Consider the following 72089-nt stretch of genomic DNA (forward strand, 5'->3'; position numbering starts at 1 on the left):
CAAGCAAGCATATATTCTAAAACACATATCCCTTAAAAAAAAAAAACAACCAACCCACGAACGCACAATCAAATAACTTGGCGTCTTTAAGTGGCACAAGATATTGATGGTGTACATAAAAGCTCACTTTCTGTTGCAGGTTAGGGCTGCTGTCCATGCTGCCACTGCAACCTCACCACTGGAAGAGTACCGTGACTATGTACAACACACAGGAGATTGTAAGGGAAGAAGGCAAAGGCAAGTTGTGGAATAAAAAGTAAGCCTATGTCACCAGCTCCAGTGTTAAAATATTTTTGTATCCGTTACTCAGAGTTCTGATTCCTGCCCCTACACCACTGTGCTTTTTTTAAGCACTTCTTAAAACTTCTAATAAGAAATGCTCTTTTAGGTTCATTGAACTCTTTCACACAAAGAGAAAGAAAAGAATTGAAAGGCTGACTCAAAGTCTGTAATGTGCTTTTGAGATGCCTCTTCGTCCTCACGTTGATCTCACCATGTACTCATAAAAATTGGGAATGCGGAGACAGATTTGGCAAAAGGGTTTGGTTTGTAGGAACTTCCAAATCAGTCTCTGTTATTCTCCTTTCTTACTCTGTGGTTTGCGTTAAAGAGGAGGAACTGAATGGCAGAGGCGGAAAGAGTGTGCTGTTCAGGGGTGGGGGGAGGGAGGAACAACAAAACCAACCAAAGACCTTTCCAAAATATCAACCAAAGCTTTAAATTGTTGTCCCTCTCTTCTGCTTGCTAAGTGTGTAACAGCAAGGCAGCTAAACAGAAAAAGAACAGGACCTAGGGTCATTGCCAGAAGGGGCGGAAGGTGGACATGATCGTTTATTGCCTGTATTTCAGCTGTAGAGTATCCTTGCACTAACTAGCTGGCACCGTGACAGCATCCTTCCTCTGTGCTGTACAGCCCTGCAATGGCTGGATGCCTCAGGTGAAGACAGACTAAACCAGAGCCTGGATTCGTTAAATAAATGGTACTGGTGCAACAACGTACTCTTGTCACTGTTCATTGAGAAGCAAAATAAGCCTGAAACGGGAGTATCTGCTGTTCTGGCCTTTCTCAGGAGCTCTGTGTTGTGAAAGCCTAATGTTAAGTAATTTCTTATGTCTGTCAGATTTAATTACAAGTGTTTTCAGAGCACAGAAATGAAATAGCTAGTGAAAAGTCTCCAGTGCAAAACTAATCTATGCCACTCATTTTTCATTGTATACAAATTTGATACAGTGACAGATGAATCGTATCAGAAAACATGTTCAATGGGCCACGTACATTTCCTTCCATTAGCGGCACCAGTTTTAACAGAATGCAAACTGTTCTGTGCTCTAAAACAAACACAAAATGTTGCTCAGGACAGGCAAACTAGGTGTTTCTCTGACACAGATTCAAGTGAAATGTGGTTGGTATTTACCACTGTAACTTGGTTATGAATTTACTTTGTGTCTCCATCAGCTGCCCAGGTTAGATACCTACAGCCTTCATTAGTATGAAATGGGGGGGGGGGGATTTAAAAAGTAGGTGTAATAGAAGGAGTATTTAAATTTGGTTTTATTAAGAATAAATAAGATTTTTTTCTTTTAATTTCTGAACTGTTAAGTTCCAGGTATGAATCACCATATGGTTTGATACCTATTGTTCTAAAATGATATTGCTGCTTATTTGTATTTGAGGAGGAAAAATCTTCATCGTTATGGTCGAGTAGTCACAGGAAAACTTGCATTAAATCAAAGCTAATCAATACTGTGCTTAAAAATACATTACCTGGGAAAGCAAAACAGATGCTTGAGAAGAGGAGTACTAATTACCATTCTGTTTCCAAAGTGAGTTAGTTCTTGCACAAATTACTTGAGGAATCCTGAACAGATTATCCCCCTTATTTTTTGAGGAAGAACAAAAATTGCCCGTTTGCTCTATCAGATCTGACCTCTGATATCTTATCAGAGAATTACCCAACATCTTTTTCCTTAGTGTTTTTTTGGGGATTCCAAGAACAGCTGTCTCCAAGGACTGGGCAAAGTCTGGTTTTGCTACCATACTTGAAATCCCTTTAATTCTTGAGAAAAGGATAAATCTTACCATTTAATTAGACTGAATGTGATTTTTCTGTGGCTGCATGTATGAAGAAGGTAACCACACCGCTACAGGCACAAAGTGTTTTGCTAACAATAGGCCCATGTGTCCCATGAATAAACCCTGTGTTAAACAGGTTTTGATGGAGGGATTGCTGCTGGATTTGAGGATAGCTGGCATACTTTTCTTTCAAGGTAAAGAGCTCAATAAGAGCTACTTAAGGCTCCTGTATATGGAGAAACTGGCATAAACTGCTGGGAGAAGTTAAGGAACAAAAGCTGGTGTCTGGGAAGAGACGGTTCTTCCAGGAAGACACCAGGACTCTGCGTAGCACCTTTGAGTCACCTGGTTTGATTCCCTTCCAGAGATGCTCAAAGGCTTCAACAACTGCCCTGTGTCACCTGAGTACCTAACCACGTGTGTAGTCTTAGACTGCTGCCAAACTAAGGTTAAACGTGGGCTTACACGTCCTTGACTGCGCAAGTGTGAAAGCTGATTGCAGGCTGTGTACCAGACTGGTTTTGTGGAGTACAATAGCTGCATTGCAAGCCCCTGCTTTTTTTGCTATGAATCATGGTGGAAGCGTGGTTTAGGCTCCACTGTTCTTGTGTCATTTAATTATGAGAAAATCCGATTTTTCATAAATAGAGCACATAAAAGGGAAGAAGAAGAGGTTCTAGTCTTAATTTTGCTTCTGAGAAAAGCATAGGACTTAATGGGTCACTGAGCAGAATACAAACAAAAAGAACCCCTGTTGAAGTGCTCTTAGTGTCATGGTTTTTCAACATGGCATGTAAAGACAGTGAAAAGCAGAGTGGAGTGGCAAACTATGCTTATCAGTAAGCTGAATCTCCAAGAGGCATAATTAAACTGAACCAAGCAAGGCTTATATAGGTAAGACCATCCACGTAAGAGTTTCCAGGTATTGAATTAAATCATTTAATAAGCCATTTTAAGCTAAGATATTGCAAATTTTTAGTATCTACATTCATCTCAGTGATCCAAATGACTACTTCATGTTAATGCCTAAGAACAAAGAAATGACAGGCTGAATATAAAAGTAAGATGGACTCACTTAATGACACAGTCCAAGAATGGTGAAATGTAAGTAAGAAAACAGTCATATGGAGTGATGTATGGCAGTAATAATCACTTTAGATTATCGGACATAACCTCTATTACCAGCAGAAAATTAAAGATCTGTTAAATTGCAGGGGCCAAAATTTGGATGTAGTTTACATGTGACTATTGCCAGTGCAACTAAGAACAGAATTTTTTCCACAACTTCAGTCTTCTATGTGCACTTTTATTTAAAAATACCTGATTGCACACATGTGAGATGAAGCTGTTCCTTTAGAATCTGGATGAGAGTGAAAGGGGAAGAACATCCAAATCCCTTTTTATCTCTCATTATTGTTCTGGCACAGGAAGAACTCTCAATCAATTATGGTATTTAAATCCACTGGCTAAGAGCAGCCTGGCTTGAGGTTGAAATCAATGCAGCACAGCTACGAACAATGTGCTTTGTCCATTCATATGGTGTCTCTTTGTTGTACCATCATTTGCTGCCACGTTGTTGCCAAGGCACACCCATGTCGTCCCTGTCAAAATGTCAGTTTAGATCGGTACAGAGATAGGACTTAATTCAGCTGTCTACATGATGCAGGGTCACTGCTCACAACAGAGCAACAATACTACTCCAAGCTGGTAAGCTGACAGTGGGGCTGGGGAGAAGGGAGGGCAGGAGAAGAAAGTGAGTGTGTGAATAAAACAAATAGGGAGCCATAATTGCAACAAATGTGCTTAGCTTGATTACATGATAACCTCGGTTTTCAGCTCAGTATGACCATACGAACTTTGTAGCTAAAACTTTACTGAAACAAATAGATATAGCTGGGTAACCTTTACTAATTAAAACCATAATAATAGCATGTGACTGCACGGGAATGCATAATTGAGTGGATGGCCAAAGTTAAAGCCCAGTGGAAACATTTTTTGCATGCATTGATCCAAAACCCGTTAAAGACAAAGGGAATGAAATGAGGGTCTTTTGTCAGGTGCCAGAAGACCCAGATCCTCTTCTGATAAGTTTGGAGCGTCCTGGCCAGGCCTTTTAGCTTCATGTGTTTTAAAAGTAGCTTTCGGTTTATGCACTTCTCTATTTGAGGGTAATCCACTATGAGACCCCTGCGATCTGGCCATCAAAAGTACTGTCAGGCAACCATTTCCTTGACTTTGGATGTGCTGAGCCGTACTGAAAATCCAGCCTAGATGCTTTTTCACGTTCACCCATCCAGAAGCAATAGATATCATGTTTTTTCTGGTTCTTGTCTTCTCAAGACTTGATTTCGCTGCTTGTAAATGTGGTATTAAAGTATCTAGCCTGCTTTTAGGCTTAATTAATATTTTTTGGATGTTTAGATTTTCTCAGATTAAAGAGCCACAATACAGAGTTGTGTTATGCCAGGTCAGCAACTCTAGACTTAAACCGACATGATCCCATGAACTTCAGATAGAGCTATGCTGACACCAAACTGAAGTTCCTACCCAAAGGACTTGGAGATCTGTTCAAATGAAAGATTGTTTAATATCCTCTTAGGAGGAAGGTCAATCTGCTGAAACAGAATTTCTGATTATTATTCTCTGTCATTCGTTCTTGCTTAAAGCTACAAGGAAGATGTGGCACTGGGATACTAAAACCTCCATTAATATATAGCAAACTGTTGACCTTTCCCTGAATAACTTCATTATCTAGGGTTAATAATGTTTTATGAAGTTTCCATGTCTGCCTTGGAGCAGAAGTTTGGAACAGGAGAATGAAGAGGAATGGTGCTGCTGGGAGGTCCTGAGGGAAAGGAGGAAGGAAATGGCCTCTTGTGGAGGGTGGGTGTTTAACATCTGCTAGGGAGTCAAGTCTGGGATTGAGGAGGAGGAAAGGAGAGAGAAAAAACAGGTAGGAAGGCTTCCTGTTAGCTAAATCTCTTTTAAGACAGGCATGGAAAGTTTGAATGACATGAGAGAAGAAAGGTCGTCCTAATGTTTCCAACCCCTCCAGGAGACAAACGGGTGCCCTGGAGTAGAAATTGAGAATCAGTTACAAAGGCAAAACTTGGATTAAAATTTAAGTTCTTTCTTCAAGCTTTTGTGAATGAGCAGAGGGATATATTGGGTGATAGAGGTTGAAGTGGTGGAAGTGACCTGTCCTTGGACATCAGCAACCTTGTCATGGAAGAAACTGAAGTTTCTCTTGTAGGAAGGCTGAGGGAATAGAATGGAGAAGGAAAGTGGGGCAGCTGGAAGCAGATCATAGTACTAATTGGTGATTATTCTGTTCTATATGAAATGTCATATATTTTGAGATCTAGTAAGGGAAAGGGAATTTTAGCAGGGCATACTCTGATACAAATATGAGGGGGAAAATGGATGGAGAATTTTGAGAACAGGACACAGCTTTTTAGGAGAGTGAGGATCAGAAAAAAGCTAAAACCAACAGTCAGCTTTGGGGTGGCTATACCCATCAAATTACAAGGCAAAGACATTCTTGTGGCATGGAACTTGAGCATCGTCTGAGATGTCAGAGGATTAGTGGCAGTGAAGTGTTATGAAAATCATGCTACGGATAGAAAATATTAAAAAAAAAACCCATCGTAACAAAGAAGAATCAGCTTTCCTGCAAAGAGAGGGCTTCTCCCAGGCAGAAACCAAGACCAGTGCTTGCACAGGGGAATGCTGTGCAAAATCAATATGAAGAATGTGCAGAAATTAAAGCTATATGCAAGCATAGTGAGGCATTATAGCAGACAGATAGCTGCACTGTAGGAAAGTACAATGTATTTCAGACTTGAAAATTTGAAATAACAACAGACTTTCCCCAAAGCACAGGGCATAAATGGCACGTACTAAATTTCTTTCGCGAGCAAATGCAAGCTGGGTGAAGAACTGCATCCTTTGCATTATTTTCTCTCCCCTTTAGCAGTCGCTGCTGGTGGAGCGTGCACAGATCCGCTCCCCATCAGACGGGTGAGCCGTTGTTCTTCAAAGCCACATGTCCAGCCAGGAGTCAGGCACATAGCATCACGCTCGTGTCACTTTGGCAGGAATGGAGCAAAGCGGCTCTCCTTCCACCTCCACCCCTCCACGCCATCCTCTCCTCGCACAGAATACCCTAATCAGGGAAGTGTGCACGGGCTGTTTAGCGAGGGGTCAAATCCATTTGGATGAAATGCCAGGATTGCAGGGATAACAATGGCAGGAAGAGAGGTCCTTGAGCTGGCCCACGCTGCCCGCCCGGAGCAGCATGTTGTTGACAGAGAGGTGGCCTGCTGCTTGCTGCCCTTGGAAAACCCTGGCTGCTCCTGACACCACAGAGAACCGAAATCTTACCGCAAGTAGAGCTAAATGGAGGAACCCCTCCGTTAATTATGAAATTATTCTATGATCGTAGCGCTTGCCCAAACCTAAATCTCCTCTTCAATCCTTTGGGAGTTTTAGGTGTTTCATGGCATGTTATGTTAGAAAGTGGTGAATTCCCCTCTGCCCCTGCTGCTTTCCCACAGGAAAACCCTCCCATAGGAACCCCAGCATAAGCACGCTTTGCTTTACAATCCCAGGTCTCAGATATTTTTTAAAATTTCTATTTAATTAATATTTATTTATAAATATTAAATATTTAATACTTAAATATTTAATTTCTAAGTGTGAGGGAAATCATGCTTTAACGATTGCTCCTCAAAGCGTATGAAGCAATACACAAATAAGATAGGGCACGTGGGTTTTGCGACCTTGTTACTGGTGTTTGATACAATGGCTTATTTTTCGTTCCTTCAGCTACTGTTTTTTTCTGCTTTGTTGAAACTCCCCATCAGTTAAGGAAGGTGTGCAAACGGACCAAACCCAGGGCGTGAGACTGCATCTGGCTCTTGCTGCAGCAACACAAGTGCTGCAGCCTGAGAGATGTTTCTCTATCTGGCTCTGACCCTGAGACTAGGAGGAAGGAGGAACTGGAGGGCTAGTCCAAGTTAGAGCATAAGCACATTTTTTCATCTCTAACATGCCATGCAGTGCTCTGATTGCCTGATAGCAGCTGTATGGGAAAATTCCATCTTATCAATTTCTTAAAAATATCTTTCTCATTGGGGAATAGGAGACAGCACTCACATGCACAGACAGAGAACATAGGAGTGCTTTGTGAGTGCTCTGATAATTGGGGAGCTCCAAACCCCAGTAACTAAGCAAAACAAACCAGAAACTCCTAAAAAGCCCCATCACCACTAAAAGGAAACGCATTTTTTTCTGTTAGCGTAATGACCAAATCAACCTCATTTCCCTCGTGACTGTTTTGTTTGGGGTTTTTTTTACCAGCTGATGACAACAGTGCACTCATGGAATGACATTCCGTGCTCTTTCCTCCAGGTTGTTTCCTTTCCTTCAGCTCTGGAAGCAGCTTGCGAGTGTGGACTCAGGTGGTTGGACCTGAGTGCTTGTTTTTCTAGACTTGTAGATGCCGGCTCCCCTGAGGAGAAAGTTGCTGCAGCTGTACTTTCAGTGGAACATACTTTTATGATGAGTATAGAGGCGTGCCACCAGGGACAGAGCTCGGGGGATGCAGCTGAATGGCACAGGCTTTGCCTACAGACTGTGCTTTACATTGGTGTTTTTCTCCCTTATAAGGGATGGTCATATTTAAAGAGAGCGTAACTGAGTCTCTCCCACAGTCTGATCTTGCTAGCCACTTGGGGTTTGGGGTTTTTTTTTTCTTTCTTTTTTCCTCTCGGTGTTTCACTACTATTCTCCTGCGCCCTTCTAACACTGCAGATCATTTATCAAATAGCCAGTGATGGCTAAACAGAGGCCCATTATAGGAGGCATTTGCAACATTTTGTAGCAATAAATATGTTGTGGTTAGTAACTATGTTGTAATTGGATAGTGTTATATGGAAATATCAGCTTCAGTATTTGCCAGAAATTCAAACAGGACTTAAAAAAAATTTTTTTTTAAATTACCTTTCATCTGGAATTGTTGAGGAGACTTTTCTTGGCCTGCTTTTTTTTTTTTTCAACACCTATGATTCGAGACTTAGGTCAAAGTTCGGCTCTAAGTTTTGTCAGAGTCTAGAACTGAGGCTTAGGATGACTAAGTAGACTGATGACTAGAAGTAGAAGTGTGAAGGAAAACTTGGAAGTCAAACTTTCACACCATATACAGTGTCCATGTGGATTTGTCCTTTCTTTCAGGGCTTTATCAATAAGATAAATATGTTACTGATGCAAGATGAATTATATTTATTCTACATAAGGAAATGTACACTACAGACAAAAACAATATGAACTTTCGCTGGTTGACCAAGATGTCTCTGCTGTGGCCTGGACTACTGACAGCAGAAAAGCTAAGCTGATGCTTCAGTGGTATTTTTTGAACTACATTTAGGAAAGAAATTCAGTTATCAAGGATGTGCTTTGAAATAACTTTTTCTTGCACATCCCCCTAGCGCCGTATGCTTTTCTGCAAAGTTTTGAATTCAGTTCAGACCACCCATAAGCCACAGGCAATGTATGTTTAGCTGTGTGTCTGTGAGCCTTACAATTTCTGGATATTCGTCTTCAAATAACTTTTTTCCCCAACCAGGAGGGGTAGCCATTTTATGTTCCCTCACAAATAGTCATTCAAACTCCTGTCTGTGTCTTCAGAACCAACACTGGTAAAATTCTAGGAAAAATTGAAGAAAGGTGGGGAAAAAAAGCTAAATGAGAAAACTACTTCAGCCTTCTATATCTTTTTCCCTCTCTACAACCCATTTTCTTTCTAAAATCAGAGCTGCATAAAAGGACCATTTAAGGTGCAAACATGCAACCACACAACCACCCTGCTTAAGAATAATATGCAAGTTTTAGTGATAGGAGCACATGGAGAGAGTGCTATTTGTGTTTTCACTTACACAACAACATAAAACCAGCTGCTTAACTTAAAAACTTCACCATCTTTTTATATAAACTCTTCCTTATAATGTTTTTTTTTTCTCTTCCATCCCCTACCACTTTCTTATTCCTACTCCACCCAGTCCCATTGTTTCTACATACTTTTCAAGTTGTTCTGCTCCTTTTGGGTTTATTTGTGCTGTAGACCATCCATAAAGTCATCTCTGGAACTTATAAGTACTTTTGCAAAGACAACGGTGGGAAGGCAGTTGCACATCGTATTATTTTTGGCTAGATCCTACAGGAACAATGGCTATTGTTTGGCATCAACAAGGAGGCTGCTTTAGCGATGTAATGGTTTAGAGCCTGGGGGCTGTTCCTCAAAAGGTTGTGAGCCTTTTTAAGGTATGTGTGATTCGAGATCAAAACTATTTGGCAACATCTGGGTCATTTTTTGTTTTGTTTCTTTTTTTTTTAAAAAGGGCCAAAACATCCCCAAACCTGAGACTATGGATAAAAATAATGTGCTCTATTAACTTTTCTTTCCTATTGCATATGATTGTTACATTTGTTGACCAAAATAACCAACTTTCTATTTATTCTCCCTGTGATTTTGACTTTATTAATTGGTGCTGGTTGGTGGCAAGATGACACAGCAGGACAGAGGAGGGGTTTTGTTTCGGGCTGAGGCTGGTTTGCACTCACAGAGGTGTGAGAAAAATAACACCTGTGCCAAAAGTCTCCACCAGTGCTTGAGGAGTAAACGCATCTGTGGCAAGTTCAGGTGGCATGTCTTGTAATGAAATATTAGCACTGCTTATGATGTTGAAGCAACACCCAGTTGCAGCATCCCTGAACGTCACAGGTAATGCTGGAAAAAACCTTGAGTACTGTGTGCAGTTTTGAGTCCCTCACTACAAGAAGGACATCGAGGTGCTGGAGCGTGTCCAGAGGAGGGCAGCGAAGCTGGTGAAGGGTCTGGAGAACAGGTCTTGCGAGGAGCAGCTGAGGGAACGGGCTGTTTATTCTGGAGAAGAGGAGGCTGAGGGGAGACCTTATCGCTCTCTACAATTAACTGAGGGGAGGCTGTAGTGAGGTGGGTTTTGGTCTCTTCTCGCAAGTAATTAAGAGGAAATGGCTTCAAGTTGTGCCAGGGGAGATTTAGATTGGGTATTAGGAAAAATTTCTTTACCCAGACAGTGGTCAAACATTGGAACAGGCTGCCCAGGGAGGTGGTGGAGTCACCATCCCTGGAGGTGTTCAAAAAACGTATAGATGTGGTGCTTAGGGACAGGGTTTAGTGGTGGGCTTGGCAGTGTTAGGATCATGGTTGGACCTGATGATCTTGAAGGTCTTTTCCAACCAAAATAATTCTATGGTTCTATGAAATAACCGACAGCTGCAGCTTTTTCTGCAACTGCATACGACGCTGCAATGACCTGCAAGGGTGGGGGAGGGGGTGAGGGGAGGGCAGCTTTCCGCAATGAGACACGGCCCCTCTCGGTGCTTAGGGGCACCGAGCACCCTGGGGACTTTGTCGGGGAGCTTCCGTGCCCTTCCGCCGGCAGGCGGCGCTGCCGGAGTGCACCACCAGGTGGCGCTGTGGTGCCTCGGGAGCGCCGCGCCGGGGCCCGCCCTCCGTATCCCCCTCAGCACCTTCCTCAGCCTCCTACTCCTCTCCTCAGCCTCAGCATCCGCCCCCCCCCCCCCCCAACTGCCCCGTTCACTGGGAATTAACAACATTAAAATAATCAAAACGTCAGAACCTTCGATAGAGCAAAGGTGCTGATTTTTGCCGAATTTTGGTCCATTTTTCTGGGGCGCAACAGCCCTGTGGTAGTGATACCCCCCTGCTTTAAAGTGTATTTCTTCCCTTTCAAAGGTGTGCTTTGAAATCGTCCTTCTTTCTGTCAGCAGAAAAGCCTGGCAGAAACAAACACTTAAGTATGGAGCTCCTCTTCTCTTATACACGTGTCCTTGTGTCCTGCTTCGGTGCTGGGGCTGGCCAAACCCTGCTGTGCTGCACGTCGTCACCACCCTCTGCAGATTTCTGCGACCCTCTACAACTACCTGAGAGGAGGTTGCAGTGAGGTGGGGATCAGTCTCTTCCGCCAAGTAACAAGCAATAGGACAAGAGGAAATGGCTTCAAGTTGCCCCAGGCGAGGTTTGGCTTGGACATTCGGAAGAATTTCTCCACTGAAAGGGTTGTCCAGCACTGGAACAAGCTGCCAAAGGAATTGGTAGAGTTACCGTCCCTGGAGGCATTTAAAAAACGTGTCGATGTGGTGCTTAGGGGCAGGGTTTAGTGGTCGAGTTGGCAGTGCTGTGTTAGCGGTTGGACTCGATGATCTTAAAGTTCTTGTCCAACCTAAACGGTTCTGATACCCATCATGTCCTCGCAAGGGTGAGAGCTCCGTCAGCGAGGCAGCAACATGTGCTGCCCACCCAGTCGCCTGTGCCATGGGAAGGGTCACCTCCGAGCTGAGTAAGGCGGGTGCCTGGGCACAGTCACCTCTCTCTGCAGCACTCGGTATGTAAACTGAGGGCCTGAACTTGTCACAGATGGACCCTTCCGCTGTGTGCATGTGCTGTGCAGCACGCCTGCCTGCTGTGTCAGAGCCAGGGGAGGCTGCGGCCACGGTTTTTGATCCTGGTGTGGAAGAAAAGCAGCAGAAGGGAAAACTCATGTTTCCAAACAGAGGCAGAAGTGGCGGTGTGTTGTAGCAGGCAAACCTTTAGTAGACTAAGTGACAAACATGCCTTTCACCCACTAGCTGGCGATGGCATCATTCCTGGGTGGTTCCACACCACAAACTTCAGTGAACATCTCAAAAGAGGTATGTGTTGGTATATGTAGGTTTCCACCTCTTCTTCTTGGGGAACGTAGTTCTTACTGACAGTGAAAACAGATAATCCTGCTTACTCAGAGGAGGTTGTTCTGTTCATCTCAGGTGCAGAAAAAAGAATTATTTTATTATATATGTTTTGCTCTCTGGGTAGTGAGGGAAACTGTTCTCTCAGGCTAAAAGGAACTTGAAGGTTTGCTTAAATGTTTCGAGAGCGTTTGATAGAAGGTGATATTTGAAACATCAAGTGTTATTATTAAATTTTATAACTCAGAACTATTATTGGGCCATATCCTACAGGTTTTACTCAAACCCATATTTTTAAACACCAATGTCTGGAAGTTAAACTAAAATGTATTGACATCAAACACCTTAGGTATTTGGTTTGCTTTTCAGAAACACTGAACTCGTCTCAAGGTAGGGCCTCTGAAGAGTTTAAAAAGGCCAAAATTTCATTTTGGATCTTTTGACCACTTATTACAAGGTCTGGTGTGATGTGATTGTATTTGGTTTTTACCTGCTGTTTTTTCCAAATGGTTAATTCAATCACAAACTGTTCTTAGCTGTAAGCAGCAGCTTTAGTTCAAGAACAGAACTTGATAGTGGAGTTTTTCACATGAATCCACACAGCCAATAACCTCTTCTTCTGAGGTGACCACATAATCAGTAAGGTTAAATACTAATAAAGATTATTATGAACACATATATGAATGCAATGATTTTTTTTTTTTTTTTTCCCAGTATTTACTGAATAACTTGCCTGGGAAATGGGTCCTAGTTTGGCTCTCATGGTTGATTCTAAGCCGCCTCTTACCAACACCCCTGAGACTCTCTGGTTAATTTTGTGGCACAAAATATTTAATTATGTGCTCTGCCAAGTGAATACAAGGTCTCAAATTGAATTTCAGCCTCCCCGGGCAACTATTTTAGACACTTTGGTAGAATGTAAATGCATACTTTCTGCATGCCAGATCCTGGCCCCGTACCCATCAAAGCAAATCTTCAGTAGTTCCACTGAAGGCTTGGAACAATCCTAAGTTATGTTATTGAGGTCAGATTGTGACCCTCAAGCTCTGGCAGAGACCCAAGCCAAGAAATTTGTGTGGGAAATTGGGGAGGGAATAAATTAGCACTTGCCTATGCTTTTTGTGGGAGTAAACTCTTATAAAGGTGTGAGCTAAGATGAAAGCTCCAAATTGTGGTGGATATTGCTTTCCAGCTGTTTCTACTGAAAATAGCTCTATGAGTGTGTATGGGATGGGTCCTCGTCTTCTGATGGTGCTCTGTCTCAAATAACAATCAATTTTACTTTTACTTTCCCTGACTGTCCCCGTCCTTCTCACTCCCTCCAAAGAAAAATAACTTAATCTTGTAAACAGAAAGTGCAGGGGTAGGTTCTAGTTTGGGTTTTTTTTTCTCTGGTGAATTTAAACATTCATTTGCTCTCTCTGCCAAACAAAAGTGGCAGGTCTAAATAGTATTAGGTAATTGTGGTTGTCATACTGCACATTGTACTGTGGAAAAAATTAATTGCTGGTTTTTTGCCCGAGGGTTTAAGCAGCGATCCCTTAGTCTGACTGGGAGCATGTCTTTTTCTTCCCGATTGAGACTGCAGACCGCCAAGCAGCATGAAAGGATTCCTGTACAGCTGCACTGGGTGAGTGGGCGGGCATCTCATTCAGTAATAACATCTAATTTATACAGCCATGAAAATTTACAACTATAAATAAACAGTTCTGACTGACTTTGTATACTTACTCAAAATAAAATGAGGGAGAGAAATAGACTGGAATGATAAATCTAGTGTAAATGTTGTAAAGACCGGATCCTTACTCGGAGTACCTCAGTAAAGCCATTTTGAAATCACAGGGGAGATGTCTGTTTGTGAATAGCGATGCACACTTTCTTCCTCATGGGGCTTCGTGTGCATCAGAGAAAGGAGCACAGCAAACCCAAGATCCCAGCAGTTGTGTTTTGGGGACAGGCATTCCTGATTGGTTTCCCAAAGTGCCTGACTGGGATCTGGCCTCTCCACGCAGGACGTAGCAGAGAGCAATGCCTCTTCTGATAAACAGCCCCCTCCGTGATGCTGCTCAAATGCCTGCAGTCCAGCAGCACAGTCACCACACCAGATCCCAGTAGAGATCCCGGCGCGAGCAGGAGCCGAGGATGAGATCTGCCCTTTGGCTCCTCTGGTTGGATGCAGAAAGAACCACCCCTCTGTGTAAGGGCCCAGGCTTTGTTTTGAGTTTCTGACATTTAAACTGTTCTCACCAGACTATCAGCACAAAATAAAATAGTAGTAAAAAAACCAAAAAAAAACCCCCAAAAAACCCCCAGAACAAACAAAACAAAAAAAAAAAAAAAAAAGAGAGAGAGAAAGGTACCGAACAAACCTGTACAGGGAGTTTCCTGAAGTTTCTCCTCTTCCCTAATACCCTTCATTGTTTTCCTTCTGCCTGTCTCCCTGAAATATTTCCTTTGACCAGCATCTTTCAGCTGAATTCTTTCTGTGTTCTCCTTTAGTTTCAACAGAAAAGGAGGGAATGTGTGTAATTGCTTACATTCCCCTTGCAAAGTTAGCTGGAGTGAGTTATCTAGATAAGCTGGGAATTATTGAATGCGTGCATGTCTTTCATTGAGTTAACTTAGTTTATAGTCTAGCCCTGGTACATTAACTTCTCAGACTAGAATTTTATCAGGTGCTTAACATGTGAGAAGAACACTCTTATGTATGCACATTATTTTTTTATTGCTCGCAGGCAGCTTACAATGTGTTTCGTTTTTACTAAGCTCCAGCAGCATTTGAAAGATGAAAATAACACCCCAGTGAAGTGCATGCACGGTGGCTCTAAGCTAGGGGTTTTGGCAATGAAGATGGAGTTAGACATTTAAGTACTGCAACTCATTTCTAATCCTCATTTAAATGCAAGGCTAATAACAGAGATCTTTCTTTTTCACGCTGACCATTAAGGAACACTTACTCTACTGTCGGTTTTGCCTATTTATTGGAGTTTGCAAAGCAGATCTCCAGTGTTTTAGATGTTAACAAGATGTTGAGGCTAATAACAGAAATCAGCTATATTGAGCAAGATTAGTAAACATGTGAATGGAGTGTAATTATATGGCAGGCAGCTTTATGTTAAACAGTGCTTTAAAATTAACATGCTTTCTGTCAAAGCAATCATACAGTCAGTATAATTAGGTTACTTTTGCTGCAAGATTAACTGAAACCAAGAAAAAGGAAGAAAGTGTTGCATTCAGATTTCCTGTTAAAATGGAGGGGAGATATTATGCATATTAATATTCCAGAATGCTTCTCGTTAGAAGAACTTGGCTTCATGGTGAACTTTCTGAGCAGACATTCCTAATTACAGTCCTTGTTAGCCCAATTTGTTATCTAGATAGCTTGGAAGTCATAGCACTGTTAAAATCCCCCCTCCTCATAATTTTTTCCAGACTTGATGAAGGGCAATCCAAACAAGAGCTGGCTTGCATTCACAGGTCTTTTACAGAGTGGTGCCAAGCTCATGAGGGAGTTCATTTACCAGTGACGAGTTTTAACCATGGACACGTCCTCACGTACATTGTGCAAGAGATGAGAAATCTGTGTAAACAGATGAACACAAGTTTCTTATTCATAGCAGTTGCAGAGTTATCATGTAAGAGGCAAACATTTCATATTTTCCACCAGCTTTCCATATGTCTGATGACTTAATGGCTTCACCAGAAGCTGCAATGCATTGGAGAAAGGATTTGTCACAGCTGCATTTATTTTCCTCTACTTCATGGCTTCAGCATTCATGGAGAGATTGTTTGGCTTGAAAAGGAGGATTCACTTGCCTTTCTGCCTGTAGTCCAGTATTGCTATTGAATCTCCTGTTTGGAGGCGGAGGAGAAGAGATTATTGGGAAAACAAAACAAAACAAAACAGGCACAACAGAGAAATCCTCTCACAGATCAAGCGTGCTGTTGGCTGTTGGGAGGAGGATGTGAAGCTGGCCCCAGCCTCCCAACATCCCTGGGGAACTGAACCCGCCTGGGAGTGGGAGTAAGCTCTGAGAGCATGGCTTGGGCCAGCTGCTAAAGCCGAAGTGCTGTAGAAGTCGAGGGAGCCTGGGATGTCCCCAGCAAGTAGAAGATTACTCAACTACTGAGGAATGATTTGAAACCTACTGTGGGCCATATCTATTGAGAATAATGCTGCTTTGCTAGTGGGAAAAATTACCTGCCACCAAACCAACCTAGCTTGGTGTAAGAGTATGTGAAAAGCTTTAAAAACAAAGCTTGTCTGGAAAGGCAGCAGATGATTCATCCCTGCAGCTGAGATGTCTGGATTATCCTCACATAGCTGGCCAGGACAGCACGGGACCTACTGAACACTCACAGCCCTCTGAAACACCAGCTAGACACCAGATGTGCTACCGTGGCCATAACCAAATATATCTGGGTACTCTTATCTAAAGCCCTGTCTCAGCCTCTCTTCTTCGCTGTTGATCATCATTTACTCACAGGGAACCCTCTTTTAAAGGATCTTTTCTTGTCTGTAGACCTCAGAGGCTCTGAAACACAAACTGCTGTATTTTATCTGTCTCCAGCATGTACAGTATTTGGCAATTGACCTGATATGGAACAAAATCCATTTCTTCCTCCCCAAATGATCCTGTAAGTGTTTTGTACTGACCAAATAGAAATTTTAAAGATGAGGAAGCAAAAACATCACTAAAAAAAAAAACCACTAGACTATTAGACCAGGGACAGTGTATTAGCAAGCACCAGTTAATGTCTGGCCTCCAGTGATGAAACTGTAAGCCCTGGTTTGCCAGAGCTTCCAATCCAGTCTGCCTCCAGTGGATCATCAGATAAACTTGTCAGCAAGAGTAGGGCGTGTGACAGATGGTGCAGGTTGCCTTTAAATAGTTGGACTCCCCTACCCCAAGGGTAAACTGCAGCTCGGGGGTGTGACAAATATGAAGGATATAAATATGCTATGGCAGGTTTGTGGCGCAACTAGGATGAATGGATGAGACAAAAGTAAATATTTGTATTTAGTTTGCAAACCGTAGGCTGTAAATCCTCGTACATTTGAGTTCCATTTGTCACCGGCAGTATAGTGAAATTGTAGATATAAATGTTATTTGTTCACTGAAAGAAAATAGTTATACCCTGGACTCTTATTCTTTGTTTTTAAAGACATGATAGAACAAATGAAGATATCTTCTGGAAAGGAGGCTTAGCTTAAAAATCCTCCTGGACACTGTAGTAACAAAGGGTGGAACCTGTGTCTGGATGGATAACTACCTGCAGAACATGGTCACTTTAACATTCATACAAAAAGTGCTGTTCATACGCCTGTAGCAGTATAGTGGTAGAATGACTTCATACCCCACACAGTTGCCCTTTGCATCCCTTTATTTGCCACTCAGGTTTCTGCGATCTCAACAGCTGCTCAGAGGAATGAGAGCATCAAGAATTCAATCATGTTGTAGTGTTGCTTTGCATTGTACAGATTCATGCGCTGTCACATAGGCTAGATTTCCCAATAGCTGACTACAGGGTATTGAGGGAGCTTGGTTTCGCAAGTGCATAAAAACAAAAATAAAACCCTGGGAAAACAATCAGTTCCTAAAACAAGTTATGTGTTTCTGGAAAATGCATTTAATGCAAAAGTACCCCAAAAAAAGGAGGAAAAATATGTTGATGAGAAGATTGCTGTCTAACTTTAGCTTAGCTTTGGGTGAATACATTTCAGCAATGTCTTCACAAGATATTTCAAAGCTTGTAGAAGATCTGGAGGAGCACATCCATCCATGCACTGGGCATGAGGAAGTTACTCCACCACCAGTTTCCTCTTTTTTCCTGAGAGCAAGGGCTCTTATTTTTCTTGTACTGCCTTATCCCTTGCTTTACAATATCTTTAATTCTGGCTTTGCCCCTGGCCCTGGTGTTCCTAAGCCAGATGCTGGCCAGAGCTTTCCCTTCTGGAGGATGGCGAGCATCCAGGCATGGGTCTGTTGGAGCTGCTGCCCGCTCTGACAGCCAGCCTCCTTTTCTGCCCTGTTTCTCTCCCAAAGGATGCTTCAACCACCTGGGGATGAGCATTTTTCTGCACTTGGCAGAGGCCTTGTGGCTGTAAAATCTTGCGAGTGGTTTGCCCCGTGTCCCCCAGCAGGCATTTAAATCACTGATGGAGTGGGTAGCTGTTCCTAGCCACAGCTCCTATCCACCTGCATTTCAAAGTATTGAAATCAAGCGGCTTTTTTCAGATGTGTTAGATGGAAGACAAATAAATCTGCTCTATCTTCAAATGCTGGTACGAGAGAAGAGACCTCACCTGAAATGTTGCTCTGTCTGATGTGGAGAACTTTGATCTGAATTTCTCATGAGGATCCGCTTGCCCCCCGAAGAGCAAAATCCGAGGGAAAACTGCTTTGCTTTATTTTTGAGGGTTCTACTTTGATTGGTCAAAATAAGATGAGATCAGCTGCCTGCCTGATGTTTTCTACCCATCGGTAACAGGAGAAGCTATCGCACGGTTCATCTTTGGTACTCGGACCCTGCAGCCAAATTCTTGGCTGAGGTAAATTTATGGCAGTAAAAGAATCAGCCCATTGTTTCCAATTACCCTCTTTGGAGTTTCTGTATTGCTCAACATTGTCTAGTACTCTAGAAACTCTGGGATTTAAAACAAAAAAAAGTCATTACTGGTACTATTTTCTGTGCCTCTCAGGCTGTGCAGCTGGGTTGCCTTAGTTACCACCAATCCAACTGTGCAAGGGGAGGGAGAGGCACATGAGAGATAATACATTTTTTAAAACCTCCAACACTGTATGAAACACTTTGTCTATAAATAATAAAACAAATTTAGGGTCTGGCATCTTTTAGTTGTTCTGAAAAGGAAAAACAAGATTACATTATTCGACAGCCTGGATTTTCCAGCTTTCAGAAATGATACTGCATCTTTTTGGTCAAGCACAGTAGGTAGCTTTAAAAATTGCTTGAAGCTGAATGCTGCCATCCATAGACTGTAGAATAAGTTGGAACTGAATATACCTTTAAGGGTAAAAAAGAGTAAATATTTATTTAGCTGGTTTTAGGAAAAGTGATAGTGGCCTGGAGCTGTAAAAGAATGCAGAAGAGCGCACACATGAAGCATGGTATGCTGTGGGACAAGCTTCATTTGCAACCTACAGCCTGCCACAGGGTGTAAGTCCAGAAGGAAACCAGGTTTGCCACTCCTGTGGAGCAGCTATTTGTTAATCACTTCTTGCACCTTCAGATGAACACAACTGGGCAGCAAGCTTTCTTCCTTCAAGTGGGAAAGAAAGAAAAAGAAGCAGCTGCCCCGGAGCCTTTCCCTTTGGGGCAAAGCCTGGTCGCAGCAGCTCAGGCAGGACTCTCTGCCTTGGCAGATGCTGCCGGCATCAGGTCTAATGGCTTGGTGGCTGCAAGTGGTGTTGGAGAAGGTATCTCCAGATATGCCTATAGGAATTGAGTGGACAGTTGCATTACTCTGTAACTCAAACTGTGCCTTTGGGGAACTGATCAGGAAGCAAAAGGGAAGGCAGAAGTGCCCTTCCAGGTATCCTTTCTTTTGGGGGAGAGAGGAGCTGGCCGGGGTGGGAGGGTACAGAGAGATGAAGAAGCCTGTCCTCTGCTACCACAGATTGTTTTGCTTTGTGGTGTGTTTGTGGTTGTTTTAATGCAGGGTTGTTTTAACTGCATCGTCTCCCTTATTGTGATGGGAACATGAGACAGGAAAGGGTAGGATGAAAAAAAGCATGTGGAGCCATTTTTGCTGTGAGAAGAAAGGTACATTGGAATCACATCTTCATTTAGTTTGCAGGTCTTTTTGCTCTGGCAATGCTGAGCCAAAGATTTGTCTCAGTCAGGAACCTATTAAGACTCTGGTACACTGTAATTTGCAATAGCTTCCCTCTGGCTGTGTTTCAGTGCTTATTGGGACCTTGTTATCAATACCAGCTTAGGGAAGTCCTACCCTTCTCTTGGGTGGACACAGCTGGGAAATGGATCAGGAAACTGATCTGAGTTGAAAAAAGCCCCTGCTTGCAAGAAACAGCTGTGTGTGCTGGAGTAGGAGCAAGTGAGGGGCCATGGGCAGGAGCTTATTGAGAAGTTGTTGCTGCCAAAGTCCCCGTATTATCAAACTACAGCCTCACACACTGCAGAGTGGCCAGCTATTGGGGTGCAGCTTGCGGCTGCTTTTATCAGCGTACAGCAAATCCAGGGACTGCTGCCAGTCTGGGGGATGAAGAGCTGAGGATGCATGTGAAGTAGCAAGAGTTTGCACAAACCTGGGGAACTATAACTCAGGGGGAGTACCCTGCATGTGGATGAAAGCACCACGTAATTGTTAAGGCCATGATTTTGAGGCTCCTTTGAAAACATCAAGTATGACAGGAGAGGCAGACCCACCACACGCTGGAAGCCTCCATAGATTGCAAGAGCACACCAGGTATCAAAGGAGGGTATTGTGTATGCCGTGTTTATTTATATTCTCTGAGGTTACATCTATGCTATTACAACTGGGGTGCTTTTCAGCCTTTTTGTGTGCACAGAAAAGAAAGTTGAATGCTTGCCCCAATGTCTTTAGAAATCTCTTAAATTAACACCTCTTAAGTGAGTAGTTTTGATCAGCTGCTCAAAATGCATCTGATTTTTGCAGTTAATTTGATTTCTGCTTGGCCTGACCTTTTGTCCTATCAATTAACACCTTGGAAATCAAATTGTTTTAATTCTGATTATCTCCAACTTATGTATTGTGTATACTCTAGGCCTGAAATTACTAATATGTACTCAGTGATGAAAAAATCTGGCATCTAGATGTATCAGATATCAGATCTCATATAAAGACCTATACTCTCCTGTAGTGACGATGTGGTCTTTGATTAGTAGTAGTTACATTTTATGTGATGCCTCTTAAACCAAAGCTAGTGCAGAAAGGTTGCAGATCTGTTTTCATTTGCCAGCAATCCTTCTCTTGTATCGTGTTCATGCGAGAATAGAATTCGGCCAAAATTTCCAAACATGGACATGTAGAGCAAGCGTCTTATTTGCAAAGGTAACAAGCAGTGAAGATGGTTATTCAGCACATTTGGAAGTCAATCTGCTGCTTTTAGGTAGCTGAGTATGGATGGTGAGAGACTAGCTACAGACACTCTACTTGACAGGCATGTGAGACTTCACAAAATGCATCAGGCATCAAATGTTCCCTGAGAACAGAGGGAGGTTGTCTTATTTATTTTCAGAGGTGTTTTTGCAGCATTTTTTCTTTCATCAGAAAGCTAGTTTAAGAAATTGCTAATGTTCACACATTCGTCCTAAATAAAATACACGAGTTTTCCTGACAGAAACACCTTCATCCTCAAAAACTTAATCTTGAATGAAAAAGGAGAGAGGAAACTAGAAGGCAAAATAATAATAATAGTGATAATTATTATAATAATGATAATAATAATATCCCATGCCAAACCCCAAAGCTGCTGCTTCAGTTTTTTTCTTTCTTCTATCTGTTGAATATGTCCTCCTAAACTACTTTTTTTTTTTTCTAACTGCCCATTTGTCCATTTTCTTTAAATCAGTACTGATTACAACAGTACCAAAGCAGAGGGGAGATGTTCTCAACAGCTGTTTTACTCATGGAGCTGCCGCGATGCTTTCACTTGGATGCACTAATGCCTCCCGATAAATTATCAGTAAACAGTGCTGTTCCCTAGGCTGACAAATGCCACTTGATGCAGGTGTAAGAGTTTTAGCCAGAGAGATTTTGCTTCTATGGACCTTTGTTTGAGAAGGAATTCAAAATCCAGTGATTATGCCAGTGCTTCTCTTAAGCCACGTTAAAGAAACCTAGTCCAGCCTTTCATCTGACGGGGCTGGGATTCTTGCTCCAATTTGTTCTCACTGTTTGTTAGTAACTAGTCAGGACCTGGCAATCTCTAACAGACACCCAAATGCCACCCTGCAGCATACAGGGACACCTTCCTCTCCTCATCTGCCTAGTCAATCACAGGAATTCATTTTAGATTTTTTTTTTTCATATGGCTAGAAGTGAAAACCAAAACTTGGACTGACCCCATATCATACGGTTGAGGAACTCCCCGAAGTTGTAGAAAGAGACGACGATGGCAAGACTACCGGCAAAAAAAGCTGCTAGCCCGGCCGGGCTGAACAAAGCAAAGAGAGGATATACCCACTCTCCTGTTACAGAATAAATCCACAGGACCCTAGGCAAGGAGAGAAATGACCTTTGGTTAGGAACATTCAGTTAGAAGAACCACTTCATGATTTGTAACTCCTAAAGGGCCAAGTTATCAAAACAATCTTGATACAGAGAAAATTAGATCAGCTGTAAATACATCTCCTCAGCGTTTGGGCTATTTGCTGTGAAGCACACTTGAGCTGCTGCTCAGTTAGATGGGTTCCAGTGCAGGGTGAAATGCAGACACCGTTCCTCTGTCACCGTGGTGGCACTGGCTATTAATGGCAGTAAAATAACAGTAAAATAGCAAAATGCTCAGAAACAGGGATGTGCACTTGGCTATTCTCAGTGAAGCTTAATCAACTACGCTCTCACGTACGTGTTTACTCTTTAGTTATGATAGCTTTTCAGCCCCTATCCAGATCTCAAGTGCCTGTGGAGACAGAGTGCTGTTTTTCCCTGTCTCTATCCTACCACTGTTGACGACTTTTTTGATGAGTGGAAAGAAGTTTCAGGAGGTGAGAGGGCAAGGGGAATTCTCCAGCACCTTTTCTCTTGGTCTAGGAGGAGGAGCAGATAGGTAGGAAGCAGATGTAGCTGCTTTGCTCCTTTGTGCCAGAACTATTTGACAAACACTTTTGGAAAAGGAAGAGGATGAAAATGTCTGATTTATAGGACTTCTTTTCTTTCCCTTAGGCTCCCTCTTTCTGCCTTTTTCCTCTCTCAAAAAACATCTTGTATCGGCTGTCAGTTCTCTGATATAATTTTTATTGTTTACAGCTCATAAGAGTAGCTGGTAGTAAATGTTTGGACTTAAGAATATAATAGACTTTATATATAAAATATAGAAAAAATACATTTTTATGCATAAAATTATATATATTTGAATTTAATATGTAAAGAGTATTAAAAAGAGGGTTTGTTTCCAGTGATTGTTTTGAAGACATGCCATTCTAACAACAGGCAGCACTTCCCTAAAGAGAACCTTTGGGTCCAAAAAGTCCTCAAAGGTTTAAGTCTTGATTAAAAGAAACACATTTGAGGAGTATGCCATACTTTCCACCACCAGTGCTAACATGGGAACACAATCCCACTCTCTCTGATGGCACCCAGCCTGCCACCTTACGCTGAGCATCACGCCTCAAAAAGAAGTGACAAACAGGCTGCCCCACCAGCCTGAAACTGTGTCACGAAACTGAGGAATGGGACAGTGCTAAGAAAAAAAAAAATCTGGAAAGATGCTTTCTCCTTTCTCTAGTTAGAGAAGGAAGGGGTAGGACATGGAAAATGTGGAGTTTTACCTTGCTTGTAAAGAGATTCACTAATCCCCACTGAAGAGGTAGAGTGGAGAAATGGAGGCGGGTGGTAGTGGAGCTGTCTGGGCTGAGTGTGGAAATGTTAAGTGTAGAGGCTCATTCTCATTATTTAAGGTCCTTTCGTCAAACAAACAGGGCTGTGAAACAGCAAAGTTATTTTAAAAAGCCTTCAGAAAAGGCCACAGAAAGCCTGAGCAGAAATACTGAAGAACAAGCACTAACTGGAGCCCATGCAAATGTCAGCGTGTGTTCTTCACTGCACAGGGCTACTGTTTTCTCGCTGTGTCTCAGACAGTAAAACAGAGAGACAACTGCCTTTATTTTATATAATGAGGAACTAGATTATCTTGATGCAATTTGGCCAGCTGGCGTGCCTCATATGAAGCACTCCAACCCATATTTTCAAACCTAAATAAATGACTATACAGGAGCACTAAAGCACTTGCAGCTTCCTGACTTGGTGGGAGCTGTGTGTTTCCAGGTTTTTCATCTTCAGGCTTACCTCCAGATTCCTGAACTTACTCATTTTGATCACAAAGGTTGACAGTTTTGGGTTTTATTTTTTTGTTTGTTTGTTTTCCTAGGGATTTCATAAAATGCACCCCACAACTTGCAAATACATATTGCTCATTTCTCCTGAGTAATCTAACATACATGCAGGATTCAGAGGCTTATTATTCTGAAGATTGCATTTTACCAAATTTTAGTTTTTACCAAGATCTTTCCTTGGACATCAGTGAGTGAGTCAGAAGCAGACAATGCCTAGAACTATGGGGAGGATAGATTGACAGAACAGCCCTCGGTATATCCAAAGTTGCCAGACTGCAAAGGATAGAGAACAGCATATAAACACCAGTGAGAGGTGATGTGCTGTCATAGTACAGCTGGATGCAAGTGGGGGATTGATCCTGTCCTCTCATTACCTGTCCACTAATATTAATGGGACGACCACAATCACTGAAGGGAAAAAAAAAAAAGCCTCCCTAGGGAAGTATTAAACGGGAAGATCCAGAAAGGAGAAAAGAAAGCACTGGCCACATATGAGCTTTCTGAGACTGGTTAATTCAAAATTAAAAGGTTGTGAACTGAAAACGAGCATGCAGTGAAAGAAAAGTATTTTGATTCCTTACAGAGGTGGAATAGGGGCTTATTATAAGAAAGCAATCGCTCTTTAGATTTAATTTGGTTTAGGGCTTTTTTTTGTATTTTAATTTTCTATACAGAGTGTAATCTGTAATGATTTATATTCTCTTGCAAAGGTAGTTTGAACTTTTCTCCTAAGACACATGCAAAATCGTGAAGATCAAGATTTATTTTATACCACTGAAATGGGAAAGGGCTATCTATTGTTACTTCCTTTTTAAGATTTAGAATTCCAGTTCTAAAATTTATATATTCTGCACTGTTTTCAATGTGATGACTCCAGGTATAAGGCACTACTTAACGGAACCAGGAGATGCAAGATCCATCCTTCCAAGAATTAACCAATATGCCTAAAGGTTCCCTTAGCCCTGGTGTCCCGCAACTGAAAGCCACCTTTCCTTTTTGAACTCTATGGGTATCCAAAGCTATAGTGAAGCCCCACTCAGCGGCAGGTACCTGGTGCAAGGTGTCACTGGCCACTTAGTTTCTCTGCTGCCTTGCAGAGACCAGTCAGTTCTCAGCTCATTGACACTGGGGGAGGGGAAGCACAGCCATGACAGTGACAGTTCAAGGAGAGGCTTTTAGGAAGGACTCTGTTGGCTGTGAAACGGAAGATGCCCAGATGGGGCTATTAAACCACCAAGCTGCAGCACCAACAGTAAAATGTGTACATGTATCACGATTTCAGTGCAGAGGCTAAAATTTTTTTCTGTTGTTTGAAAGCTGTTGTCTGTGGTTGCAGGGAACCAAGACAAGGATGCAAAAAGAAAGCAGTCAGGAGGTTCCTTGCTGCCTTGGGAGGAGAGAAACCAACAGTATTGAAATCCTAATACCTTTTATCCAGTTATCAGGGCCCTGGGACACAGGGGACAAGCGCTCTAAGGGACTACCTTCCACTCTGGACCCTGGCAGCACTGTACAACATCAATTCAAAGATACTGGGAGGGCTCAAATGTATTGATGCTTGTTTAGATCCCCATCCTTTGATGAGGCTTCAGGTCCTGGCATGAACCATGTCTCCTGTGGGGTGAGATTGCTCAGCTGACAGGGGCTTTAGGGGAAAGCAAGGCACACATGACTGCAATAGTTGCCTGGAGAGCTGTCTGGTCTCAAAGACAGTAAAAAACAAATGCTGTCAGAATACAAATGAAAAAAACCCTGGCATTAAGCAACTGGGTGAATAATAAAATAGAAAAGGAATTTAGGAAGCTGTGGTCATAATCCTCTTAGGCTCAGGGCTAGATTAGGATAAATGGCTCCTAACTTGGTTATGTGATGTAGCAGTGAAGTCCATTGCTTCCATAGCTACTCTGATAGGTTCAAAGTCACAAGAGTGTTTCATCTGTGCAGTTTATTTTTCATTCCAGATTTTCATTCAGTGGGCTGAAGGTAGTCGCTAGCTGAGAGTGAGAACTGATGGGTTGCAATGGGAAGGATAGGTTTCATCATAGTCCCAGTGACTTCTCAGAAACCTTTCATGAGAACAAGTTACCTCCCTTCTGACCAGTTGTTCTGTACCCTCCACCCTAGGACCTGAGTGTTTCCTGAGCTCTGGAAAGTGATATTGCAGTGTACCCTGAAACTGTCTGGACCCATTCCTGAGCTGTCTCCACATAAGGCATCCTCACAGTCATCTGAAGTGTTGACAGCTGCCCACAGTCAGATGGAGCAGGCAGTGCCTCCAGATCCCGGCACAGCAGCTGGGATGCAATGAGCAGGAGAGGATGCAAACCCAGCTCCAGGGGATTCATGACACACACACAGGAGGTGACTGGATGGCTACAGGCTGGGTGGGGGGCTGGTTAGATATAGTTTATTCTTTCAGGATAACCCTCCAACAGGTTGGAGTTCAACTGTGGTACAATACTGGAAATGTAGGCAGCATCTACCCGGGGGGGGGGGGGTGGGGGTGGGGGTGGGGAAGATGCCTCCTTGCTACCCGTCAGTTTGCACCTGGCTCCGAGTATCATTTTCTATCTCAAGTTTCTAAACCCAGCCATATGTCCCTGCCAAATACCAAACTGAGGTTTCCCCCTCTTCTGCTCCACATGACCCCCAGACCTTTTGAGATTTGGTGGTTTTGCAGTAAGCAAGACAGCAAACAGAGGTAAGTTTGATGGTAATGGTAGAAATAGAAACTCCAGCCCAGCAGAAATAATTCAAAGTACCCCGGAGTTTATGGCAATTTAGTTGCTTTTCTATAAGAGGCCTTAGAAGAGCAGGAGATACTATGTATGGTCTCAGGACCTGTGTTGTGTTCGAAGAAACCTGCTCTACCTACATCTGCAAATACTTCTCATGGGTCTCAGCTAAAGTTTAAATGACCTCTCCAAAGAACAGAGTGCTGTCTCCTGTGTGCCTGGGAGGAAAAAATCACGTTTGGCCTTGTTTTACAAAGTAGATCTCTTGAAGAAAATATTTTAAAGTACATAATTCTTACCAACTGATATACAGAAAAGCGACAAATCCTAATAGGATCAATCCCTTCTTCTTTGCTGGGTAACGGTGTGGCATGGCAAGGATTTCCAGGACGGCAAATGGCAATACAGCTGTATGCTGAGGAGAAAAGAGAGTCTGTCACTGACTGGTTGCGGTGCCTCACCTTTGGTCATTGCTGATCATGAAGTTCAAGAGCCTGCCTGTGAGCAAAGGTTTTGTTAACAGTACTGAATGTAATCGTATACAAATATGCATACTTCAATTTTTTTATAGTGAAGAAGTACCCTTGCAGTAACAAGCACGGAAATTTTCTTGTTAGGATGCTGTAAAAAGTCAGGTAATGAGGTCTGCCATAGAATGATCTGTGTTACTTTGTAATAGGTGAGCTTTCCTTTTACATTTTATAATGCAATAATTTTTTTGGTAATTCCCATTACAGTACAAAAGATACTGAAGTCTACTGTTACGTGTGCTTGAGGATGTCAAAAGTCTCCTCGCTGAGCTCAGTAAGCAATTGCTGAGTTGCCTTCATGTTCTTTTCAAGTTGTTATTGTATTTTGTATATAGTTATTTGTTACTTACTCCAGCACAATCGCAATGTGTTGTGCTTCTCTTTGTAAACTGAAACACATGCTGGTAAACATACAGGGGACTTAAGTTACCTGTGATTCAAGATGGTGACAGAACTTCAAACCAGCTTAACCAAGAGTTTCTTGGTGAAGCTTCTTTTTCTTCTTTTTCTTCTCTCTCTCTTTTTTTTTTTTTTTTTTTTTTTTTTTTGTCAAAAAGTTTAAATTGTATTAAGCGGTTTCAGTTTCAAGGGTTTTTAGAATGCTAACTGTCTGAGCATAGAGGATTTTCAGCATGGGGCAGATGGCTTGGTGGTACTGACTGTTTTGTTGTGTGGAGCTGCCTCCAAGAGGGATGCTCCTCACTGTGGGGACGTTGGGAGCACAGCAGAAGTCCTCCTGGCCTTGGATGTTAAATGTACAATGTTGGGATGCTAACATCTCAACTTGTTGGCTGATTTGTGGCAACTTCAGAAAATAATTTCTTGGGGAGAAATCTCCCTGCTAAAAGTTTTGTAATATTCCCTGTGCAAGCAAACTATAGTTTTAAGTTGCAATACCTCAGACAGGCGGCCTAAACAACACTGGGGAATGCCACCACAAAAAAAAGTCAATGAGTTGCAATGGGAGAAAATCATAGCAACAACTGTAGCTCACTAGTTGGTTAAATTCCTGTTAATTAAGCAAATAGTTTCACAGATAGATGGGAGGAGGAAGGGGGCAGATGGTAGTAGGGAAAGATAGATAGACTTTTAAAACACCCAACTAATGATTTTCGGTTTTCCCTGAAGGCACAATGTCCTGGGTGTACTGTATGAAATGTTTCCTCTTGTCCCAAGGAAGCAGTCCTAGCACCTTCAGCATACATATATGTCAGAAGCTGTGCTAAATATCTGATACGGTGGTATGGTGTCAGTCCTATTGCTCTATATTTATAGCATAAGTTGCCACAAGTCCACATGAAATTCTTTAAATGCACATTGAGCTGCATACAGGATGCATGAAAACGTTCTTTACCTTTGTTTGAGAGGCAGACATCTGTTTTTTTCTGCTGCTGTCAAGTGACAGCTCACTGGAAGCTGAAAGTCCTTCCTCAGTCCCCCCAGTGCATCCCTAGGAGCTGCTATTCGTACCTGGCTGTCCTACAGCCAAAATAACCCTTCCATCTCAGCTATCATTTTTCAGAGAAAAGAGATACAAAAGATTTATTTGATGTTCCATTTCCTCTCACTGAGATTTTCCTCTGGTCTGTTTCACAAAGATACTCTACAACCAGCTTGGTTAATAGCAGAGGTCTTGCTGTACCAGTACAAGTGATTCCTGGATTCATTTAATCAGAAAAGTAACTTCAGTGCACACAGTTTTCATATACAATCCCTCTAACAGTCTTTTAGTCAGACATCTGTGTGTTAAGCTGCTTTTAGAATGATTAAAAAAAGTTTATTTTCCACAGGTGGTCAATAGTTTGTCCTTGAACAAAATGAAAATGCCCATGCAAGACAGCAATGGTAGAAAATTGCACTTTGTCCTCACTTCTAGGCTTTAGCCTTTCGCAGTGGATTTGTCCATTATGCGAAGTGGATATAAGACCTGGTTTTCATCTGACATCCAGTGGGCTACAAAATTCCTTTGGGATACATGAAATGTCCTTGCTAGTCTTTTAATTAATTTAAACACTTTTAACAACTATAAGCTGGTTGTTCCAGCTGTGTTATTGCTGTCCTAAGAGGGATTTAGCAGGAGCAACCTGGTGAAACAATCCTTTGTTGAAGTGAATAGTTTTTAGGTGGGGGTTATTTTATGTACTTATTTCCTTAGTGTGGGGCTTTTTGTTCTCAGAGTGAATGTTAAATAAGCACAAGTCAGCAGTACGATGCTGCTTTAATAGAAAAAGCATGTGGCATTCTGGGATGGAATAACAGGAACGTTGTATGTAAGAAAGACCTGGGAAGTAACTATGTTGCTCCACTTGAATTGGTGAGGTTTTGGCTGGCACTGTCTCTGGTTTAGGGCACCCCGTTCTGACAGGTGGAGCACATTCAGAAGAGGACAGCACAAACAGCAGGAAAGTGTGAACAGTAAAGCAGTCCAAAGATAGACGTAGAAATCAGGGCTGAATGCATTGTGTGTCTAGAGAGAAAAGGAAAATGAGAGAGGTTTCAAAGGCTTGAGAGGTTGATACAGTGATGGCTGCAATGGGTGAGTTCTCCATGTCCATCGCGGCTAGGACCAAGGGTAATTGGTTCAATCCTCTTCAAGAGAGATATAGCTTTATACTGAGAAATATGTAGCAAGCACAAGCAGGGGAACGACCACCTAGAGGAGTTGGGCAAGCCCTTTGCAGGAGAAGCTAGACAAGAAGTTGAGTGTGATTCTGCCAAACCACCCTCTGGGCATCTCTGACCCAGCCTCAGCTTTCCTCTGAACCAGCTACCCAGGGCCGTGCAGGCTCCAGAGCCAGTGCAAGTGCACGCATCTAGAAGCAGAGGATGAAAACATGGAGAAATGAGGGCCCTCCTCTTCTGATGGGAGCAAGTAATCACGGCTAAGACCACCAATGTCTCCACTCGCTTAGCATTTACATATCTGCATGTACATACACTCCATTTCTTCTCTTTCTCAGTTCATACTTCTTTGCGCTGCCTTAGAGTACGCAAATCCCCCAAGAAAGGGGGAAAAAGAGAGAAAAACTGAGCTTTGCACCTCATTTACAATTTCTCATTTGCCCAATGGGCACAAGCAGCAGCACGTCGGGTGATGGCCAGAGGCACACTGCAGCAGCACAGGAACAATGCATACACAGCATGATAGGGTCACAGAGAGCAGCGAGCTGGGGGTGGCGATGGGGAGCTCTCTGCTCTAGCACATGTGTTGGCACTGCAGATGAGTAGCAAACTGGTAGTGGTTGCAAAAGACAGTTTCTTTTTATATTGTGTTGATTTAGAAAATGCTGATTTGCTTCACTAGTCATTTTTTGGCGGGCTTCTCTGCTTTTGAAGGAGTTAGAGAAAATACTCAGAGGCCCGTAAATCAAAAGGAGTTTGAAAGTCACTGGCAAAGCTGGAAAATTTGGCTGCTTTCGGAAATAGCCAAGAGTTTAGTGGAAAGGGTAGTTTCAAATTTCTGCTCTGCCTCATTCGCAGGGGCTTGAAGCCGAGCTTCCTGCTCCTTGCAAGAGTGCTTCCACCTCCAAGAGCAGCAAAAGCATTCAGGAGGGGAGTTGTCTGCCTCTTGTTTTGTTAAAGGCCTTGGGTCTATCCTGATTCAGAAAAAAAAAAAAAAAGAAAAGAAAAGAAAAGAAAAAGGAATTTTTTGTGGCATAGGAAAGCTGCTTTCTTCCTAAGTCCAATGATGACACTGGCACACGAATTATTAAAGTGTGTGCTGCATCTTCTGTATAAATAATTGTGTCTTTTAAAAAATATTTTGCCATATATTAATCCAATTTTGTTTATTAATAGTCAGTTAGCTTATTCCTAGTTAGAAATAATCACTGTGTATATTGACTAGACATGCTTCTTGTAGGGCCATTTAAACTTGCCATGTAAATGCTTTCTCCAGACAGATTTCTACAACAATTCTTAGCTACTTCCTGCACCCGCAGGATGAAAACTTTTAGATTTAGCATTTTTCCTTTGTGGATATAGAGCTGCTTTCCCCACACACACACACACACTTCCTTCTCATGTACACATACACCCCAGGCCAAATAAACACATGGGACAATCTTCCCTTGCACTTCTGCTATCCCAGAGTCTACTGGTGACTTCACATATTTTTGCCAAGTCCGGTTTGTCCATTAATGGTTAAATCACAGTGGAATTTCTACCAAATAACCCAGCATGTTTACAACAGCAGATGCATATTTATACAGCAGGCAGCAGGGGAACACAGGGCTGGCTATGGGGTGCAAAGCCTGCTCTTCGCCTCTGGCATGCAATTGGCTTTCCAAATGATTTCCCTCTCACAGCCGATAGACGTTGACTTTGGCAGCATCACTAGTGATAGACCATAAATCATGGTTAATTGTATCTGCTGAAAGGCTTTAAAGATTTCTCATATCCTTCAAAAAAAAAAAAAAAAAAAAAAAAAAAAAAAGATGTATTTTCTCATTTGAGTTATTTTATCATAGGTCTCTAGCGCACAGTCATTAAATATACTCTCAACTCTCTTTAGCTGTGCTTTTTACCCTTAAACTGACATTTGTCTGAAGAGTGTGGTATTTGTACAGGGCGAAATTCAAACACATAGTTTTTCCTCTTGCTTTAAAGAAAACTTAATAATTAAGCTCAGATTGACACAGATCAAAACATTGGCAAAAATTGCTGGAAACAGTGACTCATTTTTCATTTCAATTAACAGTTTCTCAGTTTCACGTATAAACAGTGAAACTGTCAAAAATAATTATCACAGAGGGAGAAAAAAACTATTTCACTCCAAGGTAAGGAAAACAAGCTAAAACAATAACTGTGTGTACGGATCAGGCTATCAATGAACCTAACTGAATCAGAGAACTTTTGTCTTCTCTTGGCAGGAATCCTGTTAGTACTTATTTTTATGTTCTTTGAAATATTAATGTATTTCCTTGTCTAATAACCTCTGCTCATTGAGGAAAGCTTACAGTTTTTGTAAGAACAGAAGTCTTTTAAACAGCTTTTTAAAAATTATTTGTACAGTGGAAAGATAAAAGTTATGGGGCTTTCAAAATTATCAGAGACATTTTACTAACTAATCACACTAATAATCTGAATTCTGTTTCCAAACATTTGATTTAAAAATCCTCTGTAGCTCTTTTTGCTACTTATGATTTTTAATTTGGGTTTGGCTTCTTTGCTTTTTTCCTGATAAACTCAGGTGAAGCTGAGCTAGTTATGAAATTGCAAAATTCTTTTTGTTGCTCATAAACTCTGGCATATGAATACAGGGGAAAAATATTTCTTAAACGTACGCTGAACTTTATCTGAAATAATGCCATGTTAACTCATCTCCTGTGGAGAAGAATGAAATTTTAACTTTCTCTTGCTTCTTTGTTTTTGTTTCCCACCCTATGTTGTATGTTTCCCAGGATACGTTTCAAGTTCATGAGTTTTAAACTGAGATAACTAGTCCTCTCTGGGTATTATTTCCACTGTTTGGTACAACCAAATGGAATTCTTTCTTCCCGTATATGTTATTTTGAGTAATTTGTGTATTTCTTCAATGTTATAGCCTCATTTTGCTGTTAAGAATATCAGTAAAAACAAGTTTCCTAGGGCTGAGAAGACGGAGTTGGGTAGAGTTTCTGCTCGGCTGCAGGCTCCAGCCTAGGCTGAGTTGTAAGCAAATGAATAATCTCCCCAGAGCTGCTGAGATCACTCGTATGCCTAACGCGTGCGTCGCAGTTTGACTCGGTTTGACCCCATTTGACTCCAGAGAGAAGGAAATGATGCCTCGGTTGACCATAGCTGTTTGTTTCTAATTTGTCTGCATTTACATACCCTCCGTGTCTGCTTCCCATTAACATTTGAGACTTTAGCGGGGAATTTTTCACAAACAGTTACCGCTGGCCAAACTAAACTCCACTGGGCACAGTTGGACACCATCAAGCACTTTTGAAAAACTGCCCGTGTTTCTCCTTTCAGACAAATTCCCCACAGAGCTTGTGTGCTGACATCCACTCGTGGCCCATATTCATGCTTGTATCTTCTCCATCAGTATGTTACTGCAAAGAAAAAGTAAAAACCCACTTCAGTGCTGTCTTCCGAGGCTCATGAAGATGGTGACCCTTGAGATGCTTACTCAGTTATTCAGTTCTTTGTTGGGAATCATTCTCTTGTCTATGGAAATTTCCTTGGGTTGGATGCTTTCATAAACAATTACAGCCTGTGTTATCTGAGCATAATAAAACTAAATGCCTTCCTGTCACCATAACCTCTATTTAGTTTTATATTCCTCATAATTTTCTGAATCTCTGTATGCTCCCTCCTTTCTTGGCTTCATTTTGGAACAAATTCCCACTTTTGATTTATTTTGCTATGATGCCATCTTCATTCATATGCCTCCTTTAAAATTTTATTTTGTAATCTGTCCTTATACATTTTTCTTCTTCTCTTAACCTGTCTATTTTTCAGGGTGGGAGAGGCTTAAACATTATCGTTCGTTTTATTTCCTTAACTAGTATATTGCCATATTTCATTAAAGACATCATTCTCTCATAGAGTTACTACCTGTCTTTTACATTCTCAGCCATCAGTGTATTTTCAGGGAACCACAGATTTATTTTATGGGTAGAGCAGGAGGCACAAGGATTCCTGTTACTGAGCAGGTGTGGTGACAAATTAGTCAGGAAGCTATTGCTCAGTTTAACTCCAGCAGCACTCCTCTGTGAACTATCAGCTACTATCTGTTTCTGCCCTTTCCAGGTCTGTTCATGCTCATCTGAAAAGCAACTTTATTTTTCTGAAATGTGTAGGTAGTTTGGGAGTGTTATTGTGAAACATGGATGAAACATCAGACCAATTGTTTGATCAAAGGTAAAAGAGCTTCAGAGATAACATTTCCTGCATGCACACATATGTTTTTGGAAATAAGGTGCTGGTGAAATACCCTGCTGCTTCCTAGCAAATGTTTTTTCTCCTTGTCAATGCCAGAATTTGAATTTCTCCCTGACATTAGATATGAAGTCTAAGAAACTGGTGTTGCACTGCAGCTGGAAGCTGACATGAGACTGAAGTGACACATCCTTTGCTGTGGAATATTTGTCTCCAGCTGTTCTTTCACAGGGTGGGTTATGGAGACTGCACCTGCGGACGCCGGGGTACAGCAGCCAGGGAGGATTCCCTGCCATAACATTTGTCTGTGAAACACATACTTTCTCCCTGAGGAAATGGGCTTATGTCAACAAAAATGGAAACTTCAAAAAACTATGTATGCAGTGCTGGGAAAAGCTAAGCATCTTTGCTCTTAAATGTGTCGGGTGATTAATTTCATGTGCCATATCCCTCACACGCACATTCTTCTTCTTTGCCAAAGGCTGAATGTAATTGGAAGCCTATGAATGTCCGTAGTTGCCAGACAGCTTAAAATTGAGATACTGTGAAATGCAAACAAATGGAAATGTTTCTGTCTTGTGTAAATATACAAGAATTATTAATCATTAAACACCAGTTGCAAGGAGAGTCGTTTAAGATAGTCAAAGATGAACCTGAGGTGGTTCCTGTGTACACACCTGGAGCAGGAGTCCAGTTAGAGTGGCCTGGACAAGTGGGTTCTGCTCCATACATCAATTTTGCACCCCCTTAGTTGGTTAGTGATGCAACAGCTTCCTAAAATAGCTGTAGGAAGATATAATCCTTCACATATATGCCCTGACATAGGTGTAAGAGTAATTTGTATTCATGTAACTTATTTTCTTTTCCAGATGGGAGTAAACCATACAGATCCAAAATAATATTTCTGTTGATGTAGTTGTGTCCATGCTAGGGAAGGTAATGATTCAGCTAGGTGGACAGAATGCAAGAAGCTTGTCAATACCAAGAAGCTCCAAGATGAGAGGGGACATGGTGAGTCTTGCTGGTATTCTTACTGTCAGGGCATTGGTGGCTTGTTTCAGTGAAGGAAATTACTTGTATGCACCTAGGTTGTTCTTTCACTCCCTTGTGTTTTCTTTTTACATTCAGATACTGCTTGGCTGCACTGGGGCAAAGTGCAAAGGAGCTTAAGAGACTCAGGCCATGTGGGGTCTGTTGTCATCTTTGCTGAAAGCATGCCAGGTAAGTAATTATTCTTCTGTGCCTCCATATACCATCCCTCCATTTTTATCCTTAGTTATTTAGTTTACAAGGTATCAGAACATGCACGGTTCATAACAATGTGTCAGTGAAGTGCCCAGAACACTAAAATGCTGACTTTTGTCAAGTTGAGAGGGTAATACGGCTACAGAATAAATTAGGAAAAGAGATGGCTAAACTAAACGTACCTGCAGCCTGAAAATAAAGAAAATTGTGCTTTTTACAAGAACTGCGCCTTACGGACTGAGAATATAAACCTCCTTTACAAAAAGGCAATTGTACTATTACCATTTTTGTGAACACATCTGGTCAACATTGATGTGTATCTTTGTTATATGTTAAAATGTTTTTGAGTGATCTCTTCTGACTCACCATTGCCCCTCTTTGTTTGGCATTCAATTCTGTCAGCCCCTTCAAAATGTAGTGTTGCCCTATACTGCCATTAAGCTGAATAATACAAGCATATCATTTAATCCAAGCTGTCTCCAGCAGTTAGTCGCCTTCTGGAGAGCATCCAGGTGTTGCTTGAAAAGAGATGACTAGGAAAGGAATAAACAATTTCACTTGATGAATTGGCCAGCTTATCTTTTGTTTCAGCTATCTTCCACTTTGAAAATCTTGTTCAAATGAAATAGTTGTGCTTGAGACATAAGGGGGGGGGGGGGGGGGGGAGGTTCACCCATGAAGATCAAAACTTTGTATAAAGATGGTAAAACATAATTATCCCAGGCAAACAGAAGTGGAAACTGGGGCACAGCTGTTGGATTAAACTCAGGTGAAAGGCAAAGAGAGAAACTCAGGTAGTCTGGAGTATTTGGCCTCCTTCAAATATCAGCAAGATTCCTTTCTGCATTAGCCATCCTTTCTGCAAACCAGAAAATGCTTTTGCTCAGAGTGCGAAAACACGCCTAAACTATAATGCTCTCTGTACGACTCTGGGATACCAGGTGGGCAACGACACTTTGCCACTGTAAGAGCAGTAAATGTGAGAAAAATAAGTGGCTAGTTGATTTTTGCAAGGGAAGTGCTGCAGCATCACTGCGAACTCAGGGAGCTTGGTATTCCTGAAGTGTTTTTGCATGATTATTTTTTAGGTTCGCTCTTCAGTTGCATAACAGCATATGCTTCCCCTATTTACAACGTTAAAATAGACCAAGAGAAAAAAAAATACTCCCACTGTAAATGATATGGCACTGACGTCTACTACTGATACACCGATGTCTTTTTCCACCAAAGCCAGCTAGATGCTGCCTCAATCTGCCGTGAAATATCTATAATCTCGGAGCCATAAAGCAGAGCAATGTGCAAGGAAATGAACCCAAAGAAAAATCATCTGCTTGGCAATCAGAATTTGGAGATTGTCCCTTAAAGTGTCAGTAGCTGCCTGGATCTTCCTAGTGTTCCCAGTGGATATTTTGGGTTGGAAGAAAGCAATGCCTCAGCTAAGCCTGAAGGCACCTGTTGGAAGGTGTCCCAAAACGTAGGGATTGTCAATAGCAGGGATCAGTGTGTGCTGTGACAGATGTTTTATGCTCAATAGTGACTGGAAGGAAAATTTCCCACCCAGGAACTGTCAAGCACAAGATGTCTGCGGTGTATTAAGAGCTTCAGAAATAAAATACTAGGTTGTGATAGAGGTTTGCTTTATGTGCAGTTTCTGTCTCGTCAAAATAATTTGGAGGAAGAATTGTTTTCCTTTTTTAACACCTGTTTTTGACATTTCTGAAATGGAAAATCTTTTTGTTGTTGTCAGAATGACTGTTATGAAATGTAGATGTAGGTAGGATAAGAAAGAAGTTATAACGAATACATTTGAGGGATCCCTGCAAAGACTTCTTGCACATGAAACAAAAATGTATCTTCTAGCACCTCTCAACCTTCCCATATCATAAACAAATGTGGAAATGGAAAGGGCAAATTCTCAGCTGTGTGCCGGGATTAAAACAAGGAGCAAAGCCCATCTCCTCTCAGCTCCACCCTGTGACCTCCCCTTCCCCAGCACCTTCACTGCCGTGAAGATTTTAAACTTCAACCCATCACCCATACCCTATCCCAGACCTGAAACCAGCATGATGCTGAGGACACAAGGAATCTTTCTTTTTGTGGGTGATGGTTTTGAGAGCGAGTGATGCCCGTTTGCATCTGTGCAGAGGTTTGGAGAGCCGCGTGAAGACCCTGGTGGAGATGAATTGGTGGGCAGAGAGCAGGTGATAAGGTTAAAATTGCACGATGGCTGCAGTTTATTACTCAGATATCAGTAATGCAGACATGCCTATGTGTTTTTGGATGTATCTGAATACTCCTGTCTAAATCAAGTTGCTGCTCAAAACCTTTAGCAAGTGCCCTCAGTCAGAAACCCCGAAGCCTCACGCATTTACCTTCAACACTCATGGAGAACGGCTGCAGTGGGTTGCAAAGCATTGTACTTAAGAAATGAAGTCTGGAGAGAAATGAGTCTGTGCGATTATTTCATACTTTTTGGCTTCTCTGATTCAGTCTAGTACTGAACCTCTCCCTTCTCTCCCCCTTCCCATTAGCCCCACGAGGCCTCCCTGACCTTACAATCCACCCACGGTTTCCATGTTACCATCAGCCTCCTTACACTTGACTGATGAGAAATATGTGATTATTCAACACATCATAAAAACAGCCAGAGCAAATGAAGGAGAAATCTGGAAAGTATTTATAGAAAATCTGTAAACAATCATTGCAATTCAGCTATTCAAAGCTGTGCACACATTAGCTTATTAGCTGTAGAGCTGTCAGATGTTCTTTGGTTCTTTCACCTTCTTCAAAAATTAAGAACTTCTTTGTTATACTCCCAGCCATTTTGTATTTCACAGACTTCTGTTTGCAGAAACAAGTTATTTTTGGAGCTACAATAACTGAGAAGAGGTTGGGTTTTTTTCCTTACGACTACATATCATTTCATTGACTTCAGAGGTTTGACAAGTACCGATTCACTGACATTCCTTGTGTGCTAAAAGGCTTCTTGAGGCGACTTCAAGCACATGCATGTTTTCTGCATGCAGCTCAACATCAGATTCAGATAAGTAGGAAGGAGGAGGTGAGAAAGAAGAAGCCGTGAAACTCTTCTGGAAAGTGACACAACGCAATGGTGGGACACGCATTGCAAAGTCTCTCTTCTCTGTGAGAGGCAGGGGTGTTTTTTACTCACCATAGCATGATTTAACCAGAGCGGGATGACTCCATCAAGGCTTTTGGGGTAAACCAGCTCTCGATTGTAGGTATACAGTGTCCAAAAGGATATACACACAAACTGGAACCAAAATACGAAATGAAATAAATTTCAAAATGAAAGACCAACACAATTGACAGGATTTGTCTAGTGCATTCGTTTCTGAGAAGGTATAACGTCTTACATGAAAAATGGTGATATTGCCAGATAAGCTCACATATCTCACATGATACAACATAAAGAGAGGAATTCACTCTGAGGTGCAGTGTTCTGTGTTCATACTGTGAGAAATCCTCCTTTATAAACTGCCAACTCTGACATTTTTTGAGGAATACTAGATTAGCTTTAAACCTTTTTTTTTTTTTTCTTTGCAGATGGGATCTTTTGATGGTCCAGAAGTTCTCCTCGAGGGATTGGCTGTCAAGCCACAGCATTTGTTCTGCTCAGTAACAAAGTAAAACCAGATCTTGGTGAGACAGTTCACATAAAACTTACCGTTATCTTCACAATTCATAAGCCTAATTCCTAAACTGCAAGTGCAAACTGCACTGTGGGCTCCCATTTTTTTCCCAACAGAGGATTTACAGCAGGAGGAGTTAACTGGAAGAAATGAACCCTGGAAGCTGATTTGCACCTTTTTGGCCTCGCTTTGTAGTTGAGCACACTTCGCCCTTGGGGCTGAAAATCAGGGGCACTGAGGTGCTGGAAGAATGAGACTAGCCTGTGCCTCGGTCCTGTGGGCATGGTGAGGATGCCTGGCGGGGATATGACAGCAGCATCATGAATACTGCTGTACAGGCAAGATAAATTAGCTGCTCTCTCTGTCTCCATCCCTGGCAGGACTTTTTTAGCCAGCCAGCTGGCTGAGCTGCTTGTGAACCAGGTTTAAGCAGCACTTCTCAGCCCTTTGAGATTCAGAGGTGGCTGCAGGCTTCACTCACACAGAGGGATACCTACACGTACCAGTGACTCATCGGTTCCCATCCACCCCACAGCACCAGATAAACAGCATTTCAATAAACGGCATTGTCTGTGAGGGAGTAGGTGGTTTGTGGTGAATCTGACATTGCCTATGACTATAATCATTGTCCCGTGAATCTCTTTCTCTCCAGCACTTATTCAAAGCCACACTGGAGTCAGAGGAGGAAATGTGAGATATTGCTGCCTCTTAGGTACCCCCTCATGTCCTGTGCTGCCCTTTAGAGGAACGCCCTAAGTCGATAAATCCCCAGCTATTTGGACCACGAGATTACAGAGAGGTTACACCTCATATACCCTTTGGGGTCAATCTGTGTTTGCCTGGGGACAGTAACCCTGAAGTTTGTGCAAGAGGCTTTACATTCAACCATGACAGGCTCAGCACTGTTTCCTTTTCTAAATGATCCAAATTAATTTTCAAGTGGTAAAAAAAAGCCTACAGTTCTTATCTATTTTGTGCATGTGCATGTTATACTATACACCCCTAACCATTTATGCGAACATTATTTTTACATACAGAGGTTACTTACTGTGGACACTGGGAAAGCCAGGACACTGAAAAGAAGGTCTCTGCTGGAAATTATGCACTTAGCACATCGCAGTTTCTTAATTAGTCTCAACACATCGGCCAGGAAGGACACCCCATAGAAGACAGCCTGCAAAACCTAAAGTAATTACACCTAATGAGGGAAACTCATCCAGCTTTAATTAGCACGTTCCTCAATGAACTCTGTTCTTGCTCTTCAGGGAGCTGTTTTGTTTGTGAGCTGCAAGCCCACATGAGGGAAATAGCTGTTGGCTAAATCTTTTTTTACTAACTGAAACTGATTAAAAAAAGTTGTTCGGGACATAACTTTAACAGTATCCCATTTAATAGGCTAAACAGAGACGTGTGATGTGATTCAGACAGGAGAGGTGGAAGGACATGTTGAAAGCCAGCTCCTTAACACTTTCTATGTTAAATATGTTAATTGTTACATTCAATGTATCTGAGCAGGAGCAGGAGAGAACAAAATATGCCAGGAAATGTTTCCTGTAAAGCGATTGCTAGATAGCTTCTCATACCATCTAGCCAGCCCATGGCCTTCTTTCTGGGGACTCACGGTGTGGCTGATCTCAGTGTCAAGTAGCTCAAAATGCTCTAACATGAGAATTAGGTGTAGAAGTTATCAAAACCAGAACCTCTTTTGCTGAACTCAGAGGGATTCAGGAAGGGGTTTCAAGTGCTTAGAAGCAGAGAGGCAGACTTCACTAACTAAAGCTGAATAAGTTAAACTATTTATAACTGACGAATTTTGGAGTTGGGAGGAGGGGGGCATTGTGTTTTGTTTTCTTTCTTTAATTCTAGTAATGAGGGTGGGGTGCTTTGGTGAGGGTGATAGGAGGATTTGGTAAAGAATTAGCTAAGTGCACAGTGGCAAAACAGAATTCCACAAACGGCTTATGAAATTGTGTATGAATACTGTGGTTTAAGCCAATATCACTTTTCCAATTACTTCTCTCTTAACACTACACAGTGGATCAAGCTGAACCAGGTTTGTCAGATGCACAAAGGCAAAGCCTTGCAGAAAAATACTTCTCCCACTACCTTGCACTTAGCAGAGTCTGGTTCAGTTCTGTTAACTTGCAGGGTGGCCTCTTCTTTTTAAGGCTAGGTTGTCCCAAAGCGATGCGATATGGGAAATGTAGCCTACTGCAAATGCCGGACCAGCTAGCGATGCTTAAATGGAGAGAGGCTGTCTTACAGCTTTCAGGATGAGATCTCTTTTGCCATGATCTTATGCTGAATCAGATGTTTATTTAGAGCAAAGTGTCTGAAGTTGTGGCCCGTTACTTCATCAGTTTCTGAAGAAGCAGAGAAGGGTGGTGCTTGGGAGGGGACAGAATTAGTGCAATGCTTTTCCGTCAGAAATTCCTTTATTATCAAAATATCTGAGGGAAGGAGGGGACTATGATTTCACCATGTCCATTGTCAAACAAGGGTTTCTGCAAGCTTTAGTTTGCAGCAACTGAGGCCTCCTGGACAGGAAAATGACCGTATTTTGCATGACCAAAGTATCCTTGCAGATATCCACAACCATCCCCATCCATTTTGTGGCTTCCCAGCAAAGGGAAAAGATACATCCTTCCTTCCCTATCCTTTCCACAGTCCAGGTGCTTGCTACAGTAGCCTGCAGCCAGGTGCCACTGGCAGAGTGTCCTCCGTCCCTGCGCAGACCTGCAGTGCTGGAGGTAGGGAGGTGCTGATGCAGGCTGGGTGACTAGCCCAGGGTCAACCAGGATGAGATATTGGAGGTTGTGCACCAACCAATCCAGCTGCAAAGCCCTGTGTTTCCTCTTAAGAGCATGGGGTGAACAGCCACTTTTTTACATTAAAAAAAAACCCAAGCAGCTTCATCAGAACCCACGTATGGTTTTGTTCAGTTCTGAGGCACTCAAACCAGCTCTTTTAAATGTGGTTTTCTCTCGCTCTCTTTCCACATTATCACAATTAGCCTCTGTAACTGCAGGCATAATTTCAGTCAGTAGGGATTCAGCCCTCCAAGTCACAGGTCTAGTTCAGGAAAGTCTGTACTAGGGTGCAGCGTAGTTAGACCCAAACACATATTCAACCCAAACATCTGACCCAGTTGTTGGCCTCACCAGGACACCAAAACCGAGTCCTCGAAGAGCTAAGAAAAGCCTGGTAATAAACAGAAGCTCTTGTTACACCCTGTAGAGTCAGCAGTAACTTTCTGTAAAAATCATGAAAAATGAACATGAGGGTGGTGACAGTCTGGTGACACATGGTGACTAATTGCCAATAAAACAATTAACGAGAGGCCTGGTTCCTAGAGGATGGGGCTATTATTATCTTGTTCATGGTCAGCCTTATATTAATCATGGGCCAGGGAGAGGCTCTTCTCTGTGACACCTCCCATCCCCCCTTCAAAATTAAATAAAACAAACATTTCTGAAAAGAAACAGTCCTAAAGCAGCCACATTCTCAGGCTGCTAAATATTTTGTCATATGGAGGGGAGGACAATGTTATCTTCTGTATGGAAAATGCTTATTTGAGTGTGTAACCTGACCCATTTCTCTGGCTGAACATAGAGAAGAACAACTCCTGAAGAAGTTTGAACTCAGTCTCAGGAGCCTGTTTTTGCGTTGCTCATAGATCTACCCTTGTCTGTCACTGTGGGTTCAAAGGGGTTTCAGTCAGCTTGTGATCACCCTGTGTGTTCAGGAGCAATGGAAGAAAATACAATTAATTTTCAAGCCAGAAAACTGAACCTAGCTAGAACAATCCCTAGTGATGCTCAGTCTGGCAGGTTGCACCACCACTAGACTCAAGTCAGAGCTACAAACCCATGCCCTTTCAGGCTTATTCCTGTAAGAAAAGTGCATCCAAATCTTGCAGCCCTTCACTAATGGGAAAATGTTGACAATAAAAAAAAAAATTGACATGAAAACATCAAATTATTCCAGATGTCCTGTGAATTTCCCAAACAGCGGTGCTGGCGTTCACGAATCCATTGCAGCCACTCATGGAATATAAATCTGTTGGCTGTAAATAAAGAGGATCCCCTAAAGTATTCCCACACGAACAGAAGGCAGACTGGAAGCATTCAGAAAGCTAACGATTAACCCAAAGAGGAGACTATGGATATGATTATCCCTGTTGGAGACATGCTGCTTTCCTCTCTAGCCCCTGCAGAGCATGGTGCTAGGTGCTGTAGAAATGCTTCATTTGGCCAGATCGATTTTCCAAACTGAGAGTCGTAGTGACAAAGACAAACCTCAATTTTTATCTGCTGCAGTGATCAAAGGGGTGTTTCTGTTTAACTAACCTGACATGATTTACTTTTGCATATAAGATCTAGCCATATGTCTATACTGAAATCTCCAACTAGTACAAACAAACTGGGCTCCAAGCTCTGCCTTTAAGAGGGAGGATAAATGCAATATTCTGAGGAGATTATTAACTATAACAGTCAACATTTAGTGTAGACACATATCCATTCACATGATAGCAATGTGGAAATTTTGTATGCTAAATACTGGGTCTATTTTGAAATAAATAAATAAACAGCTTTCAGGAGAATTGGAAAGTATTTCAATTATGAGAGACACAAGCGTGAGGAATAAAACAGGGCAGGAATGCAATTAATAGTTTTTAAAGGTGCAGTGTGCTCATTATGCAATGATTTACTTACAGATTTACAGCAGTGAGCAGATTTTTATGAGCTCGGATATTTCAGGCAACGAATGATTCAGCTCATACTGTTTTGTGTCACAGACAAATGAAGACAAAAATGTTTTTATCCGTCATTTCTGCTTGTTCAATAATTGGTCAATGATCTCCTTTGATACAAAACCCACTTATCTTTTTTCCTTCCCCCTACAAAAATATTTCCTTTCTGAATCTTGATTGCTATGATCATTAACTAGATAAATGAATCTGAAGTAACGTCAGAGCTGTAGCTCTCTTGGGAGAGCCACATGACTAGTGAGGAATTGAATGAAGTGCTAAAAGAGGGTCACATCTAGAAGAAATTATTCCAGCATCCCTCCATCAGAATTAGGAGTCAAGCTGCATCTCCGTCCCCAGAAAATGTCATGTTCCCCAGTATTTCCATTTTGAATCAGAGCGAGCCAGCCACAGCAGCTTTCCACAGAAGGAAATTTTTAAATGCAATTCCAAAGAGTTAAGAAGAATTTTTTGGGGAAAATTTCCAAGTGATTCAGCCAGCCAGTGCCAGAAGCCAGGCAGTCACAGTCTGGCAGGAGACAGGCAGAAGAGCTGGACCAGCACTCTGCGTGCCTGGCTCTGGGGAAACCTCCAAGGCACAGCCCAGCCATACCCAGTGTGGCCACTCAACTGAACCAGCACAGCCCAGGGGGAAGCTTTTGCCTGCTCTTCTTCCTCGAGACAGTACCTCCTGGCACCCCGAGGCGTTTCCTGGGACTCCTTCCAAAGGTGCAGAAATGTAACACATTAGGTGTGGACCTGATGGATATCTGTGGTCGACAGCCATCTCTTGTTCCTTGATGTCCCTCAGCAGCGACAAGGACTGCTTTAATGCCAAACCATGGGACAGCTCTTCTAGGTCCTGTGGAGCCCCACAGGGACCTCCGTGGTCCCCTGGGCCTTATTGTCTTCTCACCCTCTTCCTCTCTTACACAGAGGCTCAGGAAACTTTTGCCACCTGGAGATACCAACAAACGCTATCCAGATCAACAGGGGAAGGGGAAATGAGGGCATTTCTCTCCCTGGGCCCCTTTCCCTTTTTGGCAATCCTTTCTTAGGAAAAAAACCACTTCTCTGTAGAAGAGCTACCAGCCATGAAGGAATAATTTTGCATACCCTGCCCCATTGTCACATTTTCTGCGTGAGAGAGACATCATTTTCAGCCCCAACCATCTCCCCATTGGCTGACAGCATTGGTATCGGATCAATAAGTGGTTAAAAATGGGAGACAAAGGACTGAAGAAGTGGAGCAAGGGCCCTCGCTCACTCTCACAGAGATTTAATGAGACCTGAGCTGTTCAGCAGATCCGTAAATGAGCTGGGGAAGGGAGCAAACACTGAGGTGGTAAAGCTTTGTAAATCTTTTTTTTTTTTTTTTTTTTTTTCTGTCAAAGTGAAGTCTGACAGCATATTTGCCAAAGAATCTCAGGATACTGAGTGCCTGAGAGATCAAATAATAGGCAAAAAATCAGTCTTGGGAATGCAATGTAATGCATTTCAGAAAAAAGGAAACTTCAGTTATATGTTTTTCAACAGTGGGTTTTAAATTAACTATCACCATCCAGGAAAGAAACATTGGACTCATTGTGGATAGCTCTCTCAAATTGCTGTCTCCTTGCTCACTAGAAATTAAAAAAGATAAATAGAGTGTCAAGAATTGTTGAGAAGAAATAAGCAAAGACCAAGGATACACCTTTAAGCCACTGTATAAATCCATGCTGTGCTCATAGCGCGACCACTGCAGCCTGCCCTACTTACCCCCTCCTGAAACTAGGAAAACTACAGCAAAGGGTGAGAAGGATGCTCTAGTGAAAGACACAGCCCTTTGTGAAGAGACATGAAAAAGGCTCGGACTTCCAGCTTGCAGAAAAGAATAACTGAGTGGAAAACCTGGTAGAGGTCTTTGATGAGTGGCAAAGAGAAAGTGAACAGGGACAGATGGTTAAATTATAACACAGAAGTAGGGAGGCATCCAAGTCAGTTGTCAGGAAGCTGGTTTACACCAACAAAATGAACTGCATTTGCCTTGTGGCACTCATTGCCACAGGACAAGGAAGGTACCAGAGGTATAAACAGTTATGTTTTTCCTTTAGATAGATGAAGGAAAGGCTTTGAATGGGTATTAGCTACCTTGGCCTGGATTTGTCTTCTGGCTGGGTAAGGCAGTATGCCAGGGTGAGGGCAGAGGCAAGGAAAGTTCATTTTACACTTACACATGCTCTTGTCTTGTGTAGCCTTTCCCTGACCGCTGCTGGTCACTAAGGGAAGCTGGATGATAATTTCAATGAGTATTTCTGCACTCCAAAATACTGTAAGATAAGTTATTTGCTTTTTCCTCTTGATCTCATTCTTTAGAGCTGTGTCATGTACCGGGTGATAGATCTCATTATAATGGTGCCAGGGGATGGGGGTGGAGATACTGTTCTGCCTGAAAGTGTGGCTGATGCTTTAATGGGGCCAGCTTTCCCCAAAAAACAAAGGGGAGGAGCTGGGCACACAGTCTCTTGCCTAGGAATTGGCTGGTGGTGTTTTAGTCTGCTGACATATGCCCCAACAGGACAAACTGAATGTCCTTAAGGTTGTTGAATCCTGACCATTCGATCACTGGCATTTCAGAAAAATTAATTTTTAAAACATCACAAAAAGCCTAGATGTAATGATACAAAGACAACATGGCAACAAACCATACATACATCATCCTGTCTGCAGCCACTTTGGCCACTGAGAAGGGTGCTGTGACTCCCTGAAGCCTGGACTATTGTAGCCATCTCACATGCCAGTCACCACCTCTTGGTTGTAAATATTTCACAGAGCCACAGAATGTTTGAGGTTGGAAGGAACACAAATTTCCCAGCCCCCTGGGGGGCCTTCAAAGGCCCCACTTGGAGCTGGGGAGCCTTTAGGCTTCCATTGAACTCCACCATGAGGTGTGTCCTTCTGAAGAGTAAAAGTAGAGACAAACATACCTTGGGCCAGACCTCCCACTGATATTTAACTCTGACGGTGACACAGAATGGATGAAAGGCTACAGAGATCCCTGCCGTCATCCTTCAGATTAGCAAGTGTCCCTGAAATTTGTCCCTTGTAGGAACCCTCTCCACACGCCCGGTCTTTCCACCCTGCTGCCACGAGTCACTGATGAACTGCTTGGACTGTGAACAAGCCTTCTCCCCCAGGGTATCTCACATGCTTTCATTTTGATTTATATCTTGCAAAACATTAGCGTATTAGGAGAACCAGAACACATTATAGTCTACATTTTCCTGAATCCTTTTAGGAAATGCAGCAAGCAGTTAATAGCACAGTTAAAACACATACAATAATATCAGAACCACCTCTCTCCATAGGATGGAATTTCTTTCTCTTGTGCTCTCAACTGGTTGTCCAACTAAGCATGTACTCTGAATGACTAAATTAGCACTGTGCTATGCTTTGTTTTACCTTTCCTGTAATTTACAGGACATAAAAGCCTATTAAAATACTGAAGTAAAACTCCAGCAGCATTATGATGTGCAATGAATTAAAGGTTAGATAATGTGCATCTAACTTGCACATGTCCTGGCTGGACATACCGTACCTTTCTGTCTCTCTCCTCACTGATAGCTTTTCTCTTTTACAAGACGGCAGCTAGCTTCAGAGTACTTTCTGAAAGCCAAGCAGCTCACCAGCCAATATCCTTTCCACATAAAACCTGTGAATACATTTCACAGCACAAGCATGGATACCTACTTAGTTTCCTTTGGGGTATAAACTGTTGAAGGAAGCAGTTTAACAGCAGCAAATATACCAGATGTATATGTCTTGAGGCACAGATGGCAGACAAACAAATAGACATATTGGTATCACTGTACAACACAATTTGCTTACCAGATTGAGGACTGTCAAATATTTCCACTGCCCACCGTAAAGGAACACTTCAGATGGCCGCTCTTCTGTTCTCACGTGTGTGATTGAATAGGCAATGAAAAAATACCAGACAAAAACAAGGCAATGGTACATTGCGAGAGTAGAGATTTCCATCCTCTAGCTAAGAGCAAGTGATAATCAGTCCAAAAGCAGCTTTTCTCTCAGTTACTGTGCGTGGGAAATGGCAGGGCAGGAGGGTTTACTTCAGAGCACACTCAGGACACGTTACCACTTTGCTCTCTTCGAAAGGAATAATCACAAGGTTGTGAGCTTTGCTTTTATTTGTTTCCCTTCTCACTGTACAGATAGGCTGGGGGGTGGGGGTGGGGGGGCAAGAAGAATAGGCTTATTCCCCAGATTTAAATGCCTTGCTCAAGATTAGCAAAGATTAGCGAAGATTAGCAGAGTTACATAAGTTTTTTGGGCTTTTTTTGCGAAAGTGGGGGGAGCTTTCCTGCTGATTTTGTGTAACAGGCTGTCATGCTTCAGGTAGTGAGTGAAAACAAGCAGCATTTTCCTCACTCATAGCTGTGGGTGCTGCCATGTCTCCAGCTCAGCCTCTGTGACTGTTTTTTCCTTGTGCCAAAGGAAGACGTGGGAAACATAGTGGTCTGTGAAAGAAAATGAAGTTGATTTGTTGATAGGCTATGGAGGTGGCAAGGAAGCTGAGAGGATTTGTAGGCAAAGGTCCTTGGGGTTCAAAATCAATGCGAGCATTGACACTTTTTTTGTAGGAAAAGGCTCTGCCGCCTTTACGCCGCTCCACGCAGCTGGGATCCATCACAAGCAGGTCGGACATACCCCAAGTCGCTTTGAACCACTGGCAGGGATGGAGACATGAGGCAAAGGCCTTGGGTGACAAACTCTAAGTACTGAGCAGGGCATCTGACCTACCTGCTTCTTTACTTGCTGCCATTCACTTTCAGACAGCCCCTCTTCGCTGGCACGACACTATCGCACCGTTGGGGCCAGGGTAAGGAAAAGAAGAACCAATACTCATGCATTGACCCTAAAATGAAGCAATTGAAAAAGTTCCCATGGAAATGTTCATTTTCCCCTCCACTCCTGCCTCGTGAGCAGCCCTGATTAGCACTGGAAAACACACACGTCGTTTTCTGTTTGGGCCAGAGTCTCTGTAACTGCAGTGCTGTCAGCAGTGATTGCCACATGAGTGTTTCACGGGGACCTTGGCAGGGAGTAGGTACCATGCCCAGCCCATGCCTGGACCTTCCCCAAGCAGGGTGGGGAGAGGGGATGCTCTTCTCGTCCCTGCAGGGGCTGTCACCATGGGCAGGGCTGGGCTTCTGCCAAGCATACTGCGGTAAGGGATCTCTGATTTTTTGCCCTTCTAATTGGCCTACAGGCAGCATTGAGCAATCTGCTCACATTTTTTCCCCCCTTGCTACTGGATGTGAGGCTCCATGTGGGATGATTTCCTACAAACTCAGACAGCAATGTGCACACATGTTGGGAAACAGGGCTTGCACTAAGGCGCTTCAATATCCTCCTGCGTTTCATTGACTTCTCCCCTGATTCAGACTACCCACACCAGATTCCCCAGGCATTCCACCCATCACAGTCCCAATGAAATATTTCTGCTTCACTTAGGAAAAATAAAGATGTAGATCCTTTTGTGGTTGTTTGAGGTTGGCGGAGAAAACCCCTTGCCAGGGGAAAAAAAAAAAAAAAAAAAAAAAGGAAGGAAGGAAAAAAATACAGGAGTATGTTTATGTTTTTCAGACTCTGACAATGTCACTGGTCTTTCCCTAGGAAATCGAGCAGAAACAGGTTTTCCATTGCCTTTCTGGGGAGTGGCAGCACTGTCATGAGCTGCTTCCTCAGCTTCTCCTCATTAAGACTCGTCCCTGTGACAAAAGGCAGGAACAGAATAGGACTAGGCATGGAAGGGCCTCTTTTATTAGTGCTTTGCATACCGAAGGCATCAGGCAGGCAACACTTAACAAGTTGTCTCCACACCAGTTTTTCTGAGGTTTTGCTATAGTGCAACTTTAAAAACGGGAAGGCATGTGCTTCTGCTCAGTAGGTACCCGAATGCATGCAAATGAATGTAAATGTATGCAAAATGGCAAGGTATGTTTTTTTCTTTTCTGGAGGATCTTGGCCTGTATGGCTGGGAAGGTGTCAAGTACGGTGACAGTTTTCTGATGTGGACACCTGTCCTGCAGACTGAGACCATCTGCTTTGTTGTCCCATATACAAGAAGCAAGATACATATCCTTCAGCCTAGATAAGGGATGTAGAAAAATGGCAAAGAAAGGATGAGCACCAGATAAGATCTGAAGTCTAACATCCCACAGTTCATGGAGTCTTTCTTTTTTCACTGCAGCGAGCAAGCACAGTGGAAAGGTCATATCTTATGCATTCTTTTCATGGGTATGAACATCTACTTCATAGTTGTTCAGTGGAACAAGAAATTCAGCCCCAAAGTTTTTGCAGGGGGTGGAGAGGAAGAAGAAAGAAGGAGCACATCAGGGCACAGGCAGATGTGCTGCTGCAGATCTAGTGGGATGGTTTAGGGAAATACCATTTTCCACCTGGTTGGTACCACACCCCAGCTCACATCTGCTGCTCCCCCGGCGCTGAGCCACATTCATGCACTCTGCCACTGCTCCCACTCTGCTTCAGGGGCTCATCTGATTTGAGCAGCAACAGCTGACTTTGTGCTGGAGCAAACTGGGAGCTCCCAGTTAGCCCATTAACATGGTTCAGCTGAAGAATACCAACAAATAACATCACCTTGTATGCACAAAATGGCCTCAGCTCATGCCCTCTTCTAGGGGAGAGAGTTAGGCCAGCTTGCCTGACTTTGCACCAAAATGGGCTTGAGTCACTCCTATTATTAGTATTACTAGTATTAGTATTATTAGTATGGTTCGGATACAGAAGTGACAGCAGTGTAAACTGGTCTTATCTTAGATCAGCATGTCTGTTTGTAATGTCATTGTATGTCTTTGCTGATGGGCATGGTATTTCCAGGCTATCAAGCAGTTCCCTGTAAGTCCATCATTACCGTATAGTGTTTAGTTACCACCTCAGCCTGTCACTAATGAGGCAGCTGGTAGAAACAAATATTTCTGCTTCCTTATGGGCTTGTTCAGAGGCCAGTTAGGTGCCTTTCAAATATTATTCGATATCTTTGCCCTGGCAAGGTTTGCTGTTTGTCAGGACAGCATCCAGTGATGGAAGAAGAAGCAAGAGCAAGGCAGGAAATTACTGGGAGGTGGCAGCAGTGAAGGCCAGTGGGAGGAAAGGATTCAAAGCCAAGCAAAGCCCTCGGAGAGGTTTGGGGGCCTAAAAAGCAAAACTGGGTCTTTGTGCCTAGCTCTCTTTTCTGGGCACAATCTAAGAACAAGGGACTGATACACAACTGGGACTTGCCTCTGTTAGAGGAATTTTATAGGGTGAAGAAAACATGAGGAGCAGGGTAAGGACATTTTTCTTCTAGTTTTCTGACATCCTCAATGCAGTTTTCCTGTCTCATGGGTAGATTTCATTATTTGTTTTTAATTTACAGCTATTGTATACTGGCTTGTGTTAAGGGTGGCGTTCCTTGAAAGTGGGACCAGGGGGTGTTCTTGTACAACATCTTCTGTGCATTGTGTGAGCATGTCTGGAGCTAACAGCCTCCGTCCCTGATACGTTCTGGTTTAGTTTCAAGCAATGTAGCAGTCTGTGTAGGAGAAGCATTTTCTGATGAGCATTAGCCAGGAAAGATTTTTAGCCTGTAGTGCAAGGCTGCCTGAGCTCTATGTCCCTGAGGAGATCTGTACTAACGATTCATTCTGTGACGGTCCTGATGTATGAAATGAAACATGATTAACAAAATTGCAAGCCTGGCATAGTCTGCTCCAGGCATCCTCCAATCCTGAGGTAAACTCCTGAAAATCATGTGGTTAGTGTAATTCACAAGATCTAAGTCTCTCTGGTTTTGTTTGTCATGGGTTTTAGCAGATCCTAGAGGTCTGAGTCTTCCAACTCTGCTTCACAGCTGTGTGAGCAACAAGTGTAAAACTGTTTTAACTGCTAATAACAGCTGAGGGCCTTGCCCAGAGATGCAGTAGTGACTATGACAACTAATGAAGATTGGTAACAGTATTTTGAGCTATTTCACTAAAAATCTGAGAACGGGCAATGCTGCAACATTCACCTGCTGTGTATGGCAAGCAGGAAAATTACACAGTTGAAAGACAGCTTATGCATCATCCTGCATGGGCCTCTCCTCTCTATCTTATGTGCGGGTTGTTTTTTGTTTGTTTGTTTGGTTTTTAAATACATGTTTTTAAAGAAAAGACAGGAAGTGGTTTATCTCATCTTGATATGTCTGTTCTGAATTGTTTTTAAAAATTGTTCCAAAATGCTGAAATCCAGATGGATGTTACAGTCCCAGAGTGATGACTGGTGTACAAACAGAAACTTAATTCAGTAGTTGGAAGCACTTGCTCAGATTTCAGAGTTTTTCCCTCCCATTGATTTCCATTGGCTTTTAAGCTATATGTTTATTCAGACTGCTAAATGAAATGTCACTTTGATCCGGAAACAAAACTTCCTGTGTAACAATGATTTGACATTTCTGACTCTTTTAAATGAATGGAAATGATGACATTAATCAAAACAAAACCTTTTCAGCTAACAACTTGCTTTCTAAAAGTAGATATGTTGAAATTAAGAAACATTTGATTGGGAAAATGCTTGCCTATCTCATTATCTCCAGCTTGTAGTGGAAATTAGTAATTGTTTGCCTTATCACCAAACCCCAATAGTGTCTTCACTCCTGGCAAGGTGAGTATAGCTTAGAAATAAAAGGCATGGTTTTCATTGATTTTCATCAGCTTCCAAGAATGTATATATTTTTTGAAGAGATATATAACATTGCTTCTCAAGTTTACATTTTCCCTTTTCTGTCAGAGACGCAAAATTAATCCTTGACCATTTAGAAAGATAGTGCACAAACAACCTGAAGTTCAGAGTGAAACAAACACTTATACCACAGTGTGGTAGGGAAGAAATGCCAGAGTATTTTTTTAGATCTTGGATACATAAGGTATAACTAATTCTCATTTAGACTCTTTTCTGCTAGATAATTGTGGTGGGCAAGCTAAGAAATACCTTTGTTAATTTTTTCTTTTCTAGAGGGGGCCAACTGGTCTTGCAAATACATGTGTGTTTGAGAACATACTGCACATCAAAATGTTTTGATTTGCATGGGGTTTCTTCATCTACCACTGAAATTCAGCAACTTCTAGGGCAGGACACAACGACTCTTTGACAGAACAGTTTCATGAAGATTTATGACGTAGACAGCGCCTTGCTGGACTGAGGATAAGTATTGCAGGTGGCAGAGTAGAAAAACCTGGGGAGTCACTCTTCTTCCATGACTATAAGAAGATAACACTCATGGCTTTTTTCCACTTGCTGTTCAGAAGATTAGCAGATCTAGTGTCTGTTACTCTTGACTTTCTGTGGACTATGTATAATTGTAAACAACTATTCCATATACAGGGCAATAGAGAACGTCAAACGCTGACCCCACCAGTCAGTGCTTGCTGAAACGGTTCAATAGTTTAGGTGCAAATCTACTTTAAACAGCAGATATTGTTACAAATGGGTATTAGATTGTAAATAAAGGCCTATCTATAGCCCATATTAGTGTAGTACCTAAATCCATTGTCACAACCTTGCTTAGATTGCAACAAATTCTGGGCAGAGGAAGGAACTGCTTATCTCCACCGTATGCGTGGAGAGGTGCAACTCAAAGCAGTGAAACGGTGTGTCCGTGTGCAAAGGTCACATTGAAAGCCTCTGTTGAAACGCAAATTAATGATCATTCTCCTGAAGTGCTGACAACATCTAAAGCATCTTGGAGGAAAGGATGTAACTCTGCAAGGGACATTGAAGAGGTGCTGGTTTGCTCCCCACCACTGATATCATCTTGACAGATGACTCGACAGATGACTCAACATGTTATAGAACATGCCACAACCCCAAGAGCCTCCCAGATCCTGCTAGATGCTGAGGACCTTGCAAGTTGGCCAGAGTAGCAAGTACAAGGATCTCCTGTCCTTGGGGACACAAATATCCTTTGTACACCAAACCCATGTCCAGTTCCTGCTTGTTACCAGACACTGAAGAACAAAGTAGATTTTTCGGTCTAAGACAGAGTAAAACAAAGATTGCAATGTTTTAATGATGCAAACAACATCAACAACATAACGAAGTTCAAACCAGTGGGTTGGTCAGACTGACCGTCTAGCAATGGCGACAGAAAGCAGGTTTCCCACCTGACAGCAGTGACACTGTTGCTGTGGTCTTCACATAAGGTACCAGCAAAGCCTGGCACAGCCTGTGGCTCTGGACCCCTCTTGTGTAACAAGCAGTGAGCTGCTGGTGATTCTACTGGAACAGGGGTTACTCAGAAGGCTGTGCAGGCTCAGGTGCAGCCCCCACAGCCCTCGGAGTGAGGCATGGCCTGAGCAATCAGGCTCTAATGGGGCACTGTTAGCAGGCAACTGTCCAGTTTACCAAGTGAATGCTGTTCTTCATCTCCTCCTTCTCAAACAAAAAAAAAAAAAGGCAAATCCTGCAGCAGGAGCTGTGTGGGATACAATGGTATCTCAGTGTCTTAGCTACTGTTCTTCAGCAGAAATGTGTAAGTACTGCTGTAGTGAAGAGCTGGCAAATTGCTCCCTATTACCCAGCCCCTTGACCCTGGGAAGATCTCTGAATTTTCTTGCGCCTTTGAAGATGGCATGGGAAAGGGTCATGTTCAGAGCAAGCCTCTGTGCACATCATGGCCTGATGCCACCCCTCCATTTCTTCGTAGCCTGATCAGCAGGACTAACCCCCAAGTAAAGATGTTCCCCAACACCAACATCTTTCTCAAGGGATCAGTCCACTTCCCCCAGCTTCCTCTTAGCTCTCACACATATACCTGCTCACAGTAGCTCTTAATCTGCACAGATCTTCCTGTCTGGGTGGCTTTTCCTTTTCCTACCTCCCCGAAGTACTGTGGTAAAGCTTGTGGTATCCAAACAGCTGTACTAGGTAGTACCCAGTTCTGACACAGCTGCAATCTGTGTGTACTGTAGCCCTGCTATAGGTGATGAACATGGCATTAAGGGAGCTTTCTGGCTGCTCCTCAGCCCTGTGCACTCTGTTTGCAGGCTGTCCTCGGGGCACAGCTTCAGCTCGCCCTTTGCAAGGGAGTAAGATGCTATAGGGAACCCTGTGCTTCCTGCAGCAACTGTGGCTTACCTTTGTGTTGGCAGCCAGGGCCTCTTGATGTAGCATGTCATGATCTTGTGGACCGGGTTGATTTAATGGTGGCTTCCTGCAGAGCATTTTGCCATAACTGTTTACAAGACAGGCTATATTCTATAATAAAAAGTATCCCTCAAAAGTTATCCTGTGTAGAAATGAACTTGGGTGAGGGGAAGGGGGGGAACAAAACCGAAAAACTCACAAATCTTTCAACATTTTTTTCATCCTACTTGACAAAATCCACCTTAACTTTCCTTCTGCCACTGTCAGTTCCCTTACATGATGTGCGTTGGCACGTTTCCTCTCCTTACAGCTATTTTCAGTGCTGAGCAAAAGTGCCTCCAGCTTTAGCAACACTTCATTTGGTTGTTGGTCAGATAATCAGATGTATTTCTGAGGAATTTGAGTTTGGAATAAGGCCATTTGCTGCAAAACTCTTGTGCTGACCCCTTCCTTCTCCCTGCCCTCTGAAAACATGTGTTTCATTAATGTTAAATGCATTTAAGGGATCCCAACTTTCTTGGTCATGTGCTTTAGCTGCTTAGCAAAAACATAGGTGGTTTGTGTACCTTTATGTTTCTGGGATCAGCTGGTGGGGGGGAAAAGTGGTGTTTGCTGTTAGCTTCCCGTCTCAAAGGCTTAGCGTTTTCTTGCATTCTTGCTTCCTAAAAGTGGGGGTGGAAAAGAAACCTACCCTTGCCAAATTCAAGATGCTGGTTATCAGCTAATTCTACTGTTTACTGTTCACACAGCTGAACAACTGCTTGTGTTTGGCAGCAAGCTTGAGTTCATCTGCAGTGAGCAGGATGGAGCTGCCTGCTTGTTTTCTTCAGATTTCTGCCGTTGGTTAATTGTAACCCTCAGCGGTGATCTGCACTACTGCTTTCTACTTGATATGTTTCAAGATGCTTTAAAAAATGAGTGTATCGTTGCCCTTTGTTTGAAGAAGGAAACCTGAGCTTCTAGATAAGCTGTGCAGAGGTGCTGGTCCCAATACATTAGATGAAAGTTCTTAAAAAGACAAAGAACAGTTAGGAGTTCAGTCTTCTGTTTCTTCCTAACTTTTACCTTGCAATAATGGCATTGCCCACACCTAGCACACATTGATGGTGGTGATGCTGCGGGTGGCTGCAAGGGGCAGTCTGACTTGTGGTGGCTCCTTTTGGTCCTGGTGATCAAGGCATGAAAATACATGGTGTGGAAAAAAGGGAGAGAGTGGAAAAATAATCCGAAGTACCCCAGACCTGGATGAGGCTTTTCATGCGTACCATCAGCATCAGCCTCGTATAAAGCGAGCTGGAGTTTTGCTAGGGTGCTAAGCCTGAAGCTTTTCTTGCAGCCGGAGGTATCCAGGACTGGATAGTGCTGCCTTCCAGCAGTGCCACTCTGGCATGGAGAGGAGTGCTGGTGCCACCTCTCTCTGCGCCCTGGGCTGCCAAGAGGAAATGTTGGTCTCTGCGTCATTAGCAACAGCATCATGTTGTTGAACCAGTCTTTTATCCCTTCCTGCTCTGCAAAACTGCACAGTGGGTGGTAAATTAATCCCTGGAGCTCAGCCCAGCACGTATGCAGAAAGCACAGGGGAAAAACTAGGTGTTCCTGCACTGATGCAAAGAGCCCAGAGCTTGCCTGTGCCCTTGGTTTTAGCTTGGTGTTGCCACTGACTTCGGCAGAAGCTCTCATTTGCACAGACGTACATAAGCACAATCCGCGTTTCTTTCCTAGTGTCTGGTGATGGGGTCATGTAGTAGGCGTGACTCTGGATGCCACTGCTCTTCTAATTAAACCTGTAGTCACTGTGGGATAAAATAACCTGGTTCAGTCTACCATGGCTGCAACAAGAAGTGGTGATGTCAGCTGAGTGGGCTTAGTGTTAGGAAACCGGACAGTATTTTATGTACACTTAATGATGAAACCAGGAGGAAAACAGAGGAGAATCCAGGCCACCTGTAGTAAGGAATGAAAGCTAAGGAATAACCAAGTAGCAACTGCAGTTAAAGGAAGGAACCTAAAGTTCACACCATAATGGAAGGACAGAGACTGCCACATTAAAAGGATGATCGTTCTCAGTTTCACTTACTTCGTGCTCTGGCACTTTTTGTCCCTCTGTCTCGCTCTCCTCTCCATTGGGATATACCTTTCCAAGCTCAAAAGCTATTATTTTAGGACACTTAAAGGGGAAAGAAGGTTTGCTTTGTATGTGATGGGAAACAGAAATGCGCACTCTTGCCATGTAAAAGTTTGTAAATTTTGTAATCTGCCATAGCAAGCTTGGTGTTAGAGCTGAAGCAAGCTGATGCTATGCTATAAGAAAGGCTTTGCTGAGAAACCCAGTGATTGGATCAAACTACTCTGCTGGAAATGTCTGGTTCAATCCTTTAGCCACAGCTAGGATGTGGCACATGACTTCAGCACGTGCTGAGGATGCTTTGAACTGCCTTTTTTGCTTTTTTGCTTTTTTTTAAAATCAAGCTGTAAAGCATGCAGTTCAAAAAGGCCAAGTATCACGTGTGAATATTGCTGACTGTACAGCACAGTGAAGGTCTGTGCCGAATGCAGTGGGGCCTCTGTGGTTCTTTGCAGATATTTAGCAACAACCCTAAGCAGAGCATCTTTGCTTTCCACAACAGTTCTTCTAGTTCAGCAAACATATATTCCTCTCAAAGAGCAAGCTATATACCCTGGCAGCTATTTTCGAGTAAAGCTGTATTTCACTTATTAAAGCATAACAGTTAGGCTGTGTACATTTTCAGAGAGCCTAGTTCAAGGCAGAATAGCTACTCTAAAGACGGCGCCATGGGATAATGACTTCCAGACTGTCCAAAGCTGCATTCCTTCAAGCTTCTCCATCAGAGCAGTAATAAAGACTCTGTGAGCCACCTGGGCTGCATCTGTACTGTGTGGGAGGTAGAAGCTGTGGTGCACCCCACAGCCCTGCTCCCCTAATTATCCAGATGAAGCTTGCTGTTGGATATCCCTCCTGCTGCACGCCTGAGTCTCCTTCCAGTGGAGCCAGAAAATGCAGTGTGATGGTGTGTGTGCACACACGCTCAAAACAGAACATGACCTGTGGAAGCAGCAGAGGCTGGAACACGTAGGAGATCGTTTCCATAAGCACAGCAAAAGTCAATTAGGAGAGGTCATGCAAAAGACCAGAAGAGCTCCTGTCCAGGACAACTCAGGTTTAGGACCTGAAGCTGGCAGAGGGATTTGGTAGTGCAGCTTCAAGTTGCTTTTCTGGAAGCCTGTTACAGAGGAGATCTTGAATAGAGTGAAATTAATGTGTAAAATACTGAGCAGATCTGACTTGCACCTTCATGAGATAGGAGCAGGTTTCTCAACTACAGAAAAGTCAGGGCATGCAAGGGCTTTGCTATAGATTATTGAAAACTTTATCTGTGGGGAGTAATTGTTTAAAAAAAAAAAAAAAAGGCAAGCTAAGCTGCATGGCATTACAATCCCAAGTCTGTTTCTTCCACAAAACTGGTTTTTGCAGCTCCCCAGTGACTCCACAGAATTCATGACTATGCTGGACTTGCAAAAGCCGCTTCAATACTGACTCTGGTTTACAGGAGAGAGCAGATAACTGATTTCATCAGCAACCTCATACAGTGAGGAGAAGCAGACAGGCTCTGGGAACAAAAGCCCTACTTTAACTCTGCAACAGGAGCCTTGCACTTCAGTGTGCCAGGACTTTGAATACACACAGTCAACAGCAAATGGGATATCTTGTTTACTCTTTGGTCTTTTGTTCTAGATATATAGCAAAAATATGAAATAATGCCAGAAACACTATGTGGAAACATGTAGAAGAATATAGACTTAAGTGAGCTCTTTGAAATGACTCAGTAGTACAGTGATCTGGGCATCTTTAAATAATATGTTTGAGGATTGCTGTTGCAAATCTGAAGCTAGCTGGATAATTCTGTGCGAATTACGTGGGAATTCTGTTTGAAGTATATTTCTAAAGTGGGGAAAAAAGCCCTTTGTTCTGTGTAATTGGTCTCATTGCACCTTTTCTTTCAATGAGCCTCAATGTTTAGCTTTGCATTTATGTCATGGAGAGAAGCTTGGCAGGCAAAAAGGGTGAAGTCAAGGAATAAAAAATCTCATGAGAACTACAGGAAGAGAGTAGAAGGGCAAGGGAAAAAGTGGCCTAGAATGGAAAGAGGAAACAGCAAACAGTCTCCAGGAAGCTGGAGTATAATTTTTTTAAACTGTTTGCTTTTCGAATGTAGAAGATCACCTGTGCAAGCTATGTCAGGAGCAGCAGCTCACAATGGTGTTGTTACCTTTGGGCATCAATTCCTTAAAGGAGGATATACTGCTAAAGCTGTTGTTTTAGAATCAAAAAATGGCTTGGTGAAGCAGGAAGGGGGATTCTGCCCCCTGGATTCCCGATGTTTATTTTTATATGCAGTGTGTGTGCGTATCTAATTATTGTGACAACATGCTGAACGGCCTTACATGGGTTGCTTCATTTCTGTTGGAACAGTGCCATGATGGAAGGAGGAGTCTCTCTGGATTGGACTTCTCTGTGACCATGGTGTTAACCACTCTTCAGTCAGAAGTCACACTTAACTCAGGCTGCTTATTCTGTGATTAAGCCTTCACCTAAAGCAGGGTGAATTGAAAGCTTGAGTAAGTCCAGCATATTTCCAGTGTGCTGCTGACTATCTGTAGCTGTAACTTGTAGCTCTTGGGTATTAATGAAAATGGCAAAGCATATTCCATACACCTATCAGCCTTGTCCCCAAACCCAGGGCCCTAGGTGGCTTCAGCAACTGGTTTAAACAAAGAGGAAGGCACACAGAATGAGCAGTGAAGCAATGCACCAGAACTTAGGTTGCAGCTGCCCCTGCTGAGTTTCTGCTGCCCCCAGCAGATTCACACAGAAAAAGCTGAAAGTTCCTGCAGAGGCCATGTGCCTCTTCTAGTTGGGGAGATGCATTGGTTGAACATGCTCTTATTTCCACAAAGTTGCATCCTTCTGCAGGGGCAGTAGACCAGCTTCATGGAAAATCAGTCTGTGCTACCTGGCCCTCACCCTGTTCCTTTTTTTCCCCACCTGGACTCTGGGCACAGGCATTTCTGCCCATTTCATCCCCTTCCCTGGGGATGCTTTGGGCTGCAGCACAGCTGTAGCCTGGAGAGGTCCATCCCCAGGACATGCCAGGCTGGGGATCTCCAGTTCACCTCTAGCACCCTGTGCCCCATTGCTGCCACCTGTTAAAGAAAACTCCTGGGGCTGCCCCAGTTTGCTGGGGGTGGAACAGACCTGCACAGCCCCCTAGACTGGCAGCATGGGTGTTGAGATCACTCAGCAGCCTCAGACTCACTTAAAAAGATTTCTTGTATTTTTTTGTTCCCTTCAAGTATCTCTCTTTTTTTTTCTTTCCGACTTTCGGTGTTTCAGTGACCAAAGTTCATCTGACCATGTGCACGTGTGCTCAGCAAACACAGTTTTATCTGAAGGGGGTAACTGTTGGGCTTGACAGCTCTTACCAGCATAAAGCATCTGTAGCTGTTAAAATGGAAGTAGTGTGATGCCTTGCCCTTTCTCCAGTAGTTCAGATTTTGGCATTACACAATTCTTGCAGGAATCATGTGCTTCAAGGAAACCAGTGGAGGAGACTGATTTCACACATCCCTTCTCCACTGATGCACAATGTGACCTCTGGGTGTCCGCCCACTGCCAGTGCAGGCTATTTTCTCAAAAAGTAGTGGGAGATCATTAGCAGACCTTCTTCTTCTTCTTCTTGCCTTGTTGGTTTTCCACCCAGTTAGATTTTTGGGGTAGGAGGGAGAAGTTTCCAACGCTGGTTGTTTCCTGTGAAGGAATAGAGGCATAGCCCAGCAACTTTCAGCTCAAGTGAAACACTGGAGGGAAGGGATCTGGGCTCCTTAGGGATGCTGTAAGGTGTAAAGGACTGGAATGCAAGTCACTAAACTGTCCTGTCACCTCCTGACCTGCCCCCAAAATCAGACGATCCTAGCAGCTATCTGTGTGGACACTTGTTCTGCATTAAGTTGTTAGTTCTTTCTCCCTCCCTTGCTGTGGTTTTGTTCCAGGGACATTGTGGGAAGGTCTCCTGATGCTACTCCCTGGAACCTGCTAAGGTCTGTGTACTCAACAGAAAAACTCACTCATTTCTGTTCATGTTGTCACTCAACTGTTGAGTTGAAATAGCAGCTAATAGTAATCAAACTCTTCCTCTCTCTTAATAGAAATACTTGCACACACACACCCCCCCACACACCCCTCCCCACTAATGAAGGACAATTTGTTCTCTCCATGTAATCCTATCTCTCCTCTACTTCTGGTGGAATCTTCCATCAGGGACAAACCTGTTTTATTGTGGGGGAGGAAGCAGAAAGTAGGCATGCTTTTTCACATTTGTTTCTGTTTTGGTAAGCCTTGTTTGAATGTCACTTGAAGATCACTGCCCAACATGTTTATCTTGGAGAGAATACATTCCCTATTAAGCTACAGTGGTAATTGCATGAAATATGTATTTTTAAAGTGGATAAGTTTTCCACAAGTCCCAGATGATAATATATCTTGCAAAGAAGATGCTGGAGTGGGTCAGGATTGCCTTATGCAGTGAGAAAGCGTCATCAGAGGGTGAATAACATGGAAAGGTTTTCTTGGGGGTAAGAAGTAACCATCTGACCTCTTCTCGCCGTGGCTTTGAGCCCTTGTCAAGTACTCGTTACAGACTTTCTTCTGAGAATTGAATGCATTTATTTTGCTCACTGCTTGTGGTGGGGAGAGTGAGGAAAGATGAGGTGATGTGACCTGTGCACAGTGGGGCCAGTGCCTCACCTGCAACCTCTGGCTACCCATGTCCCAGCCATGCTGCGGGGCGATGCCCCCCTGTCCTGAGCTTCCCACCCCAGGTATTGCTCTTGGGCTCTTCTGGGATGGTTGAATTTGGGATGCTCAAATGATGGTCTCAATCGAAATGCATGCAGAGAGGAGCTATTCTTGGACATGTTGCTGGGGTATGGTGTTAAGTGCCCACTCCACAGGGCTGTGCAGCCGGTGAAGGCAACGAGTGATGCTGCCGTGCTGGGAAAGTGGTCTTTAAAATGGGGAGGGCTAGGCAGGCCTTCTCCTTCCGTGTTTTGGTTTTTTTCTTTCCCCCTCTTTATTAAAAAAAAAAAGAAAAAGTGAAGTTTTGAGAGTCTGCATCTGCCTGGAGACTCTCCAAGCCATCATTTCTTGGGAGTTACCATTTTTATTCTGGGAATGATTTTTGCTGTTTTCATCCTGCTTCTCATGCCTCCCAACCTCCTTGTTTTTTTCAAGTTCTGTTGCATCCCTCACCACCACCTTCTTCTTACCCCTTTCAGACAAACTGCAGTACAACTTGCCTTGGTTAAGAAAAATCAGGCTAGACAGGATTGGACAAGGGTCCCAGCTTGTCACATAAAGGGCAGTAAAGAGGAAACGTGGCAGCAGCTGAGCCTATTTCAGAAACAGCCCAGATGTGCCCTGCCCTTTGCCCAGGCCCTGCCGCAGGCTCCAGATGTGCTGGGTAGATCAGCAGCGTCGGGGGGCTGGTCCTCATGAAGGAAGGAAGAGCCTGGAAATCCCCAGTGTGAAAGAGCAAACACATTATTTTATTTCAACCTGGGAACCACAAGTTATGTGGTTTCTTTCTTTTCCTTCTCTATTTCTTATTTAGAGCAGAAGACTCTCCAGATCCAAGTAAAAAAAACCTCAAACATTTGAATTCCTTTCATTTTCACGCATATGTCATGATTTGGATAATACTGCTGTACTAAAATAGTGGGTTTGAATGCGCGCAAGCTGAGGATAGCCAGTAAACAACTGGGACAGTTCAGTGGGAGGACTGGGTTTCCCAGAGCTGTGCCCTCCTCCGGGCTTTGCTTTTCCCTTGCCGTCACCTCAGCACTGTGAAGGGGCTGATGCCTCTGAAGGTTGATGGTCTCGTGCAACAGCTGGAAATCCTCTCGTAAATCCATCCTTGGGGCAACAAACTCTGGGACGGAGCATGGGGGAGTGTATGGCTCTGGTTTTTTGTTTGTTTTGCTTTCCCCAAGTGTTGTGCAGGCTGCGGTCTGTTGGCCAAGGCGTCGAGCCCCAGTGACTTATGACTTGGGGCACTGGTGATGCTCCAGAGCAGGAGGAGGGCTGCCTGCTGCTCAACCTCACCAGGGAACCATGCTCCTACATAGGTGCCGAGTTCTGGGTGGGGACGTTACTCCTGCTGCAGAGGAGCCAGGAAGATCCCCATCACCACCAAACAGCGGTTAGGCATGAGGCATACGTATTTACAGAGGTCTTTGAGAATACAGCTGAAAAACAAACTGCCTTCCCTTTTTTTTTTTTCCTGCAGCACTTAAAAGTCCCCTGGTGCTTCGCCCTCCCTCATAACACTCCCACAGCTCCTCTGCCAGCATCTCCCTTAAAACCACAGCCAAGCAATTACCACCACTGCTCCCAGGGTGCTGGCTCCCCAGGGACGGTCCCAGGGAGACCTCCTCGTTTGCCTGCCGGTTAGGCTGAGTGAGGATGCTATGCTGTGGAAATCCCACATGGCTCCTTTACAGGGGTAAACCAGCCAGGGACTCTGTCAGCCTTTGGCCGAAAAGCACTATATGCTCTGTGTGTGCGTGTGTATATATATACACGTGTGTGTATAGAAAAGATAGTATTTAGAGGCATAAGCCGTCATTAATGGCAATGGGATTTGAGTGGTTTACAGCTCCTAGGAAGCTATTTGATAGCTTACTCCTAATTTGCAAATCTTTGAAGCCAATTGCCATACCTGGTGATTAAGGGGTTTGTTGGTTTTTAGGTTGTTTTTTTTTCAATGATTGCTACAGAGAAAACAGAGGCCTCTTGATGGTTTGCATGAAAAGGCTGCTGAGCAAGTCCTATGATGAACAGGCCAAAAATAATGTGCTCTGTTTAAACAACGTTAGCTCTGTGGTAGAAACTGACAAAAGCCAGTGAAATTTAAAGTGACCCTGTTGAAGCAGGTCTAAAAATAACTCCAGCCAGCTGTGTTGTGGTGAGTGGGTACATGTGCTCACGTGATACGGTCCCGCTGCTCTGCCAGTTTTGTCTTGGGCTGCTGTTTTTTGTGTGTGTGGTGGTTTTTTTTTTTTTTTTTCCTGAACCAGGCTAGCACAACATTTGAGCTTTGCCATCTGGTTGCTAGGTGTATGGAATGATCCTGTCCTGGCACAAAGGGTCCATCTTTGGCATGGGAGAGAGCCTCCTGTCTCCACCCTTGGCCACAGCATAGCCCCCTCCCTGTGAGGGGGGCGAAAAGTTGCTGATTTGGGATGTAGCATCCTAAAAGGGTCTCTTTCCTAGGGTGTGGTGTGACCCTCTCTTCCATACATTTGCCTGTGAGATGGACTTACCGTCATAAGACAGTTCCTGTTTGTAGAACAAGGCTCACTTTGAAACTGGGATTCCCCCCTCAGAGCTGCCAAAAATACCCTGCAGTGTAAACAGGCACAGCTCTGCCAACTTGCACCTTGTCTGACCTTGCCTTGGTCTTCTTGGGAAACAAATCTAGGCTTTATATCTTGTTCCCCTCACACTGTTCTCCTCAGCACATGAAAAGATGCAGAGAAGATGTGCATAAAATGTGTGTGAGTATGAGATGCAGCTGCTTTGAAAAGCAGAAGCAGGTTTCAGTTTCCTCATCTGAAGCAGAAATGGGAGATGGAGAGTTGGGTATTTCTCAGTGCCATCTACCCATGTGTTGAATTTCCCCTAGTCCTGTTTGAGTCGGAAATGGCAATAAATAGCTGCTGGGGAATTCCCTCCTGTAGAAACTTCAGTAAAACCCCTTTGCCCCATCCCCAGAAGCAGCTGCCCTGTTTGCCTGTCGCTCTCTCACGTTCCCACCAACTTTGCTGCTACTGTTCCCGCCCACTTGAGGTTTCTATCATGGAAGTCCCTGCCCTGAGGTTGTTCAGTCAGTGGCAGTAAGAGGTTGAGCATCTCCTTTCTCCTTGGGCAGAAGCTGCAAAGTGCAAAAGATCCTTAGACCTTCCCTGGAAGGCAAAGGAAAGAGCTTTAACCTGTGCAGCATCTGAAGAACTCTCTCCTTGCTGTCATACCAGGAGCTGGGTGCAGGATAGAGCTGCTTTTTCACCATCACTTCTGAATTATTTTCCAGGTGTGATTTCATGGTGATTCAAAAGAACATGCCCAAATGGCACTATTCTTGACCAAAATAATTACAATGATAAAATTAACCCCAAATCCTCCTCCCAGCATGCTTCAGAGTAACTGAAGCTTTTCCATCCCATTCTTTCTTGAGGGTATAGGTAGGGATTGTACCTGATTGACTGAAAACTGAAGCAAAGGTGGTTTTGAAATTAAGTTAAGCTAAACGACTTAATTTTAGCACACAGAAACTGTAAATACTCCTATCGGATTCCTTTTTGGTATTGACAACACTTCCTTTTGATGTTATTTCCAAAACAAAATGTCAGTGGAACTTGACACCTTGGCATCTCTGATTTTGCTGGAAGGCTGTTTTCCAAGGGAACTTGTGCTTTTTCTGTGGTCCTTTTCCTTTACTGGATATTTGCTGCTTCAGTAGTCTCCCACATATAGGTGATTTGTCTATTTTGCTGTGAGAATATAATAGAGTTGATTACACATGAGGTTGGTAATAGGACATTTAAACTGATGTTTACATTCTAGTAGTTGAGTTTTATGTTCTAGAGCATTCTTCCTTGGCTCTGGGCTTATGAGCGTAGTAAAGCACAGCAGTGTCCAAGGATGAAGAGAACATTTGACACCAGAGGGGAAATATGGCAGATATTCATAATATCACCATATATATTCATCTGATATTCTTCGAAGTGTACACTGAGGTGGGGAAGTAAGAAACCCTGCATTTTGATCTCATTACTGGTGCTTAAGTGACAATGGATTTCAAAAGGTCTTTTTATCTTAAGAAGGAGAGAGGAAACTTTCAAGGTGTTCATCCGAAAGCAGTTAAATGGAAGACACCCAGTCTATGGTCTTTCATATCCGTTGATCTGATCCTAGGCAAGAAAGACAGAGTAGGAAGAAGAAAATAATTCTAAACCACTTTCAACTTGGTGTCAGCAAATCATCCGCTGTTCATCAGCATGAATTCATTATTTGTCTGAAAAATCAGGGGTCAAAGCAAGTATTGCAGGAAGCCTCTATAAAAGTAAATTCCCAATTTCTACAAGAATCTCCTGGAATACGTGCACCTCTTCGATTTACTCTTCTATTTACTTTCTGCAAATGGTTTTACTGGTGAGAGTGCTGTGGATTTAAAAAAAAAAAAAAGGGGGGGGGGGAATGACCAAATATCAGAATAGTCCCAAAAAAGCAGATTCTGAGTTTGTCATAAATGTAAGTGGGTTCCCCTTCTCCCCCCCCCCAAAAAAAAAGATGGAGTTAATCATTCAAATACAGCAAGACACTGGCTGATTGTGTGTTCAATCAAGACTAATCACTACAGCTTGGATTTTGAATATTAAATGCTTGTGGAGTCTGCTTACAAATTATCTGCATAATTATTGTCATGTAGATTAAGTTATTTGAATTATGTCAGACAACACATATGTCTAAAAGTTGGGATATGTTGTAGATGATTTGTAAACAGAGGAAGTGTGAAGGAATACAGGATATAATTTCCTATGAATAGTTTGTTCATTTTTGAGTTTGATTTCAAGATCCACAGATTTTAATTTTTCAGCAATATCTGTTGATGTACGACTGAGTTTTTACTGGGCTATGTTTATGGAGGAGCCATCTCTCTTTGAAGTTAAGGCACCAGAAGCTGATATTTGCTGCTACATTGCAGAGCTGCTTCCTAGGAGCTGTGTACCTACAGCCTATTTGGGCTGCTTGTGTCTGGCATCTCCTCGTGTTGCTGCCGACCGCAGCCCAGTGAGGTCGGCAGAGCGAGTAAAAATGCCGTTGGCATCTCGAACCTATAGGAATAAAACAAACAGCTTTAACTATATAACGCTGATGGTTAATCAAGTGGAACTTGGAATTAGAAACCGACGCGCTGAATCAGAGAGAAGCAATGGCCTGATTAAAGAAATCAAAGTGAGTCGGTAGGCAAGAGCCAGTAAAACACAGGACTTCATCCGCGTGTGAAACCAAATCAATTAAGTAGCAAACGATGGAGCGAGGGTGAATATGAAAGCACTCCGTAAGTCCTCCAGAAAAAGATGCCAACAGTATGGTGCTGCACCCAGGGCATGGGTGGGCTAGGTTAAAATGTGATTTTTTTTTTTTTTTTTTTTTTTTTTTAAGTGGCTGAGGTGCTCTTGCTGCCTTGTGCAAGCGGGGCAAGCTGTGTTTTAATGGAGCCTGGCTGACAGCTGCCCACCCCTGGGATTTCCTGGCCTTTCCTTGGAGTGAAGTGTTTTAGCCCCCCTGAGATTTGCTCATAGATGGCGTTTGTTCCCAGTAGAGGCAGGCAGATTCTGAGCCTGCCCCTTACTGCGATTCCCTTTTGTTTACAGTATGCATGGCTGTTGTCGTGTTTGCTCCTGCCCCTTAGCTGGGTGGCATCGTGTAAGAGGGATGTTTTGTAGGCGATGCCACTGTATCACAGCCCAAGCCTCCCTAGGGTATGAGCTAATTTGAAACACGTGAATTCAGACTTTCTAATGCATTCTATAGATTTAAGGACAAGAGTAACACTATGTTTTGGACTTGGATTGCTTACACAATAAACTGCATAGTTAATTGAGAATTTAATATTTTGGCACAATTTGTGTTTGTGGAAAAAACCTGAAAACAACTGACGTAGTAAACAAATGGTTGGAATGATAACATACATGATGCATTTGCCAAAACATGATTTGAAGTAGTCTTGTCAAATTAAGTTTCACCCTAGATTTCTGTTACGGACAACTGTTAAAAACACCAGAAAAGTCTTTGCAGGGGGATGCTGCGTCCTCCCCTTGCCATCGACTTCCTGTGACCTCCAGAACAATGAGCATCTTCTGACACTGTCACCTGCATCCGTAGGCATGTGTTTGTGTTTTGCTACAAATTAGGCAATGAGAGGCAAAGAAATGCAGAAAATGTCTCTCATTTCCTAAAAAAAAAAAATGCTGATGTCAACAGCTGGTTTTCATACAGTGCTCTGTTCCGTCCCCGCTTCAACTTTTACAGTTGAACCCACCAGTGAGATGTAACTGTAAATAAAAATTAAATCAACTAGATTATCCAATCTGAGATTTTAAAAAAGTGTAAACTGACACAAGCCAAATGGATAATGCTTTTTTTCCTCATTAATAGGATTTTCAATTATCAACTTGAGCAAGTACATTCATTATTAGCCCATTTATTTGTGCTGTTAAAGTCACACCATCTTTCTAATGAAGAATTGGGATAAACAAACCTGTAATACAAGACGATATTGTTTAAAAAGTGCAGGCACTGCAGTGTCACGGTACTGCATCTCACTGCTAGAGGTTAGAGCAGGAGGCTTCAGTCCTGCAAGAGAAACTTGCAATTTCAGACTCCTGCTGCCCCAGCCACCTTCTTAAATAAGATCTGTTCACACAACAGGGCAGCTTGTGGTGGTATGCTTTTACAAAAAGTCTCACACAGCAAATTGGAGCCTTCATTCTCAGCCTGTTTAAGCCCAGAGAGATGGCTCCTAATTATTTCAGCTGGTGCTGGAACAGGGATATTATTGCACCTAACAGGAAAATGAGGAAGTTCTGAGGAATCTGTGCTAGCTTCCAAAAAGCACATTGTGCATATGGTGAGGAAGGTTTCCTACATAAAGGAAAACCATCTGCAAAGATTGTTAATACTGCAAGTCAGCAAAGGCCAAAAGTTAGCAAGCTTCAATTAAAACAAAACAAAACCAAAAAAACACAAACAAAAACACAAACAAAAACAACCACACAAAAACGAACAAACAAAAAAACCCCAACCAAACAGCAAGCCGACAGACCCCCACCCCCCAAAAAAAACCCTAAATAGTTATCTGGATAACAAGAATATGCAGAACTGCACTACTGTATGTTATCAAAATTCAGAAATGCATGCATTAGTGGCTGATGGAATCCCCAAATACTGAAGATCAGTGAGATAACCCTGTATACACTCACTTCTTAATTCATACATGAGAGTCGTATGTCCCCAGGGGAAGAGCAGCAAGCTAGCTGAACTGAAACTTGTTTAGTCACTCCTTTATCCACAAAACCACCCATCTGACCCCCACAAAATTTCCAGGTTTGTCACCTCTACTGCCCCTCATGGTACGGTAAGGTGATTAGAAAAATGGCTGAGCAGTTCTTGGGCATCTCAGAAAAAGGATCCCTTCGTCTCAGTAATCCCTTTGAAGGCACAGTGCCATAGGCAATCCGTGAGTGTCTGAAGGGGCAAAAAGATAAAGGGCAAAGGAAAGAGAGTGTGGGATTATTTTTTTCTCAATTAAGCAGTGAAAGGTTTGGTTGGTGTCATGGGAGAGATTAATGCACACCCCAACCATGCAGTTATCTGCAGGCTTGCTTGACCTTCCCTTGCACTGGGACCTATCCGTCATCTATGGGATTTATTTCTTGTGGAAGGATGGTTTGGGTAAAATAAGGTACTTCATACATTTACATAACAAATGCCTTGAAGTGCATAATCTCCATCTTTAGAGATACTCAAAAGTCTTCTGGACATGGTCCTGGACAACCACCTGTGGGTGACCATGCTTGAGGAGAGGGGTTTGAGATGAACTCCACAGGTCCCATCCCACCTCAACCGCACTGATGTGACCCACCTCTAGTGTTTTCACTGAAAGCTTGAAAGGAGTATATGTCTTCGTTAGGAAACCGTGGGTGCTAGTTTCCAATAGCTTAACACTGGCAAAAGAGAGAATAGTAAGGGAAGAACAGCAGAGCCTTTTCAACGCCTCAGGGTCATGAAAAGTGAACTCCCTTTGTTTCAGACCATGCTGTAGTAATTGTGTGTGTGCTTTCTCTATTGATAAATGTCTCCCTAACTCTGGCTGTGACATCTCATAACAGGAATATCATGGAAAAAGATTAAATACATGTCTAGCAACACAACTAAACTAACAAAAAACCCACCCTCAATGAAGCCTTTTCCAACCCAAAGCTTGGAACACAAAAGGGGAAACCATGCCAGAATCCACTTCATGCCTTTAAAAGCTGTCCTTTCTCTGTAATTTCACCCGCTCTGGGGCAACTACAGGAAGACAGGATTTTGACTTTTTTTTTTTAAGCTCTTTTTCAATACCAGGTACTGTCTAGGGTTTCTCTGGCCCTTGCAATGCACACAGTGTTCTTTACGTTAGAGAGAGATGTGATGTCAGTCCCCTTACATCTGGTAAGAGCGATGGCCAAGGTAGGTATTTAACGGCTACATGCTGGTCTCACCACCTTCTGTGTTTGCTGAACAAACTGCTGAAGGCCCAGGAGACATTAGAGTAGGCTTTGCCAAAGACAGTGCAGGACAGGCACTTTATTTTGTAGAGAAGTGACACCACAATATACTGAGAAAGAGTTAGACAATATATCTGAAGCGCAGATGAAAAGTTGAAACCCCACTAAAAGCAGAGCGTTTTTGGTTCTGGCAGTTCTGCAAAGAAGTGTTTTTGCAGAAGTCTAGAACTGCAACATCCCAAACTTTTTTGTAACCCTATACACAGCCCATTTCCTCCTCCTCCTTAAAAAGAACTTTTTAATCTGTCACTAAAGGTTAGTGGGGACTTTGGTGACATCTTTGCTTTCTTGCTGGGGAAGTATGAGACGTGGCAATAGGGAACAATATTGTGGAGTGATTAATGGAAAGGGAGGTACTGTAATTTGGCATCTTCCATGGCACATGAGCAGTCATTTTAGAGATGCCTTTTCCATAGAGATGAATGTCAGCAGTGCTAGCATTTTTTTCTTCTCTGGTTGTAATCAGCACTTTGAACAAGACCCAAATCTGCATTCACAACCAACTATACATATAAGCATAGCATACAATACGTGTGCAGGCTTGAAAACGAAACTCAAAGAACACATTGTCTTTTGTGATTGTTCTTGTTATAAAACAATTTTGTTATGATACTGGTATTTTACTGAAGGGATGATGTGTTGTTTCCCAATCTGAAAAAAAAAAAAGCTGCTCTGTCGCTGTTTCATTTCCCCTGGAAACGAAATGTAGCGTTTTCCACCTGGCAGATCAATACCTTTTCAACATCTTTTTTCTTGCATTTCCCAAATGAATGCTGTTATTTGGGAGCATAAAAGAAATAAGATAGAAAATAACTGCAGGAAGATTTGAAGTGAAGTCTTTCATTTAAGCAACTGCAATACCTGAAGCAATGAAGTCTTACGTTTTTTTTTTTTTCCGTGCAAAGAACAATGCCGTATGACTGCACAGCACTCTTGATTTGTGGATGTTGGGCTGAGCAGGCCTTTTTCTAATTGCAGGCAAATAGACGGAGGCAGTGTCTTGACTAGCATGCTCCACAGTGGCATTCTCAAAATGTTTAACACTGATGCCCCCAGCTCTTGCTAGGTGCCTGGCAGTGAATGCTTTGGGTAGGTTTTGGTGGTGTTTTCACATGGACACCTGTGTGCATGCAAAGAGATCCCAGTAAAGCTTAAACATTGCCAAAAAAAAAAAGGATTTACCCATGGCTGCAGAGAGGTCTTCAGGAAAGTTGAGTTCTGCTCAGAGGGAGGAAGAAAATCTGGCCAATTTATTCAGGAAATAATGCAAGGGCATTTGCCATTTTAAAACTTCAAAATCTGCCAGTGAACTTGATCCTTTTGGGGGAGCAGAGTTACCTGCGTGTTTTCACTTTTCCTTCTTTCCACTAACGTATGGTGTTGCACCTCCAACCTGTGACATTCCTTTGCCTCCTGCAGCCTTCCTGCTCGTGTGCAACCCTGCGTTGCCGGTGATGCTCAGAGGTGCATTGACGTTGGCAGAATAGCCTTGCACAGAAGCACATCTGCCAGCAGCACTGAGCAGGGGCGTTAGAGCGGCATGGTGTGTTCAGTGAGCTAACAGAGCAATGTGGATGTGTGTTTGAACAGCAGCTGTTAGGGATCACTTAATGGGGTTACACGAAAGTGGAAACAAATTTAAAAGCATGGCGAAGCCCAATGCTCCTGCCCTACCAGGCCTTAGAGTGGCCATAGCAGGGCAGCTGCATTGCTGAGCAGAGGGGTGAGAGG

At 42.9% G+C, this 72089-nt stretch overlaps 1 protein-coding gene across 2 annotated transcripts; it reads right to left on the reverse strand.

The window, feature by feature from the left end:
* Positions 1-15671: 15671 nt before the first annotated feature.
* ADTRP (androgen dependent TFPI regulating protein) lies at positions 15672-47723 on the reverse strand. Of its 2 annotated transcripts, none has more exons than XM_086469515.1 (6): positions 47571-47723; positions 40002-40136; positions 38473-38574; positions 26958-27073; positions 21932-22083; positions 15672-15715 (listed from the first exon to the last, which is right to left on the reverse strand). In XM_086469515.1, the coding sequence occupies exons 1-6, from the start codon at positions 47721-47723 to the stop codon at positions 15672-15674; spliced, it is 702 nt and encodes a 233-aa protein (XP_086325641.1). The 2 variants fall into 2 exon arrangements, with proteins under 2 accessions (XP_086325641.1, XP_086325640.1); XM_086469514.1 differs by lacking the exon at positions 15672-15715 and adding an exon at positions 19570-19634.
* Positions 47724-72089: the final 24366 nt, after the last annotated feature.

Source organism: Leptosomus discolor, chromosome 8 (genome assembly GCF_034619465.1).
Source record: "Leptosomus discolor isolate bLepDis1 chromosome 8, bLepDis1.hap2, whole genome shotgun sequence".
Classification (NCBI taxonomy): domain Eukaryota; kingdom Metazoa; phylum Chordata; class Aves; order Leptosomiformes; family Leptosomidae; genus Leptosomus; species Leptosomus discolor.

Bases quoted from the DNA above. Each gene is read 5' to 3' on its own strand.
- ADTRP (XM_086469514.1), bottom strand. From the start codon at position 47,723: ATGGAAATCTCTACTCTCGCAATGTACCATTGCCTTGTTTTTGTCTGG. The intron at 38,575-40,001 runs GTAAGTAACCTC...TTTTGGTTCCAG, and splicing joins TGGCTTTCCCAGTGTCCACA to TTTGTGTGTATATCCTTTTG. The intron at 22,084-26,957 runs GTAAGAATTATG...CTCCTTGCCTAG, and splicing joins GCTTTTCTGTATATCAGTTG to GGTCCTGTGGATTTATTCTG.